The sequence below is a fragment of the Amblyomma mixtum genome, chromosome 10, assembly GCF_055824585.1.
Source record: "Amblyomma mixtum isolate Tamu chromosome 10, ASM5582458v1, whole genome shotgun sequence".
Taxonomy (NCBI): domain Eukaryota; kingdom Metazoa; phylum Arthropoda; class Arachnida; order Ixodida; family Ixodidae; genus Amblyomma; species Amblyomma mixtum.
This window is the reverse complement of record NC_143021.1, coordinates 145809679-145877859: the sequence shown is the minus strand read 5'-3', so window position 1 is coordinate 145877859 and position 68181 is coordinate 145809679. Positions and strand designations below refer to the sequence as shown.

At 46.8% G+C, this 68181-nt stretch overlaps 1 protein-coding gene across 1 annotated transcript; it reads left to right on the top strand.

The window, feature by feature from the left end:
• Nucleotides 1-28864: 28864 nt before the first annotated feature.
• On the top strand, nt 28865-58529 carry LOC149327219 (monocarboxylate transporter 12-like). Its single transcript, XM_089564818.1, has 6 exons — nt 28865-29060; nt 29992-30135; nt 38913-39358; nt 44206-44463; nt 51014-51221; nt 58363-58529. Exons 1-6 carry the CDS (start codon nt 28865-28867, stop codon nt 58527-58529), a joined length of 1419 nt encoding a protein of 472 aa, XP_089420944.1.
• Nucleotides 58530-68181: the final 9652 nt, after the last annotated feature.

Below are 68181 nucleotides of genomic sequence, written 5' to 3'. Positions count from 1 at the left end.
CATGAACACGGGCAAACACACTTACTGCTCTCCAAGCAGTGGGAAAATGAGCTGCCTAGATTTATCTTCTTGTTCACCAAGTGTTTTTACAGATTTTAAATGGGATGTTTTTGACAACCCGTATGGGAGCGATCATCTTCCTATCGTTATCAGTCTGACATCCTCACCATCAATCACATTAACCAAACCACGGCGTTGGAAGCTGGCCATGGCCGACTGGGCGCTCTTCCAAGAAAATGCCGCTTTGGAAGAAATTTTTTCAGGTGGCCTTGATGTTGATGACATAAATGCGATGTTGACAACATGTATCATTACCGCTGCTCACCTAGCCATTCCCCAGACTTCTGGAGTGGTGCGAAAAAACCGAAAGGTCTGGTATACACGGGAATGTAGGGAAGCAAAGAAGAGGCAAAACAAAGCCTGAGCAATTTTTGCGTCGATACCCCACACAGGCAAACCTAATACATTTTAAAAAGGCGAGGGCCAAAGCTCGATATATCCGGCGCAATGCTGAGAAAACTTCATGGCAATGTTATGTATCTTCTATAAATAGCTCCACTACATCAAAAAATATGTGGCAGCAAGTTCGCAAACTTGATGGCAACTTCTATCCTTTTGCAGTTCCTTTCCTGACCCCCCGCTGATGCACAAACAAGTATTCACGAACAGGCCGACATACTTGGGGAGCACTTCTCCCATGTTTCTAGTTCATTACACTATACTGAGCCTTTCTTAATGTGCAAAAAGAGCAGGGAAACAAAGACTTCCAACGAGTGGCTACACTAACGAACCCTACAACAGTTTTATTACGGTTCATGAACTTCACGGAGTACTAGCTAGTGGCAAACAAACCGCACCAGGGCCCGACCAGGTACATTATCAAATGCTAGCCCATTTGTCTGAACCTGCGGTAAAAGCACTCTTGAAATTTTTGAACAAAATCTGGGTATCGGGGAAAATGCCTGATGCTTGGAAAAAGGCAGTAATAGTACCATTCCTGAAACCAGGGAAACTCCCAACCTCTCCTACTAGTTACAGGCCAATAGCCCTTACCAGCTGCCTTGCCAAATGCTTGGAAAGCATGGTAAATATTAGGTTAATGTTTATTCTCGAATCTCGCGAACTGCTTGACCTCCACCAGTGCGGTTTCAGAAAAGCTTGTTCGACACTGGATCATCTTGTCCGACTCGAAAACACTGTTCGAGAAGCGTTCATAGATGCACAACACTGTATGGCTGTTTTTTCTTTGATATGGAAAAAACCTATGATACCACCTGGATGTTTGGGATTCTCCGCGACTTGGGAGATCTGGGCATCGGCGGTAGAATGTTAAATTGCCTGAAAGATTTTTTGTCAAACCGTACATTTCAAGTCCGTCTCGGTTCAACTCTCTCGAGAAACTTCACTCAAGAGAAAGGTGTACCTCAGGGATGCATTTTAAGCACTACACTTTTCATCGTAAAAATGAATTCCATAGCCAAAGTAATCCCAAAGTCAATTATGTGCTCAGTTTACGTCGATGACCTCCAAATTTCATGCACATCGTCCAGCTTATCAACCTGTGAAAGACAGGTACAACTCAGATTAAACAGACTTGGTAACTGGGCAGACAAAAATGGATTTCGGTTCTCCCCACAAAAAACAGTTGCTGTTCTTTTCTCTCTCCGGAGAGGCCTGCATCCCGATCCCACCCTGCATTAAAATGAAACCGTTCTCCCAATAAAACAAGAACACAAATTTTTAGGTGTAACGTTCGACAAAAAGCTCACATTCCTCCTGCACATAAATAACTTGTAAGTAAAAGCCACTCGAGCTCTAAACATACTTAAAGTGCTCTCACGAAGACACTGGGGCTCTGATAGGACATGTCTTCTCCATATCTATCGTGCAGTAGTGCGCTTTTCTCTTGATTACGGGTGTGTGGTGCATGGTTCAGCGAGACCATCATACCTGAAAAGACTGGATCCAGTACATAACCTAGGTTTGCTTCTTTCGACTGGGACATACAGGACGTCACCTGTGACTAGTCTCTATGTAGAAACAAATGAACCTTCACTAACTGACAGAAGAACCACACTTACGTGTTCATACATTCTGAAAATCTGTTCGTTACCGAAACACATCTGTTACCCGATAAATACAAAATGTCCCTCTAGAACACTGTTTAACAACAAACCCGAAGCCATCAGACCACTCATACTCCGTTGTGAAGAGCACGTGCCAGGAAATTAACATACTAAATGCACTCCCTGATATTGCACATAGACCTGACCCATTGCCACCTTGGTACAACTTCCCTGCTGTATGTGATCTCACACTAACACACATTCGTAAAAATATACACCTCAAGAACACATTATACAGGAGTTCTTAGCACTGAGCGAGAAATACTGTGATCAGACAGCATTCTATACAGATGGCTCTAAAACAACGCTTTATGTTGGCTGCGCTGTAGTGCAAGACAAACGAGAAAAATAGTAAGGTTGCCTCAGTGTACGTCAGTTTTCACCGCCGAATCTTATGCCATATCCTTAGCAGTAGAAAAAATACTAAAAAACAACACTGAAAATAGTATTATTTATACAGACTCCCTGAGCTTAATTACTTCACTACATACCAAAAATGCGACAAAGCCTTTAATAGGAGACATAGTACACAATGTAGTAGCTGCCAAAACACAAGGGCTTGAAATTAAATTCGCTTGGGTACTAAGTCACGTAGGAATCCACGGTAACGAGAGAGCCGATGTGTGTGCCGCAGCCGCCTGTAATGCTAAAATACAGAAAGTGAAAGTGCCCCATAACGATACTCTAAAATTTGTACAAAGAAAACTTAAAGAAAAATGGCAGGGAGCATGGGATAATGAAGTAAACAACAAGTTACACCTAGTAAAGCCAGTTATAGAAGAATGGCAAACATGCAGTCATCAAGAGCGTTTTATTGAAGTAATTTTATGTCGCCTTAGTATTGGACACGACACTTAAAACATAATTTCATTCTTGCAAAAAAAGATAAACCTACATGCGCACAGTACGGAGAGATTGCCACTACAAACCACATATTAATATCCTGTGCAAAACTTGTTCAACTTAGAAGAAAGCATTTGCGACAATTTTATGAAGAGCACATCCCATTACACCCATGCTTACTCCTAGGAGAAAATTCACTAGTAAAAACCTCCTCTATTGTTTCGTTCCTAAAATATGCAAACGTCCTAAACCTCTTGTAGGGTTACAAAATAATCTTTTAACTTACTCGCACCAAACAGGCATATTAAAACGCGTTTGGCGCATGATGGCCTTAGCTGCCTATGTGCCATAAAACCCAACAAAACACAAAACAGAGGATATAATATCAAAGGTGCTTGTTTTTACAAGCGGCTTGGTGAGCCTGCACGCTGTGGCCCCGCATATATATTGTCCAGGCCAATCACGGGTGCTGGAAAGGATTGCCGGTGGTAGAGAACTTAGTTACAAGTATGTCAGCACGTGGCGAAATGCGCCCCATCGAAACAGCTCATTGATGGCTATCTCCCGCTGTGCATCATCGGTGTCGTGTATAATGCAATCGCTCAGTGGGTCGTCAAGACACGCTGACTGACGCGTCTACACGATACGGACTGCTCGTCACCGCACTTCCTGTACTCATCGGGAGAAGCAAGGAGCGTCGGGCGGGGAGGAAGTGTTCGGGGCGATTCACTCCAGTGCGCTCCTCGTTTTGAGCGGTATTGCGAATGTTTCCGCCAACGCAGCCCGCTTGGGAGCATGTGCGTCAGCACGCCTCCGGGGTCCCTCCGCGCAGAATTCGATATGATAGGGCAGATAGCGTGGAGCATCCATATATATGCACTTAATTGACTCTAAGATTATTGATTCTTCCACGTGACCACGTTTTCTGCTACCTGACCACATCCGCCTTTTCCCCAGGGATATCAATGTTAGTCTGCGCCCGTTGTGTTTTCCTCTAGTCTCGCTTAAACATCCCTTCTCTGCGCAATAACATCGAAAAATGGAGCACGAACTATGCAAATATGGCTTGCTGTGTGCGGTGTTATTGTTGTTGTTGCGATTGTAGGAAGGATGAAAGGGAAAGTGCACGGGCCTGCCCAAAGGCTCGGGCCGTGCCACACTCGCTGCCACGTACGTACAGAAGAGAGTTGAAAGATGGGAGAGGATAGATTGATGGATACGCGACCATGCATGAGCCTTTATACTCAAAGGCAGTGCTCACAGCTCGAACCTGTGCAGCAAAGCCTCCAGCCACGTGTCGTGAATGCAGATAACAGAGTTGGAAGAACAGGCGACAGTGCGCTAATATCGTCGCAGATACAAAGCGTACACGATAACGCGTGGGGCAGAGCAGATTACTTGAAGGCTCATTGTCAGATATCTGTTCTGGTTGTCAGTGTATGGCACCACTTATCTGCGATAAAATCTTCGGGGATGAAAGGCCTATTTGGGCGTGATAGCGGCAACTTCTTCGAGCCAATTTTAAAATCTCTCTACCGCTTTTCAGGGCGGCAAAGCGTTCAGTCCTTATTGCTATACAGTGTATGTGAAATGGTTAAACGGGCTTTTAACGCAGAAAAAAAAAACATGTTTATCCGCGAAGTAGATCGAAGATACGACGACGCCAGATGTCTAGCAGTAGATTTATTCGGCATGATGTATGTGTGGATGAAGTTATTTCCTGATATTTCCTTTTTGTGCAAGGAAAAATAACGTTGTTCAGACGGTCCTTTCAGGCTTCTTGGGCGTGCTACATATTCCGAGTCCACAGGCGACATTACGTGAAGGGTGCACCGACAAAAATGGGTCAGTAATGTGGAGATCTGGCCGAGTCGGTGCATGACTGTAGCAAAAAAACCAGCACAGAAGGCGGAGGCACAGAACAGGAACATGATACAGCGTCGTCCTGTGTTACCTTTCTTTGTCTCCGTCCTTTGCGCTGTTTTTTTTTTTCTACAAAAATGGGTATTAGCGTGGGTACAGATGGTCTTCGACGGCGAATTTGAAGTGAACAGGATTGATGAAGGTCACCACTTCGAAAGGGAGGCCATTCTGGTCGCTTGGTGTTCTGAGGACAAAAAGGTTGATGTGTTTCTGTGCGTGCTTTCTCGGGATAGACGACGTTAGGGTGACTATTACGAGAAATTGAGATGAGCGCCTGTGAGTGGCTGATAGGGGGAACTTCGTGATTGCAAGTGTGATAAAACTGATAACAAAAAAATTCAGGGGGTGCACTTTGTTTACCTCAAGTGCGGTGAGACGAAAGCCTTTAGCTCGGTGTTGCTGCTTGTGTCACTGATGTGTGGTTAGAATGTTAATGAGGTACAAAATTGTTTGTGAATCTTAAATGCTGGATACACTGGAGGGTGTTTGGGAGGCATCCGTCTGATTCGACGCCTTTCTGCAAACACTCTCCAGCGTTCTAGACAAGGAGAACTACGTATGCGTTGGCAGGAAGTAGCGTAGCCATTAGCACGCTCTGCTGCGGAACGGAAGGATGGTGTTCGAATCCCATCGTGCACAAAGATTTTTTTTTTCTGGTCTGACTAGAAAGAGAGAGAGAGAGGCAGCGACAGCGGCCCCGGCACGCTAGCTATGCGCCGCTACTGCTCATGCCATGCGCAACTGGCGAACGCAGCGGCGGCACTTCTGAGTCACTCGCGCAGCTACCGCGGCGGCGCGCCAGCTGTGCGCCATGTGACGTCACTGCTCCTCGCGCATGCGCAGTATGGCCTTCCCTCGGCTCCGGCGACCAGCGTAGGGTTGCTTTCGCAACAAAAGAAAGATCGCCAAGAGATGGAACTGAGATTTTAGTGCCGAAACACTGGTATGATAAGAATAGTCGAAGCAAATGAATCTGGCAGCGCGGTTCTTGGCAGATTCGAACATGGTGATAAGGTTAGCATGGAAGGGATCGCACCCGGCATATGCGAACTCATGCTTTGAATGTATAATTGTTAAAGGGTCAGTCTACTCACCGAGATGAGTGTATAAATAATGGCATATTCTAGTAGTTGGCACCCTATAACATCAATAACTAGGGGTCTGCGCCCGGTTTAGGCAGGAATTTATATTTTATTTCGGCGTTAAAAGTCGCGTAAAAAAGCATGGTGGCGACCCCAAACGTCCATTTTGTTCAAGAAAGTGGTAGTCTTTTTTTTGTAGAAGCATAAGTGAATATACTACGTCCCATTTGTATGCCCAAATGTCAGAGAAACGCACGTTTTGTTCTAGTAAACTGTAGAAGGCGTACCGCTCGCTTTTTCTGTAAATCACATGAATATTTATAGTTACACGTACGCAAAGCACAGGCACATTCCCACTTTTAGTTCAGCGTATGCTAGCAGAGACGCAAAAATAAACTCAGCCTATAGTGGCGCCATCTGGTCGTCAGGACGGAAACCATTGCTGTAAACAAACCGACTCTCCACTTAAGCCTAGGAGCGGCAGAATCGTCACTCTAATTATTAAAATAAAGCAAATTTATCTCTTATATGTTTTCTTATAGGCGAGATGAGACGAAGCGAAAGACAGGCACCCAATTTATGGCCAGTGAAAGCACTGGAAAAGGCAGCAACAACGAGAATTCAGTCCGAAGCGAGAGGTCCGGCTTCGACGGGCACCGCCATGTTTGTCGCCGCGCGGCGGAAATCCAGATGGTTGCCAGATGAGACTACCATCTCGTACAGTTGTGTTCCCACATTAATAAATTCTATTTTAAAATGTTCTACCTCACTCCTTGGCACCACAGCTGGCTAAACGGTAATTTGAGTAAAGAGCTATCGGTTCGGGCAAAGAAAATATGGTCGATAAAATTCAGTAGACTGACCCTTTAAGTAAGAACTAAGTTTTATGCAACAGGGTGCTAGCGAAAGGTCGCGATGTTAATACCACAGAACTTGATTAGCTGGATTATTGACATAAGGAATGGGATTCTGCAGGTTAAATATTTACTTCAATAGATCCCAAGTTACTTGTAGGATTCAACGTGCGCAATAGGAGCATTGGTAATTGCCTAGGTAGTGTGTCAGTGGTTGCGCCGGCGAATGAAAGAAAGGGCGGAAGTTTTGGTACTATTTGAAAACTAAACATTTTGACAGATTTGCCCCCGAAGAAGGAACCGAGCCGGCCCCGAAAAGTTGCGTTTCAAATTAAAGCTTTTGGTTGGAGATGTGTTAGGGTTGAATATTGGTACTATTTTGCAACACGAGCCAAGTGCTACACCACTTGCCTCTTGAAGGATGTCTCAGACGGATTATTTATTTGGCGGCAAATAGCACCGACATCAGCAGATACTTGGACATTAGATCTGATATTAGAGGGCTATCATTTATGTAGATGACTAACAGAAGGTGGCCTAAACGCTACCTTGGGGAACGCCAGACAAGACAGGGGAGATGATTACTGTTAGTTAACATGAACAAATTGATGGCTATCAGAGAGGAAAGCTGGAGTACAGTCCAGAAGTAAGGGATGCAGATTTAGGAGTGACAGAGTTAAAGAAAAAAAGGTCGGAATATGGCCGGTTAGTCTGATCGTACGTTGGTCAGCGGTACTTCGTCCGCTCGTCCGGCGACACGTTGCCGGTTGGGGCAGCAACTCCAAACTTCTTGCGACAAAACTGAAGCAAAAAACTAATTTATTGAAGACGAGACCACAACACAACGAACTTAAGAAAAAGGCGGTTTAAAGAAAGGCTGTCAAAAAAGGCTGTTTAAAAAAAGGGCTGTAGAAAAGCGGCCGAGACTGAGACTCGGCGCGCTCCTCCCGCTCTTTGTTTGCAGCGGTTTTTATCCCCTCGATAATTGGGCGGAGCTTTAATAAACCGGCTCTCGCCCAATTCCAACCAATACTGCAGCAGTGGCACTGCACATACAAGTAGGCGGAGCCCAGTGCTCGCCAGAACCCGACTCTAGAGGCGCCACTGCTTAGCTAGACAGTCGGGGGTTTAAGGAGTCGCCGACCTTATTGTCCCCCACCCCCACTTCTATGTTTGTCAAGGGATCCTTTCAAGGGGTCGTCGGGGCCCCTTGTCCCCGTTTCCCGCAGCCTTGTACAGCGTCCGAAGCGTCCGACCCGCTGTCGCCATTCCTAACCCCTCCAGACGGACACGGTAGGGGGAAATTAGCTACTGGCGCCATAGGCTTCTGCCTTAACACCTCCCCACCAAGAATGTTGGGTGGACGCTCGCCGTACACACAACATACCAAAGCGCGCAAAAGTACAAAGAGCCGGCCGTGAACAGCAAAAAAAAAACAGCAAAAAAAAACGGATCTCAACTGAGCGCTGTACGAACAACATAAAAAGAAGGAGCGCTTCTGCGTCCTACTAACAACTGCACAAAGAATGCTAAGGAAGAAACCTCCAGGTATGCGGATACAAGCCGAATCCTTAGCTTGCACATTTCAATTGCAGGTAGACCTGCACAAATGAAACCCTCTGGTAAAAACATAAAATCGTGCATGCAACAGCACTGCAATACATATTGTATACAGACAGCGCATTACTGTAGAGTTCCCATGAAGTTGCATATACATCACAACATAATCCCGACGAGGGCAAGACAAACATATCATACCACGGCGCTCTTCTTCAAACACGGATATGTCAGCACAAAAGAAAACAGTGCACAGTACACAAAACAGCACACCCGCATGATCATGTCCAATTTTCAGTCTCTTCACTGTGAAGTGTTCACATTCCACCACGTTCCCCCACTCTCACCCACTGCCTCATCGTGTGCTCAAGCCACAAGGCATTTTTGCGCGTACCGCAACCTGGCAGTGACAGAGTGGGTCAAGGCTGTGGCCATTGGGCGTGCGTCGCTAGCCTCCAGGATCGAACACTCGATCTGGTCTCACAAATTCGAGCATTACGTGTTGCAGCGTGCACAATCGTCGCATTCGTCCTTTCCAGTTGCGTAGCTCATCTTCTACCTCGGCGGAGCCGCCGCCCGTGCGTGCATATGGGGCGCAAGCCTCCGTGAAAGCCTCTAAGCTCTCGTTCACAAAGGGCCTTTTAAAAAGTGGCACGGCCAGCTCAACCAGTTCCCCATCAGCGACATCTGAGTTTGCGATCCACCTGTTGCGCAAAACCGCAAGGTGATCGCGGCATGGGTCGCGGTACGACTCTATCAGCGGCGGTGTGCTTTCGCCTCCTTCAGGGAGTGAGATGAATTCTTCGTCGTCGTCACTGCTCAGACTCCATTCACCTACCGCCAAACTCATTGCGGCGTTACACGAATTTGAGTTTTCGAGCTCGGAATAGCCTCGCCTACCAAGCTGTTCTGCAGGCTTCTCCGACACCGCTGTGAGTGCCGCGCATGGTGTTTGAACACACATGTCGCTTTCATCAAACCCTGCCTGGCATACTGGTGCTTGAGTTGGCCACAAAAGGTCGCAGTGGGCAACCCGGCCGGCCGAGCATTTCATGTCGTTCCACTCATCAGCGCCAATAGTGTCACTAAAAGCATGCTCGGCTGCCTCGGAACACTCGACCTGCACAGTCTGATCATAGGTGGACTTTTTCGCAGTCACATCCGTGGAGCTCACTTCCACCTTGGGAATCAAGGACTCCTGGTTTTCTGTGTCAACAGTCATGGCTGACTGCACAATGTGCGGCTCCTCTGCGCTAACGACAGTCGCGCTGTCTGCAGGAGCCCGTGATTCCTTTTGTCTATTCTCAATAGGAACCGACTGACTTCCGCTGCTGCTATCCTCTATATTCACCTCCTCGGTTAGCGTTTTATCAGCGTCCTTCGCGCTAATAAGGCATGGCTGTGTCTGTGCCGGCTCCGGCAGTGCACTAGACGCTCTTCGTGAGCGTTGCTCCTCCTTAATCCGTTTCCTCTCCTGCCGTAGCTTCTCTTCGGCTATCGCTAACTGACGCTTGATGTCTAGAATGTACGCGTCGCTTCTCTCTTTTGCTCTGGCTCGCTCAGCCTCTGGCATTGGGGATCGCTCATGGCCATCCCAATATCCACAGCCATAACCACTTCGCCAGCCTAATGTACTCATTGCGCCTCGGTTACTTTAACCTTGCGGCTCAAGCACTCCCGAGGCAAGTAAAGTGAGACTGGAGAAACTCACTGTGTTATCGGGCTGTTGATCATCGCACTTGCAGCGCAGCAGCGGCAGGTTGCGTCCATAGGCGCAGACGAGTAGCCGGCATCCAGGGCTCGCAGTTGTCCCACCACGTCCTCGCAGTGGACAGAGTCGCCAATCTCAGGTGCCGCCGAGGTCGCGGCGCTTCGCTCCGTCGGTCTCGCTTCGCTCGCTCCTTGGCGCTGTCGCGGAGTCTTGGCTCCGAGGCCTCTCGCAAGGGTATCGCCTCACTTGTATCTTGGACCCCGGGGCTTCTTACCAAGATGTTGCCCCGTCAATCTTCCAGAAGGTACTGCCTCCAACCGCTCGCAGAAAGCCGCTCGAACTATCCTAGTCACGGCACCAGTTAAATAAAAAAGAAGTCGCAATGGAATGGCCGGTTGGTCTGATCGTACGTTGGTCAGCGGTACTTCGTCCGCTCGTCCGGCGACACGTTGCCGGTTGGGGCAGCAACTCCAAACTTCTTGCGACAAAACTGAAGCAAAAAACTAATTTATTGAAGACGAGACCACAACACAACGAACTTAAGAAAAAGGCGGTTTAAAGAAAGGCTGTCAAAAAAGGCTGTTTAAAAAAAGGGCTGTAGAAAAGCGGCCGAGACTGAGACTCGGCGCGCTCCTCCCGCTCTTTGTTTGCAGCGGTTTTTATCCCCTCGATAATTGGGCGGAGCTTTAATAAACCGGCTCTCGCCCAATTCCAACCAATACTGCAGCAGTGGCACTGCACATACAAGTAGGCGGAGCCCAGTGCTCGCCAGAACCCGACTCTAGAGGCGCCACTGCTTAGCTAGACAGTCGGGGGTTTATGGAGTCGCCGACCTTATTGTCCCCCACCCCCACTTCTATGTTTGTCAAGGGATCCTTTCTAGGGGTCGTCGGCCCCTTGTCCCCGTTTCCCGCAGCCTTGTACAGCGTCCGAAGCGTCCGACCCGCTGTCGCCATTCCTAACCCCTCCAGACGGACACGGTAGGGGGAAATTAGCTACTGGCGCCATAGGCTTCTGCCTTAACAGACAGTTTATGAATTGGGCGCGTGAGGAGGCTTTTATAAAATGCTTATTCAAAATCTAGCATTATGGCATCTGTAGGAACGCTATGATCGAGACACACGTGTATATCGTGAGAAAGAAAACAACTTGCGTGTCACAAGAAAAACTCCTGCGGAAGCCATGTTGGTTAGGATGAAAAAAGTTAAGCGGTGACTGAAACTTGGCAGTATGCGAGTATACTGCATGTTCCATGTTTTTACAACAAACAGTGGCAAATGAGAGGGAGACAGAGAGGAGGAAAGGCAGGGATGTTAAGCAGAAAGGTTTCCGGTTGGCTACCCTGCACGGGGGAAGGGAATGAGGGGATTAAAAAGAGAACAGAGAAGGAACGACAAACGCAGTCACAATCTGTCAGTTAAGGCAGTCTCTAGTAAAAAAACAAAACAGTGCCTTGTAAGCCTTGATGGCAGTCGACTGTTGTGGCCACAGACCGAGGATCTTGGCCTCTGTGAAAGGGCGAGGATCAAGGCGGTCCAGAGCACAACGCAGCTTACGTCTTTCGTTCACGAAGATAGGGCACCCACACAAGAGATGATTGATTGTCTCTTCAATAAAATGAGATTGCCCTACATTAAGTGGTCACGACCATTTACCTTTGTTGAAGACTGCAACGACCTTCCCAATCCGCCTGTCGCGTGGTAGAGAGCACGAAAAAAGCGGCTGCTGAAAAATGAGAGATAAGATGATGTTACAAATGTTACAAAGGAAGAGGTTCACGTGTGGCGAATGGTGTCGTTTAGGATCATTGGAACATCTGATTCGGAAAGAGAAACTGAATGATTTTGCTCACAGCGCAACAAGAACGTGACACGAGACGAAAGAGTGACACACTCTTTCGTCTCGTGTCACGTTCTTGTTGCGCTGTGTACAAAATCATGAATGCTTACCAACTCGCACATATTTCCGCCTTGCAGAAACTGAAGGATCAGTCAGAGAAATCATGCTAAAAGTGGAGGGGCTAATAGTTTTCCAGAAGCGCTGCGAAATTCATGCAGGAAGTTATTTTAAATTTTGGCTCCCTCAGCATCATAGTTAGCAGCGGTAGTGTAATATTAGTACCAGGCGAGAGCGGTGTTAGTAGCTTCAGATGCACGAAATAATCGCTTCTTCTGGTTGCATAATCTTTGAGGGGTTTTGTTATACCATGGGGAACGAGGGCGTTTTGTGACTTAGATAGTCGGGACATGTATGCTTATCAGACGTTGCTTTTCAGGTTTAAAAAGTAACCAGTTACATTCGAGCGAACGAAGTGAAAATACAAACCCAGACGAGGGGTCGCGGTTTAAACTGATTAAATACATGATGTACAAGAGTGAAATGAAAAGAAAACATCATTGAACAACACTATCGGAGACACTCATCAAAAAACAATAACTCTATCTATCAGGACGACCGAAGCTTTTACCACGCAATTGTACTGAGTTTTGGCGATGACATAACCTTCAAAGATTTCCCTGGAAGTTTGATTGCTGTTGCTGTAGGATACTGAGGTTTTACGAAGGTCTGAGAGGCAAGGGCGCATGGTTCGCTTCTTGCAATCACGGCAGTGAAGCACGAGATTTGACGAAGGGGGTTTTTTCTCGTCCAAAGAATCCGAATGCTCTCTTTAAACCTCAAATTTAAGCATATTGCCATGTGCCCACAGGAAAACCTTCCGCAAGGTTTTACTGTGGTTTTACATATATTCGCAAGGTTTTACAATGTTTTACATATATTCGCGTTCCTTTCCAATAGATTAACTACATTTATCATAAAAGGCAAGTGTTTTGTTAATCCTCTTGTTATTTTTTTTTCTGATTGATACCCTACTCGCTGCCTGTCTAGATGCCTGAGCTGCCTTTCTCTTGCTTGGGCAAGTTGATTCATGCTTGTAGATGCTTGTAGAATCAGTACGGCTCGACGAACGGGGACAAAAGTAGAACACAGACGTTGGTCCTGTCGTCCGAGTTCTACTTTGTCAGCGTTCGTCGCGCCGTCTTTATTACATCTGGGTGCCAGAACCGTGAGCACAGACACTCTCGAGCTGTCCTTCCGTCGGCGTGCCTACTATCTGTCCTTTCCAGCGCGTCAGCATCCTGCAAATGCGAAGACGCAGACTTTGCTGCTCGTATCGCCCTCTGTTATCGTCCCTCATGTTAGCAGATTGGTTTCCGCCTCGCAGTTTCTACCTCATCGACTTTCCGATGACTCACAAAAAAAGACACATTACAGGGATGTAAATACTCTAGTTAATAACTGAGTATTGCTGAGGCGTTAGACTATTACGTTTTTTTTAACAGCGTCGGCCTACATGCTTTTTTTTGTGTGTTTCGGTAAGTCGAGATGGAAACACCCATGTGCTCTGCAGTGCAAGTGCATGTTAAAGAAACGCTGGTAGTCAAAATTATTCTCAAGGTTTTAAGTACGGCTCCCTCATATACCAGTTGCAAACTAGGGGTCATTAATTTTAGCATGTCGTTTTTCACTTCTTATTCTAATACTTTTTTTTTTCAGCTGTGTGCCGCCTTATGGAGCAGCGTTACAGCACGCCTCAAATAATTTCGCTTCGATTTGTATGTTGCTTCGACATGCAGTACTGCAGGAAATATTTTTTTTTATTTCTCAAGGCTGGAATACGGAGCAGAACCTAGGCATTTCTGTCATTAAGGTACGCTGTTGTTAAAAAAAAAAATCTACGTTTACCAGTGCATTTCAAAAATTCATACAGAAAGTGTAGATTAAAAGAAAATTCAGCCCAATGAGCGCAGCGTATTTTAGTCAGCTTTCAAAACTTAGAGGCCGTTTTGTAGATGATGAGATGTAAGCGAAGAAGGTTAATAACATTTAATGCACAAAATCATGAAATTCGCTGAAAGTTCGAAAAACCTATAACCAGTGCACTATGGAAAGCCCTAAATTAGATCGTTACACCGAGAATTGCGTTACTCTGATCAAAGCCAACTACCTGTGGTCGATGAAAAGCTGTTTCTTCGAGAATTTGGAGAATTATCAGCAGTTAACTTTGTCAACCTGTCAACGGCGTTTGCTTTCAGAAAAGAGCGGAAGCGATTTCGAACTTGACGAACATAACCTTGCATAAAGCCCTCGGAGGACGGTGGGACACTCACCCTTCGCCGCACCATAAAAGAGGTCTACCTCGAGCTCCGCCTCGACAAACGCCTTTACCCTCCCCCTCATCCATCACTCACAGTGCCGGAGGCTCGCCTTCTTCGGCACGTCCAAATGGATGCAGTTGTCACCCCGTCCCGCCTCTTTCTCTATCGCTATCGATCGGACCCTTCCTGTCCCAACTGCCCCTGTATCTATGCGGACCTTGCCCATTGCCTCTTCTATTGCCCGGCTGCTCAGCAGTCGGGTTCCTACCCCCCACGTTCTTTATCCATCACCACCTGGCTCGACTGGCTTGGCGCTGAACGGGAGGAAGAACAGCGACTTCTGGTCGCCCAGGCTGTCCACATGCTCGGCCTGTAAATTATGGCCGAATAAAGGTCTTGTACTACTACTACTGACCCTTTAGCAGAAGAGTTGAGATTTGAGCCAGTTGGCGCGTAGTTAGGTGCAAACCAGTCAAAAAAGGTTAGGGACAACAAGGAGGATAGCACACAACGACGACTGGTGAACGACTAGTGACCTTTTAGAGTCACCTTGTTTTTGTGAGCGACGCTAATGGACCAAACTCGTATCACAATAAGCGTGCGCAGTTCCACACTCGCAAATGCGCCAGTGCGCAGAGAAATGCATGCCATTGAAACCGCTTTTACAGGGGTGGTTCGGTGCTTCTGCTGTCCATCACAGGCCTCATGTATAATGCAACCGCTCAGTGAGCCGCTACGGCTCGGCGACTGACGCATGTACGCAATACGGATTGCTTGTCACGGCAGTAGCGATGCTCGTCTGAAGGGAGCGCTGGTAGAAGAAAACTCTGTTGTGTTGCACTGATCACCGGTTTAATGTCGCCATTCCCTGTTGCCGCACCAATGTTCTTTTCAACTCATTTTTACCCAAAACTTTCACAGAATGGAGCCGCCTTCCCCCCTCCATTGACTAATTTGTGGATTCACCATCTTTCAAATCAGCACTTATTGACTATGTTTTGTAAGTGTACCATTGTGATTGTTAACAAATCTACACGTTGTACTTTTGTATGTGTTTTCTTTTCTGCATTGTAACCCTCACCCCCTCTGGAACGTCCTCGGGCCCGGAGGGTATTGGAATAAATAAATACATAAAGAAATAAGTAAGTAAATAAATAAATAATTGCAGTAATTGATCCTTTATTACTTGTATATAGTGTTGGGAGCTGGACATGCAGTGTCTGGAATGCTGTGACGCATGTGCTTTTCCTGAGAGTCAGGGCTGAAAACTCGGATTAGTGTATTTGTAGATTACAATGGGAGCTTGTTGTCTCGTTGAGCAACAGTACAAACAAAAGAAACACACTGAGAGAGCAAAGCCTTGCGGCCATAGATAATAAATGGAGATAACGTAGTTTGAGGTACAGGTTGCGACGCGCTAATATCGTCCCAGATACAGGGCGTGGTACCGCTTGGAGCAAGGAGAATTGCGTCGGGCTCATTGTTAGGTATCGATTCTTCTTGTAATTATATGGCGAAGCACTTATCTATGGGATGAAATATTTGCTGCGCAGAGCAAATATTTCAGGCCGCGAGTACGTGGCCTCATCTGGCAGTTTCAAAAGAACCTCATACCAACCTAGCATGAGTGTTGTGTTGGGTTATACAGGACATAAGCCGCATGACAAGGTTAAAATGTCTGTCGTGTTTTAATGAACTACAATTTGTTTATTGTACAATTTGTTTGAAGATCTGTGGTGTTTTAAAAACCTGAAATCCCGCGACAGACCAGCAAAAGCATTTTCGCCAAAAAAAAAAAAAAACTGGATGAAAAGAAATGTGTTCATTGCGAATTCGAGTAAATATCTTTTCTCAGTGTTTCATATTCTGTGCCTTAGAATAACACATGATTTACTCTGGACTCTTTTGCATATTTTACAAGTCTCTTTGCTTGTTTTCTTAAGCGAAGGTTTGTTTGATGTGTGTGTGCAAAGCGAAGACGGCGTAAAAGCACTTCTGTGAAACATTGCTGATACTTGCACGACTTTCATTCTCCCAAGATTGGCTTTACAAAGTGAAGTTTGTAGTTTATTTCTTTATGCGAAGTCGTCTGCCATTTACCCTTCATTCTTCTGTGTATTAACTCCATGCAATTTCTATAGGCCATGCTTAACTTTTTGGTTCCACTACTGCGAGCTTGTGCAGCATATGAACGAGCTCCCTCGGCTCGGAACACAGCAGAATGCTATCATTGCTACTTGTGTTTCGATTTTAAGGCGTAAGCCTTTCTTGGCTCATGAGTGCCGTGGACGGAAGTTGGAGACGGTAGTTGACCGCATGAACTCCCAATCATAAGTTGTATGGTAACTAAAATAAAACGTAAAGGTTGACTAAGCAACAGTGGAGAAGCAACATATACATAATGAACTAAAAAGGAAAACAAAAAGAAATAAGAATTAAAATATATCGATAAAAATAGTTCAATGCGATGGCGCGCGCGGTGCCAGATAAAGCCTGTCATCTTCCCCTTTTTCCTTTCATTGCTGAGCATGCCCACGATAGGGTATATGTATACGCTTGCGCGCCGCAGTGAAGTTCTGTTGAAGTCAGCGCTTTGTGTTGCTATCGTACTTGTCCGTGTTTGTCTTTGCGCCGTGTGGTTGTAAGCATGTTCTTCCAACACGCCCAGCAAATGGTGTTAATGGTGTTGATAAAAATAAAAATCACAATAAAAAGTATATGTAGACAGAAATAAAAATAAATCAAAATAAAAATAGCAGGTAAAATAATATTAAAATAAAATATTTAAGAAAGAAAATTGAGAGGGTATGGGAGGAAAGGGAAAGGCTTTCGCATTTCCGCCTTTAAGCAGAGGGTGCAATCCTGCAACTTTTTTCGACATTATGTATGAAACTGTCGGCCAGGTGTTCAAATGGATTTCTTGAATCATGTCCAGCATTCCCGGACATAAGTTTTGAAAATTGAAAACTTGTAAAACACTCTGAAAAAGCTTGAAAAAAATACAACGTTACCTAAGTAAAGGAAAATACCAAGAAAAACAATACGTTTTGTGTAGTATAAACAGAAAAGCGTTGCTCAATGAAGGGTACAGCGTACATAAGCAGAATGCGAGAAATACACCATATCATACGAACGGATTTTTGTCAAAGAAAAACAATTTCTGTTCTTTTTTTTAAAAGCTATCTCGGGAGCAATATCATTTCTATGACAGAAATTTAACGAGTTAGGTAGCTTCTGTTTATCATTTGTCGTCCATAATCTGTCCTGCACGCTTTTATTAACCAAGGCTGTGTGCTTCTATACTCATAAGGTAGAGTTCATTTACAAAGAGATGCCAAGCGTAATAGACAATGGGTGTTGTTTTTTATTCCAAACTTATAACGTGAACACAAGCAGTGCCAGTATAGGCTGTCTATTTTCATTATACAGTACTTCGAGAACAAAGGGTTGAACTTTTCCCGCCGCTACGACTCGAACTCGGGACTCTCTGATGACGAAATCGGAGAAGAGTGACGTAAAGCGGCGGAAACGGAAACGAAGACTTCGTGATCGCTGCGCTCGCGCTTAGCAGCAGCCGAAATGAAAACTACTGTCGGCCGGACGTTAAAGGCCTCTATCAGCCGTCGTCGCTTCATTTACGTTTGCACCAACGTTATGATAGATCCCTTTCCCGATTTAAAACGAAGTTCTCGCAGAGAAACGCGGCCTGCATTAAGCGACTTCAACACCATACAATACAGCGTGAGATGCTTTTGAGGGCTGAAACAGCGGGTCTGACAAGAAAGTCCTAGCGCCGAGGAGTCGGCAGCGTCGCTGTCACCGTCGAGCAACTGTCACGACTGATGTGTAGCGACTGGTAAATGTGGGTATATCTAAATTCTATCATAATAGTCCTCGTGGGGCTATTGTCTTGGTACGTTGACGAAGCGAATACGTCGAGCGGTGCGTTTTCTCACGTGGAGGCGCGTTGAACATTAGCTATGGACAGCTCTTTTTCCTTGTCGCAGTTGCACGAGCTTCGTCCTAGGAGCACTTAGAGAGGCACTTGGAGGTCCTCTGCTGATCCGCCGTTGTAAATAGAGGCGCATAACGAAACCGTGCGGGAAGGCAGACCGCGTAGCGGCGAAGCACCCCAAAACATACCGAAACACAGCTGGGCTCCTATTGCGAGGCCAATTGCAGGTTTTCTTCGACTTCCAACATCCTGGTTGCCTTTTTCGGCTTCCTCGTGTAATTAAAGTACACCGGTGGTTTCAAAACAAAACTCGTACTTCAATATCGATCCAACACGTAACCTCCATGCACGTCGGTTAGCCTCAGAGATATGTGGTTCTTTTATCATGTATTTAATCATCACGCTTGTAGCTGCGAGATAGGCCTGTGGCGGCGATACCTGTATTTTAGTTCTTGCTATTTTATACCTTTCACGAACTTTGATTTCAAAAAGAGTTGTGTTTTTGTGTTTAGGAGCTAGTGTTACACCTATACGAGCCAACTTTATTTTATTCTGAGCGTCTGTTTAGAAAAAGTACAAAATAATCAGAATGCGAACTTAAAGCAGACAGCACGAAACAAACACCGCCTCGCCACTGAAATAACATAAAACATTTTGCCCCCGACAGAGGGGGCTGAAATGGAAGCACATGTTCCCCGATCCACTCTCCGGGTTGACGGTTACAAACTCGGTGGTCGGCGCTCATTGCAGTGTATTTTACATCACATGGTAGCCCGCCCAGAGACCCCTAATTCGCGCCGTCTTGATAGTTGAAATTTACCAGGTCAGGCTTGAAAGGAGGGTGGGTTAGAAGTTCGACCTTAGCAGTCTCCATGAAGGTAAGGGAGACAGTGGCAATATTTTAGAAGTTATCGCAGATATTCCTGACAATCGTCGCAAGAAACGTGGGTGTGAATTCAGTGCAGGCGTCTTCTTCCAGCGCAAAGAATTTAAGGGCAAGTCCTTTGAGAACAGCCAGGCGTCAGTGCTTGGCGTTTCTTTCAACAGAACGGATGAAAGCAGCAGACAAATGGAGCATCGGCAAATGTTTTATTCTTACGCGCGTATGCCTCCGCAGACATTCGTAGACGAGAACCGCCTTCTACCCGTTGCCTTCGGAGCGCTTCCATAGAACGTCCAAGGACTTGTTCAGTGTAAGAAGAAGAGACCTTACATGAGCGAACAGAAAGGCACCCACAGCGCCAGCGGCTAACTCGCATACACTTCCGCCTTTAACGCCCGTTCTCGCGTCGATTGCATAGCAGCTCGAAAGCCAAGGTCTCTCACGCTGCTCCACCGCGCGCGGCTCCTTGCGCGGACTAATTTTAGAAACAGACTTGCCGCTTGCCGCAACGTCCTGAAGGCAAGAAACAGCGCACGCCGTTAACCAACACTGCGAGCTGACTTGCGTCAGTCAGTGTGAAGTCAGTGTCTTTTTTAACCGGCACCGCCAAGAAGAGCCCCACATTTGACAACGAGAGCAGCCCTTCGAGCCTCAAAATTATTGGAAGGACACGGTAGAATGGATGGCGGATGCAGGAGTGTTGGTGGTGACAAGTCCGTGTGAAACGTGTAGCTCTGCAAAATGATGTCTGTTAAACACAACGGATTATTTGGAGAGAAAAAAAAATAGAAACGTTCAAAACAAGACCCTAAAGAGAAAAGCACGCAATACACAACCAAATAATACGGTACACTGAGCTAATGTTGTGTTTGTTTGAGTCCTCTCAGTCTAAAAGCGCAAAAAAAGTTTTGTAGTCAAAGCAAATTTTCTGTAGTTTTTTACCGCGAACTTGTGGTAACAGCATAAAACTTTGTAGTGACAACAGATTTTCTTTAGTTATTACAGAAAACTACAGCCGTACAGAAAAATATTACAAAGGAATAGAAAAATCTTTGGTTACGACAAAACGACATATCATTTGGTCGTAATTTTGACACTGTTAGGCCGTTTTTTTTACTTGGTTGTGTTGTTTTCTTCCCCTTCAATTTGGTTTTTCTCTCATCTCGACGACAGCGTTATGCAACCCTGACTTATGGTGCTTAGTCATCTAATGAAATAAAATTTTCAGTGCCTTCTCTTTCCGTATCTAGGGGCTTACTCCCTGGTTCTTTGTGTACTCCCTACACGTAAATGCATACATTACCAGCGCTAACTAGCACTTTAAGAGCAAGTTCGCCAGTTCGGATTAGGAATTTGTTAGCTAAAGCCTTAGAATATAACCCGCTCTCACTCCTTTCCCGCATTTTTAGCACTGAAATGTGTAAATACGTAAAGCTTCGGTCACTTTTCGACCAAAAAGCGCCTATTATTAAACTGTTGTCGAAACCCTTGTAAAAGTTCTCTTTCTTCGCATGGTTTCAAAAATAAGCTGAAGGTCTTTCTGTTGGAAAGCTGATAGTTTTTTTTTAATTTTTGTTTCTGTATAATTTTTAGCACCAGTGCAATTATGAAGTTTGACGGCGTTTCTTTGTGGTATTACTGCTATCTCGCATCCTGTGTGTTGAAACCAATTCGATGTTTAGGCTGTTATAACTTCTTTATGGTGTAAAGATCTATCTAGGATCCCCGTACAGTACTTTGAAATTGGGACTTTCACCTGTTGAAATTGAAAAGTTTTCAAATATTTATTTGAAAAGAGCACCGGAGGCACACTGCTTTTTTTTAGGGGTGGTCAATTCCATTGGCGTGGAGGAAATGCAAGACCATTCATATCTACCTTCTCTTCCTGTGCGCTATAATTTTGCAGCCTGGAGCCCACACTCTACCACTGCGACCACTACGGCTACCTGTAACTTCACAAAGTCACTATAATCACAAGTACCGAATCATTATCACCTGTCACTGAACTGTCCTTACAAAGTTACGACAGCCGGTGATACATTGTAGTCTGCCAGGACAGCAGCTTGAGCTTGTTGGTTTTCCATCCCGAAGTTAACAGCGCAGAACGCACACCAGGACACAAAACGAGCGCTCATGTTTAAGAATGTTTGTATGAAAGACGCACTTCTTATATCTTCTGCACGTAGCATAAGGAAGACGAGTTTCGTATGCTTCCTGCACATGTGTTCGTGACACATGTGCATCCTTAATGTAGAAGGTATAAGAAGCACATCTTCTAAGTAAACATTGTTGAAAGTCAGTGCTCGTCGTGTGTTCGTCTCGTGTCCTCGTCTTGGTTGTTTGGTTTATGAGGTTTTACGTCCCAAAGCAGCCCAGGCTATGAGGGACGCCGTAGTGGAAGGCTCCGGTTAATTTCCACCACCTGGGGTTCTTTAACGTGCACCGAGATCGCACAGCACATGGGCCTCTTCAATCTGCTCTGTTAACTCCATTATAGTCCGCGTTTTATTATGTTCGCTGTTTCAGTGTTTCGTTCTAGCCGGTGCTATAACAGGTGGCAGGCGGAGTGGTAACAAGAGAAGACTGGATGGTGCCCTTAAACGCCCCCTGAAACCTGTCACGGTTGGAAGGATGGAGACATCACACTGACGTGGGACGCCAAATATTTTCCGCCCTGCTAATGCTCTCCAATAACAGGGGTTGTTTACCGTCCTCCTGGTTCCAGTATTGATCGATTACACACTCTGAGTAGGTTATTACATGATTACATACTTCTTCAAACGTCATTTGTTTGCGCGTGTTTAACGCATCTGGCATCGACTGGTCTTCTATGACAGTGAGCGGACATGAAGCGTCTGTTGGAAAGAAGCTGGTACACTTTTCATTGTCTTGTGGCTTAAGTCAAGCCCTTCGAGAATGCGCTCGGCATGCGGCGATTCTGCACTTCGTCTTTCTTACTCAATCTCTTATAAACAACTGTTATTACTGCGACAAGATTGAGCGGGTATCCGACCACAAAGCTCTGTTCGTTTCACTTACTTGTACCGTTCCTGTATATCTCGTTTTGCCTATTGCATGTTTCCTGGTTTTAACTACACAGATGATCTAGCAATAGCTGACATTCTATTTGATTCATTTGATGAGTTTGAGCAAATAAGTTCCTCTAGTGACGTCAATACTTTAAGAAGTTTCAAAATATTGTCAAAATACGCATCAATCGTTTCATCCCTTTAAAAACGAAGAAAATAACACTGCCATTTCCTGGATGCCTAGAGACTTGTTGCATTTATCGCGCCGTGTTGTTAGATTACGCCGATTGAAACGTTCTGACGACCCTGCGAGGATCAGTCGGTTTATTAGCGCTGAAGAGGAGCTTTGTATTGAAATGAACGGCGCAAAACATTTTTATTACAAAGTTACTCTGCCCAAACTAATAAAATCTAGTCCCCGTAAATTCTGGAAGGAAATGCCACCCCCTAGGTCCTCTTCGGATGCATTGATAAGAAACGATGTCGCAGTTTCTGAACCACAAATAATTGGTTCTGCTTTTAACAACTACTTCCATTGAGTTTTCATAACAGACAATTCTGTAATCCCAGCTTTTGATTCTGAATCGCATTCTTCATTTGGCGGTGTGTCAGTGTCTACTGAAAGTGTGCTCAATATGATACCAAACTTAGATACCAAGAAATCGTGTGGTCCTCACGACATCCCTGCGGCTTTTCTCGTTCGTACTCTTCCTTGTCCAGCAGGTACTTTACGGTTATCTTTCGGAAACCCCTAACAACCGGCGCCCCTCCTTCCTCGTGGAGACTTGCTAGGGTTCTCCCCCTATTGAAATATGGTGATATGCAATTATTATCTAACTACAGGTCAATTACCTTAACAGCGCATTCATATCAAATACCTGAACACGTCGTTAAATATATCGAATTTCTTGAAACTAATAACATACGAAATGTTTTCCAGCATGGTTTCCATCGTGCCTTTAGTACTGCAACCCAACAGACAGAATTCGTACATGTGATCAGCAGTTGTCTCGACATAAGTTGTGGGGTTTGTAATAAACGTTCTTCCCGCATAACCGCGGTTGACACCGTTCAATGCCGCCGCACCCTATCTCATGATCGCTCGCGCTACTGAGCGCACACCGAACACGGCGGGCTTTTCTCTGAAGGAAGAAAGGAGCAACACTCTGGCTGACACAAGCAGGCATTTATTGCTATAACAACAATAACGCCAGCTAGCGACAAAATGCGCTAAGTAATCGAGGTCGTCCGACTCACCAGGATGGTTACGACGGAAGTTCGTCCACGCTAGGGCATGGGAGATACTCCACGGCCGGACGGGACGGGAAGCGGAAGCACATTCTCCCCCTCGGCCTCGCCCCGCTGGCGGAGAGCGGAGCGCATGCCTGAAGGTCAGCACGCGTCGAAATTCTCAGCCGGAGAGAGAGTCGTCCCCCCCCCCCCCCCCCCCCCCCCCCGGCGTGCGCACAGCAATCACGCCGTTCGCGGCGCTCGTGTCGCAACGATGCCGGCGCCTTCCCTTGTTAGTTAAGGTAACTAACTAGGTTAGGGTGAGTGCATCGCGGGTAAGCAAACCCTAAAGGGGACGAGGCGGGGGGAGATGACGACATCCCCCAACCTTAGACTCACAGGCCTGAAAGTACATGCTATGTAGGAGTCTCCTGGTCATCATGCACTTGAGACAGGTCTTGCAGTAGAGGTCACGCCTACAGAGTCCACGCAGACTTCCGCGGTATTCCGAAGGCGGCGTGAAGGTTTCCGCTGGGACGACTCGCATGGCCCGTGGATTCCGTGTCCGCAGGCCCGCGAAGGGAAGGCTGGTCGACCACTGCAGGCCAGGATTCTGCGGTAGTCGAAGCGGTAACAGCAGCCGGAGGTGACCGCTGACTGGTCTCCCCACGGCTGCCCCGGATGGATGCGCCGAACAGGATACAGGCAGCTCCGTCGCAGCAGGCCGCAGCGAAATGATGTGCGCAGGACATCATTGGATCTTCATTGGATCTTCAAGACTGACGAAACGATCTTGGCGTAGCCGCGCTTGCCCCGTGATTGCGTACGCTACCGAGCGCACGCCAACCACGGCGGGCCTTGCTCTGAGGGAACAAAGGAACGACACTCCGATTGACAAAAACAAGGCATTTATTGCTACAGCAATAATAAGGCCAGGTAGCAATAAAATGCGGTAAGGAATAGGAGCCGTCCGACTCACCAGCAGTAGGCCCAAATTAATAATTTTAAATCTGAGCTGAGAACGGTCCGATGCGGTGTTCCGCAGGGCAGCATTCTAGGTCTCCTATTATTTAGGTTGGTTGGTTTATGGGGTTTAACGTCCCAAAGCGACTAAGGCTATGAGAGACGCCGTAGTGGAGGGCTCCAGAAATTTCGACCACCTGGGGTTCTTTAACGTGCACTGACATCGCACAGTACACGGGCCTCGAATTTCTCCTCCAAAGAAATTCAGCCGCCGCGACCGGGATCGAACCCGCGTCTTTCGGGCCAGCAGCCGAGCACCATAGCCACTGAGCCACCGCGGCGGCTCCTATTATTTAAAATCTACATTAAGGACATAGTTAACATCGACTCAACTAGCCCCTTCATGATTTACCCTGATGACACTACCTTGCGTTTTAACGGCCCGTTTTTACCCACACTGCAAGTGAAAGCTAATAAGGTGCTCGATTTGATAAACAAGTGCAGAATTTCAAATTCACTGATTCTTAACACCTCCAACACAAAAACCGTATTATTTCGTCCTCGCAGCAAAAAAATAGATACTCATATCAAACTATATATTGGCTCTAATAAAATAGAGATAACATCACAAGTAAAAAGCCTGAGCGGCATTTTCCACGAGAATATGTGTTGGAACTCGAATATCAGCCACATTCGTTCCAAATGCGCTCGCAAAATCTGCTTGTTGTCGCGATTAAGGTTTCTTTTGCCACAAAACATTAAATTGCTATTCTATAATTCCACGCTGAGCTATTTCTTTCTGAATTGGGGCACTACCGCGCTAACTAATATTAACATTCCTTTTAGGTTACAAAAAGCAATACGCGTCATTAAAACTGCTAAATTTAAGGTCCACACAAAACCAATCTTTGATGAACTGAAGCTTCTACCCGCCACCGCATTGCACAGTTCAATACTTAATTCACGCTACCGACACGGCATATACAAAGATGACACATACCTCAAAGATATCGCCTCATTAGCTTAACGAACCAATGTGTACAACACACGTAGCACTGACCCCTTGGTAGTTCCTCGCACCCGAACAAATTATGGTTTGGTTTGGTTTTGTGGGGTTTAACGTACCAAAGCGACTAAGGCTATGAGAGACGCCGTAGTGGAGGGCTCCGGAAATTTCGACCACCTGGGGTTCTTTAACGTGCACTGACATCGCACAGTACACGGGCCTCTAGAATTTCTCCTCCAAAGAAATTCTAGCCGCCGCGGCCGGGATCGAACCCGCGTCTTTTGGGTCAGCAGCCGAGCACCATAGCCACTGAGCCACCGCGGCGGCCGAAAAAATTATGGGCGACAAATGTTAATATACTGTTTGCCAGCCACTATTAACTCGTAATCTACCTCATGATTGTGAAAGCAGATTGCACAAGTAATTTGTTTTTTTTTTTTCCTAGGTGTTCTCCCGAATTTTCCTATCGTTTTGTGTTCATTCCCAATAGAGTGATCATCCCTGCTGTTTCTGCCAAGTGTTTGTTAGTAGGGTGCAGGTCTCGTCAAGCCTCAAGACTTTTTGCCTGCACCCTCAGCGTTGCAATGTACAGAGGGCAAAACGCATCCCTAGAACAACCAAACTGTGTTTTCCGGAGCTTCCAAAGCCGCCACGACCAAGAACGCAAAAAATGACGATAAAATTCTATCAGTTCAAAAGTACATGTTTACATGCAGACCATTTTTAACCAAATCTTATGGCTATTTATCGCGTGTTACGCCCGAAACTCGCTCAGAGCGTGTTCTAGACATGCGTTTTGCCCTCTGTACGTTGTGATGTTGAAATAAATTTGATTTCAGCTGATCCTCAGCGGGGCCCGCCTCCAACGGCTTTTGCCTCTGCACCTACTGCGTACTTACCCGGAGATCTACCGTGCGGCCGACTGAGCCTTTGCCCCACCTGACCTCTGCCTGTCAAAGGCCGAGGCGGTCTCTCTCTGGATGCTCCAACTCTGAGAGTATAACGAATGATCAGTGCCATGTGGTTCGCCAAATAATTAGCACGATGAAGGCACATTGTCAACCTACCGCTGCCACTGTTCGAGCATAAATAGCAGCAATATCCTCTGAATTATAGGGCAGTGTCTTTGGCTCAGCAAGAGTATACTCCGCATCAGCTCTGTGTTAACGCCCCTAATTCGAATCAGGATGACCAAGATTACCTTCGCCAGAGGGTGGAGAACACGGCACAGTGGGCGTGCGCGCGAGCCGACAGCTCGGTGTCTTTTAGCTTTGCATTATTAATACAAAGCATTATTTGGTTATGCTCGCGGTTTTGTTCCGCAGAAAGTGGACGCAAAACGTATCGGCAGCCTTTACCTCGTCCGAGGAATAGTTAGCAGTAAAAGAATGAGTGAATGCGATAGAGGATGACAAAAGGTCTAGTTTGACTCACTTGAAGTAATTAATTAATTAGAGGCGAAAAAGTCAATTAGCCGTCGAAATAGCCACGGATGTAGATATAATGGGTGACCGTCAAAACAGCCTTGGACGTCGAAATTGTGGGAAAATCCGCAACCGAGCCGGATGAAGGTTCGGAATGGATTAAAAGGTGATTAATTAACGTTAATTAATTAAACAAAACATTGAAGAGTGTCAACATATAATCAATTATAAACTATTAATTAACGAAATGTGCCGAAAAAAGTGATACAATGGCTGCAAAGGCGGTTATCGATATCTATAGTTATCTATACCGACATATCGATACCTATTTATGTCAAGTTATCTATAGAAGTTACTATCGACATCTTCTGCAAAACACACCAAAAAAATTCTCCCTGAAGGATATTCGTGAAGAGGCGTCCTTTACAAAGAATTCTTTCTGAAGGATATTCGTGAAGCGAGGTCCTTTAACATCACACATGTAACGCAACTTTATTAGAGCCCCTTTCAGAGGTAGTTTAAAGTTTAACATTTCAGGCCCTCTTCCTTCCTGTAATTTCTACTCAACAACCACCCTTCTATCAAGTATGATGTCTCATGAGAGCTTAAATATAGATACCCCAAGTAGAGGAAGAACTCTACGTGAGCATGAAAGCGCCCTTTTGCACAGCGCTCCTCGCCAATCATGTCGCTATCCCATACGGAAATCGACAAAGAGGCTAGGAAGGACTTGCTGTTGAAATTGTTTCTTGATCGAATTGGATATGGAATAGTAGATACTCTTCAATGACTACAGGAGATGGTAGATCTTTCAGACATGGTAGTTGCACGAAACACACACAGACACACACAAGGCAGGGTATGGGACGAGCGCAAAGTTATAAGTTGTAAGTTTGTGCTCGTCCCGTACCCTGTCTTGTGAGTGTGTGGGTTTCGTGCAACTACCATGTCTGAAGTATTGAACCAACTAGCCCGATAACACGTTCTACTTAGTAGATATTTCGTAGTGCTTTTTGTGCTTTTTAAGCACAAGAACCACACTTTCCGGTAATCTTACCGGCATCTTACCACTACCTGGCATGCATGGCTGATTCATACTAAGGAATAAGCCGTTCTTGGCTCTGAGTGGCGTGGGCGGAAGTTGTCCGCACAAACTGTCAATCACAAGTTGTATGGTAAATAAGATGGAAAAGTTGATTAAGCAACAGGTGATAGCAACATATATGTAATGAAATAAGAAAACACAAAATAAGGAAAATTCAAAAATAAAAACAAAACAAACTAGAAATAACAATTAAAGTAAAAATGGCTCAGAAATAAGAATAGGAGAGTAAAAAATTTCTTGACAAAATAGAAAACTACGAAATCAATGAAAATGGAAGCATTAAACACTGAAAAATGGAGAGAGAGAGAAAGGCTTTCACATTCCCGCTCTTAAACAGTGAAGTGCCATCCTGTAATTTTCTTTTTTAATGGTGCGCGCGTTTTAGACGCGAGAACGGAATAAGGTGACGAAGAAGAGAAACAAATTTCAGATCCTTCCCCCCCCCCTATTTTTTTTCACCATAATGTTGTTTGTTATTTAACTTTAAATATTCTGCTGTCGTTTTTTATCGATACATTTTTCAAAATTCACGCTTGGCTCCTATATTCTGTCCTTAATTGCCTATGGCAGTTTCCTTGTTTATGCCACTACACCTTGGCCAAATCCCCCCATTTTCTCCTCTACTGTCCAAAGTTCGCACTTAAGAGAAAGATTTACCTGGAGGTCCCTCTCTCCAGGTTGGGGCTCCCGTTATCTCTGCCAGTGTTGTTATCGTTCATTCGAGCGCCAAAAGATTTGCATTGGGTGCAGTTTGTGAGATTCTCCATGATTACATAATTGCAACTGTAGGTTGATTTGCTAACTCTTTTAAAATTCTTCGAGCTCTTCTTTTTTCACCAAAATCCAGTTTGATATTGCCCTTTAAACATTCTTCTGTCGTTTTTCATCGCTACATTTTTCAAAATTCATGCCTACTGAAATTTCCTTGTTTGTGCCACTACACCTTGGGCATGATGGCATGTGCCATGTTTTAAGCGGAAGAAGAAGGAGAAGAACTTCAGCCCCTGAGGACGGGCATGCCAGCGCTGCACCTTGTGGACAGCCGCTATGCCTGGTTCATGGCAGCCATGTGCTTCTGGGTGCAAGTGTGGAGCACCATCGTCTTCCGAAGCTCTGGCGTCCTCCTGGTGGGCCTCGTGGCCCACTTTGGCATCTCTCGCGAGGCAGCCGCTTGGCCCTTCGAGGTGTACACTACCACCAACTCGGCGCAGGGTGAGGACGGTGATTGCTTGCATGCCTCTATCAGTGTGTTAAGAGACCGGAATAGGCACAGTGAGTGAGGGATCAAGCACACATTAACGACATCTTTGTCGATATCACGAGTAATGAATGGCCTTGACCACCATCATCGTCAGCCGGACTACACCCACTGCAGGGCAAATGCCTCTCTCAGGTCTCTCCGTTAACCCTGTCCTTCGCCAGTCGCGGCCACCGTATTCCCGCAAATTTCTGAATCTCATCCGCCCACCTAACTTTCTGCGGCCACATGTTACGCTTGACTTCTCTTGGAATCCACTCCGTTACCCTTAAGGATCAGCGGTTATTTTCCCTTCGCATTACATGCCCTGCCCAAGCCCACTTCTTCCTCTTGATTTCAACTAGGATATCATTAACGCGCGTTTGTTACCTGGTCCTTAAAGGTAACAAAGTGCATTCCAAGAGAAGGCAAGCGTAGCAGTGGGCGGCAGGGGGGCGGATGAGATTAAGAAGTTTGCGGCTCGCAGCAGCTGGTATAGGACAGGGTTAATTGAAGAGATATGGGAGTGGAATTTGTCTAGCACTGGGCGTAGCCAGGTTGATGATGACTGTGTACCTGGGAACTGATTTTAAATACGAAGGCGGCATTTTTATAAGAGGGATAAAAATATTTAATTTTTGTTTTCAAAGAAGCCCCACCGCTGCAGATGTCACCTTCAGAACATCTGTAGTTGAAAAGAGTTTGTAGTGGACACGCAGAATTGTCATTTGTGCAATTACATCCCGCATCCAACGTCACGGTCAAGTTGTGCACTTTGCGGATTGAGGTCTATGGAGGGTGCTCAGCCTTAACTTTGGAGATAGTTCCCGCCATGTCCTTTTAAGAAGCGAAATCGTTCGGCAAAAATAAATGTCGTTTAGCAGCTGGTACTTGTGTTCCTTGCAGGCTTTGTTGCCGGCGTTCTTGTGCGGTATTGGGACACCCGAGTGCTGAACATGGGAGCCACTCTCCTGGCATCAGCAGGTGCAATTGGGTGCTTCATTTGGAATGAGCCTACTGCCTACATAATACTGATTGGCTTCGGCTTTGGTAAGCCATCGCTAAAAGGACGTTTGCCTTTCTATTGGTGCCGCGCGCTGCTTCTGACGAGTTTCTTGTTCATGCTAATATAAAGCTGTACCCCTCCCGCTCTGCTGCCGGTGGACACGAAAGTAGTCTTAAACCTCTAATATTTCTTAGAAGGCGTTAAGCCACTGCACGAGACTCTCATAACAACATCAAGGCGCGGACCATTCCCTAACTACCGTCAGATTCTGTCCAAAAACATCACCAAAGGATGGGATAAGACACTTCCGATCCGTTGAGTCATAAACGATGAGAAAGCTGTTGCCATATGAGATATATAAAGCAGAGGACAGGAAAAAAGTGTCTAGCACACACTCGTGATTGCGAACTTTTAACAGGGAACTAAAATGGAGGGAAGAATGGTGGGTCTAAAAATTAACATGCTGAAACGGTCTCGCAAAGGAACAGCAGTTCATAATTGGTAGCGGGGTGCTGGAAGTGTGCTGGAACGTCTACTTAGGGTAGATAGTGATCGCTGATCCGGATCATGAGGGGCAAATAACTACAAGAGTAAGGTTGGAGCGCATATGGCCGGTTCTGTCAGATCATGAATGGCAGTTTACCTATATCCCTGAAGAGAAAAGTATACAAGAGGTGTATTTTACCGGTACTCACCTTCCGAGCAGAAACGTGGAGGCTAACGGAAATGGTTCAGGTTAAGGTAAGGACAACTCAGCAAGCTGTGGAAAGAAGTGATCGTTAAGCGACCGGAAGCTGGCGGAGTGGATGAGAAAGCAAACGCGGGTTAATGACATCCTAGTCGAAATCACGAGGAAGAAATGGGCTTGGTCAGGGTATGTAATAGAAGGCGAGATAACCACTGGTCCCTAAGGGTAATGGAGTGGATTCCAAGAGAAGGCAAGCGTAGCAGGGGGCGGCATAACGTCAGGTGGGTGGATGAGATTAAGAAGTTTGCGGGTATACGGTGGCCGCAACTGGCAAAGAAAAAGGTTAATTGGAGAGACATGGGAGAGGCCTTTGCTCTGGAGTGGGCCTAGTCAGGCTGACAATGATGATTCCTTCTGTTAGATTACTTTTCTGTTGCTAACGGTGCTACGCAAAACGAAATGTGTGCGCAGCAAAAAAAAAAAAAAAACCATGGTGCAGTGCAGTCTGCAACCGTGCTTGATCAGAAGTACTCTCGGGAGGGCCAGCTCATTCCTTCCTTGATCTGTGTTGTCGCCCTGTGTTTGTCTTGTGCTTCCGAAACAGGTTAGATGCAGTAGGTGAGATGCGGTGTAAATTAAACCAGTCGCGAATTGAAATGCACCTACAAACGGCGAGCAGTAAAACGCTTTTATCGCAGGAGAAAATAAGCCGAGGGATTGGCGTGGCTCATGGGCCTTTGGAGTATCTGGCAATGGCTTCTGCTGTATCAATAGTGACGAGTTTGTTGATCACGAAGGCCTTGTGGCTTTGTGCTAGTCCGCATTACGATGTCTAAAATGTATCTTACGGAAACCACATTAAATAGGGTCTAGTGAGTTAGTTCACTAAGCATATTTCAAGCTGTGCTTCGCCATTTAATATACTAAATAAGTCTGCAATTTCGGCATAGTTTGGTTCGTGAGTGAACAGCGTGGAGTGACAGGACAGGACACAAATGAGCAGACTCGCAAATGGAATTTTATTCGAAGGAACCCTACATGCTTCCTTCAAACAATAAAGCATGAACCAAGCAAATAAATAACGTTTCTTTGAATGGGGAAATACGGGAACTGAATGCGTCTCTCATTTCTAAGTGATCAAAACGACACTCTTTGGTAGAGGACGAGACACTGCAGACTCAATGCCAACTACTGAAGAAAGTTGCGAATTTGCATCAGCAGATGATCACGGTGTCCGAAGAGTATTCTGGTCTCTGCAATTTTTAATTAAAAGGCATACCTCAACAAAAGAACATGTATCTTATTGAGATCCTTGACGACATCGGGGAACTTTTGCACGACATCGGGATGCCCAATCGTGCGCCACAAACAATTGTGTTGCTATGCCTAACATTGCCGTGAAATTCAGACACCGCTGTAAACGTGATAAAGTGCTACAGGAAGCGAAAAGGATGAGCATTTCGACCGAAGATCTTGGCCACTCGCCCAGCGCCCCAGTTTTCGCCAACGAGCATTTATGCCCGGTAGTTAAGCACTTACTTGGAATGAGCATGTCAAAAAAGAAGGAACACAACTGAAGCTTTGTTTGGACCAAAAACAGAAAGGTGCTTGCAAAGAAAGATAACTCATAGTCGTCTATATCCGACAAGCACAGGACTTTGCATCGTTTAAATGAAAATGGTAGTGTCTTCATATGATATTGTCACGACCAGAGGGGCCGTGGAGATAGGCGTCGGGAAGAACCCAAGACTGGGAGCCTTCTTTTAATCACAGCAGCAGGTTCCAGGGCACCGAACAGAACAAACGCGCCTCGAGAGCACACCGCCGCTTCGTCGTCGTCTTCTACTCAGCGCGGAGGCCGCGCGGCGCGTTAGGCGCGTGGCATTATTCCCCCCCGCGAAAGCAAACATCGTCTCGATGTGGAATGGGATATGTACAGGGAGAGGAGGAGGAGCAAAAAAAAAGAAGAAAAATAGGGGTGAGGTGAACTATACAATGCGCGCTAATTGACATGCGGGGAGAGTCAAGTACACACGTGGGGTAAGGGAAGAAAGGTACGAAACGAAGCGTGAATACAGCGCTCAGTCACGCGCAAAGTACGGCTTTAAGCGCACTACATGCACGATTTCCGGCCGGTGACGCTGAGGGCCGGTGATCACAGTTCCATGGGGGACAACTTCATAGTTGACGCTGTTCAGGCGGCGCAGGACTCGGTACGGGCCAAAATACCTATTTAAAAGCTTTTCGCACAATCCTTTGCGGCGCACGGGTGTCCACACCCACACGTGGTCGCCCGGCTCTTAGTGCACGTCCCTGTGCCGAAGGTTATAGTGTCGGGCATCGGCGGATTGCTGGTCCTTGATGTGCAAGCGGGCCAGCTGACGGGCCTGCTCTGCTTGTTCCACGAAGTGGCCTGCTTCAGGGGGGAGCTCTGCGTCGCCGTACGGCAGCATGGCGTCTAGCATCATACGGACCTCTCTGCCATACACGAGACGGAACGGGGTGAACTGGGTGGTTTCCTGCGTCGCAGTATTATATGCGAAGGTGACGTAAGGCAAGACCTCATCCCAGGTTTTGTGTTCAACGTCGACGTACATCGAGATCATGTCCGCCAATGTTTTGTTGAGCCGTTCCGTTAGACCATTGGTTTGGGGATGATATGCTGTTGTTGGTCGATGAGCTGTATGGCTAAGCGCTAAGATGTCACGTAGGAGTCGGGCTGTAAACGCCTTGCCTCGGTCAGTAATGATGGCCGATGGGGCGCCGTGTCTAAGCACGATGTCGTGCATAAAGAAGTGGGCAACTTCGGCAGCAGTACCCCGCGCCAGGGCCTTCGTTTCAGCGTATCGGGTCAAGTAGTCTGTGGCGACTACGATCCACTTGTGGCCGGTCGACGAGAGGGGAAATGGCCCCAGAAGGTCCATGCCGACTTTGTCGAATGGTACTTGGGGCGGCTCGATGCATTGAAGCAGTCCAGGAGGCCTGAGCGCGGGTTTTTTCCGCCGCTGGCATTGCCGGCATGTCCGGACATAACGCCTCACACTTGAAGTAAGGTTGGGCCAGTAATAGTTCTGCCGGATTCGGGACAAGGTGCGTGTAACTCCAAGGTGGCCGGAAGTTGGTTCATCATGGCAGGCAAGGAGGACTTCATCCCGTAGATCAGACGGTATGACGAGCAGGTAAGTTGTCGGACTTGAAGTAGAGTTCTTTTTATAAAGCACTCCTCTCCGCAGGCAGAACGACGAAAGTCCACGAGCGAGGTATCGTGGTATTTCAGGGCAGCCACCTTCGAGATGATCGATGAGCAAACGCAGCTCGGCGTCGGCACGCTGTCTGGAAACGAGCTCAGACGTGCTGACCGCTCCAAGGAAGCTATCATCGTAGCTTCCTTGGAGCGGAAGCTACGGAGCTTCCTTGGAATGCCCTAGCTCGTTCTCATAGATATCAGGTGGACATGATTTCACCTAAATATCCCTGGAAGACAAAAAAGAAGAAGTAGCAACCTTTTTAAATGAATTTTCCTTTGACTTTGATGTGATCATGTTAACAGACATGGTCTACTTCAAAAGAGGTAGGGTACAAAACGTGAGGTTATCAAGACTCTTTCTAGCGCCGATCACACAGAATCAGTGGTGAAGTAGGAATTCTGAAAAAGAAATGGGTTGCGGCGTCGAACTAGTCACAGAGTTGAGCTTTATTAATTCAGATATTGAGTGTACAACTTTGAAATCTCGTTGTTACATGTGCTGTGTGATTTACCGGCGTCCTGATTTTAATTTAAATAATTTCTTTGTTTGCCTTGACGATATGCTGGAATCCACGAGCAAAAGCAGGTTAAAAGTTATTCTTGGAGGAAATTTCAACACTGATATCCTAAAACCCTCGCCTACTAAAACAGAGCTCTTTTCGATCTTAGAGTCAAATGCACTCCCCGTTTTGACAGAAAGTGCGACCTGTGTCAGTGTCCGCACGAAAACTTGAATCGATTTATTTATTTCTAATATTAACGCTAACCGTGTGCATTCGCGTGTCCTGTGCAGTGATATTTATTTATTTACTCATTTCGCATACCCTCAATCGCCGAAGCATTGTAGAGGGTAGTGGGTTCCAAAAAGCAACAACAGAACATGAAAGCGGCAGGTATATAGTACAAAATACAAATTAAATCATATAGCGTGAAAGGCTAGAAAGCGAGAAAACGAATATAACTGCACTAGAAAAGTAAATCGAAAAGCAACACAAGACATGAATAACAATAAGAAAAAAAACGGCAGAAAGGAACAAAAGATAATAAACTTTTAGGTGACATCACAAAAATGATTGAACAATGCTTGCCTGAAAAGAGTGTAATCTGATATAGATGCGATATCTGCGGGAAGTTGGTTCCAGTCTTTAGATGTGTTTGGCAAGAATGAATAATAAAAGGTGTTAATGCGGCAATTAGAAATAGCAACTTTGTTGCGATGGTCGACAACTGAGTAGCGGTAGCTAGGCGACATGATGAATTCACTATGTAAAGACTCATGGCAGAAAATTTTATGAAACAAGCGAATGCGAAAAGTGTTACGGCGCAAAGACAGACACGGCAAACCGACATTAGGCTTCATTACCGTTATGCTGGCTGTTCGGTTATAGTTAGAAAGTACAAATCGAATAGCATTATTTTGCACCATTTCAACAGCATGAGATAAAGTGTTTTGATTAGAATCCCAGATGGAGGCAGCATATTCGAGTTTGGGTCGGATAAGGGTTTTATGAAGAAGAAGCTTTAATGAAGTAGGGGCTTTACTGAAATTACATCTTAAGTATCCTAAGGTGCGTTTTTCCGATTTTCATGCTCACAGAAGACACTGATGAAGTAGTAGACCAGGCACCTTCCTTTACCATACGGAATATTACGCCACTTACACTTGACGCATTCCTAGCGATCATCACAAGCTTCAACTGGGATGATATGTACCACTCCGAGGACGTGGGTGCAGCCTAAGTCATTCATTTCTAATTTTAAACCGATTCATAAGCAACATTTAAAAGAAAAAACTTCAAAGGTGAAGGGAATGAATCATAAACACTAGTTTATAAAAACACATTTAAAGATAATAAATAAGAAAAAGCTATTTAGAAAATTTGTGACCACGCAACCTTTGATAGACTTGGCGAACTGTAAATGATACTGAAATAAGCTGACTGCACTTTAAAGCGTAACAAAGTGCATTTTTGTATGATCAATTGGGATTGGAATTGTTTTTGGTCTGGGGCAGTACCACACAGACAAATATCGAAAAAGTATTATGGCTGCAAAAGAAAGGGAATTGTTTGATTGGAAAGTGGAATAATAAGGCCACACAGAGGAGTTGTTTTCCCGCTTCAAGATTATCAAAGTTCCGAAACTCTACAAATTTTTTTTATCCACTAGACATAAAAAGTCTTTTACTGTATCCACGATACATTTCTTGATGTATGCGCTCCAAACGCAAATAATCCAATATACACTCTTCGAAATCTTGAGTCTTGGTGCACCCCCTTCTCACGCGCTAAATATGGTCACCAAAAGTTGCGCCATAACGTTCCATAACTACTAAATAGACTTCTTTCGATGAACGTTTGTACTGACACCTGAGTCTGCAAGACATTCGTGAGATGAGTTTACGAGCGCAATCTCTTTTGTGTCACTTGTGCTTTAGACTGCGTTAGACCGCTTGACGCACTTCTTTTTCTCGTAATCTTGTGAAATAGTTACTTACACGCGTGACATGTTTCTTGATGGCGCTTTTATGTGCACAACTTAAGTCTCAAATATTTTGTGCTGTTGTTCCCCACGCAAATCATATCCGTGTTTTTCTTCTGTTTTCTGCTGTTCCGTGTCCTCTCACGCTGAAGCTCTGTGTACGAGAACTCAGGCTGCTTCAAGTGGAAATTGTTTCTACTTTTGCTCAACCCAACCGTCATCATTTTCTGATGAAAATAAAACACTTGACTAATTTAAAAATAATTAAAAAGCCCCTTACGGTCAGCTTTTCTTTCATCGTCTCTGTGTCTCGTCCTGTCCCTCCGCTCAGTTATGAGTCCGAATATCGCCATCAGAGTGTGATCATTGCAGATGGTCTAAAAGTTATACAGGTTGGTAACAGTTGACTGCGGATGAAACAGCGCGAAAACAGGGCAAACGAAGGCACACACATACAAGCGCTGGTGAAATGCAAGAGGTGTGTACGCAGTGTAATTCGTATTTCAACGTCTGCTACCTGCGTTAAGGGCCCCTTGGCCCCTTAATTGCGTATACTCTTATTCGTTGGTATAAACATTCGGCGAGCACATTGCTGCAGGGGAGGCGGAATAAGACGTTACATAACTGACCAATCTGGAATTCCCTGTCTAGTTTGTGGCGGTTATGCTGGCAAAGAACGCCCGTAGTTTACTTATGGTTGCCCTCAACCATCGCCGCACTTCTCCTCGCGCCTTCTTCCTCCTTATACTGCTTTTGGGGGGGAAACCTGGACTGCTCCACTGCCACACCTTTCGTCGGTTGCTCAGCCTCTCCTAGCTGTGCCATTCAGATGTGTTCTACCCTATAGCTTCCACATTCACCTTCCACGCTCCCGTGTAGAATGCTAGGACAGCCTTTTTTCACAGCCCGGAAGCAGGTTTTGGATCAGTGTTTCACTTATTCAGTCCACCACTTCTTGCTTTTCTTCGGGAACAAAGCGGCTACCTGTCGCTCTGTTTCCTTTGTGCGAAACCAGACAGTGCCGCGATCATAATGTTTCTGAAAATTAACCCCGGGGGCAAAGTCGACCGGCTGTAGGTGATTCACCATGGCGAGGGAAGGGATGGCGGTAAGATGTGGCTTCGTAGTTGGCTCATCTAATGTTGGCAGAAAATGTGAATTCGACCACTGCTGTCGAAGAAAACATCCGAGAAATGATTCAGAAGTTCCCAGAGCAGGTTAACGCCAAACTTACTTTTGCAGTAAATTCAAAATGTGAATGAAAAATGACATAGCAGACAGGAGAGAGTCGCGGCGCAGGTAGCAATTCCGAGAGAGCATCTGCGTTTTCCGCACAACACAAGTCAAGTCAATTAAAGAAATGATAGTCAGTTTGCTTAGTTAGGCCAAATGCGAATCAGATGAGCTAGCAGGTCGGTTTCCACTTCGGTTCCGATGTTCAGATCCAGTGTTCATGAATGGCAGTTCTTTGGATAGCGATAAATGGGTTAATGTCCATACATGCGGAGTTGTCCATTCTCTACATTCATAGACCCTTTGGAGTCCTCCAACCACTCCTGGCGCAGTGGTACAGCGCTCAAGCGATGCTCCACCGCCCTTCTATGGCAGGTGCTATCCTTGGTTGTAATTGAGTTGCTTGGGCTGGGTTGCGATCCAGGTTGCTCTATCCGAGCAGCCTCTCACAATTATTCGAGGTGCCGCTTGACATGGTGGCCAGGTAAGCAACATGCCACAAACACGGCTTCAGACGGACAGACGACAGTCAGACAGACAGTAGATAGACAGACCATAGGCAGACCATAGACAGACGACAGACAGACATGACAGACAGACCATAGACAGACGACAGACAGACATGACAGACAGAGATGACAGGCAGACCATAGACAGACAGACAGACATGACAGACAGACCATAGACAGACAGACAGACATGACAGACAGACCATAGACAGACAGACAGACAGACAGTCGATAGACAGACCATAGACAGACGACAGACAGACAGACAGTCGATAGACAGACCATAGACAGACGACAGACAGACAGACAGTCGATAGACAGACCATAGACAGACGACATACATACAGACAGTCGATAGACAGACCATAGACAGACGACAGACAGACAGACAGTCGATAGACAGACCATAGACAGACGACATACATACATACATACATACATACATACATACATACATACATACATACATACATACATACATACATACATACATACATACATACATACAGACAGACAGACAGACAGACAGACACAGACAGACAGACAGACACAGACAGACAGACAGACAGACAGACAGACAGACAGACGACGGCTGAATGCGGGGAATAGCCACTATAGGTGATAGCGCACTAAAGACGGTGTCTTCCTGGCTTTCCCACGCAGGAACCGGCTCGGGCCTCATGGTTCCTACGAACGTGGTGGTGCTCAACCGCTACTTCGACAAGTACCGGGCCTCGGCGAGCGGCTTGAACTTCTCCGGGGCCGCGCTCAGCAGCGTCCTTCTACCGCCTCTCATCCGTTGGTTGCTGGACGCGTACGGCCTGCAGGGCACCATGCTCATCGTGGGGGCGCTCGTGCTCAACGGGATGGCTGCCGCCATCGTGCTGCACTCGACGCCCAGCCATCCGCGCGAGCTTCTCTACCCGCTAGGGAGCACCTCCAGCAGCAGTGGCAATGTGGGACCTGGTACCGGGGCACGCACCGCAGATAGCAGGACCCCCGTCACCGAGCTCTACATCTCTACTGACGTGCTACTATGGAAGAGCGGCACCATGGTGTCTACGGCGCCGCACTTCGGACGAAAGCAGCGCCCGCGACGACGACCGGGGGTGAGGTGCCGTCGGAGTTGGGGTTCACTGCGGGGATGTTCTAACAGGAAAATTTTCCCTTCCTGGCGTCCAAGCGGTAATGCTGTCACCACCTGTACATCTGAGTTCATTGAAAGTAAAAAAATTCATACTAACATAGCAACGTTTTTTTAATGCTTCCCACCCTCGTGTGTAATACCCCTTTCTGGGACTTTTAAGGAATTTGAATGAAATAAAATGATATGATGATATGAAACAGGACAATACTTGCTAAGCAATAAACGCGAAAGGGCATCTTGACGAGTTTTCAGATAATAATCAGAAGGCAAAAATTTCCACTTATGCATTAAAAACTGGCTTGAGAACATCGTAAAAGGAATACAATGGCGCAAGAAAACGAGGACCAGAACACGCAAAAGACAGGAGAAGCGCCATCGTTCTGGTCCTCGTCTTCATGCGTCATTGTATTCCTTTTACGATGCCTATCCGCCAACTAGCTGAAACTAAAGTCTTCTTGGCTTGATAAAGTGCTGTCGTTAATAGTAACGCTGTAGGCGTTCTAGCAATTGTCGCACCCTTGGCCAGTCTTGGCCGCGAAGCAAAGCTGTACAGGTGGATTGGACACTATTTAAAAGAACGGCAGATTTTTATGAGCACTCCAAACGATCCAATACTCTTTGACACAGTGCAGAGGGGTGTACCGCAGGGAACTGTGCTCATTCCTCCCCTGTTCAATATTACCCTTATACACCTAAAAAGAAACCTTCCGCGAGGAGTACAACGTAACGATTTATGCAGATGGTATCTGCATCTGGAGCGCGTAACGTTGGCGCTATATTACTCATCAACGTCTTCAAACATCGTTACTCACATCTCGATGTACCTGGCACCCCGAGTTCTTCGTCTTTCACCAGAAAAAGTGTTGCTCTGGTTTTTACAAGAAAAGCAATGACTTGATATTCGCTCCTCCTATAGGTGCAGGCTTGCTGCCATATGTACGATCTCAGCGATTCCTAGGTGTTGTGATAGACAGTAATCTCTCGTGGTCACCTCAGATGAAAAACTACGCTAGAGAATCACTGCAGCATTGCAAGTTTCCAGATTCATGGGGAACTCGGTGGGGTAGCAACTGCCGATCAATGGTTCTGCTGGGAAAAGCCTGCGCTGAATGAACTTTGCGCCCTTGTCCACCGGTGCTTCAAAGATTATTTCTTACAAGCAAGGAGATTGTCGAGGCCGCATAGAACAACTGCCTGCGGATATGCCTTGACCTGCCAAGGAGTGCTGCATCAGACACAACAGCGGAAGCGGGCGGTCTCCCGCTAGATGTTTGGTTTATTGATTTATTGGGGTTTAACGTCCCAAACCCACTCAGGCTATGAGGAAAGCCGTAGTGAAGGGCTCCGGAAATTTCGACCACCTGGGGTTCTTTAACGCGCACTGACATTGCACAGCACACGGGCGTCTATAATTTCGCCTCCATCGAAATTCGGCCGCCACGGCCGAGATCGAACCCGCGTCTTTCGGACCAGGAGCCGAGCGCCGTAACCACTGAGCCACCGCGGCTGAGTCAATCTAGATGTGATTGCCTCCCAGGAGACTATGCGTACCTGTCTCCACCATGTCCTCCAAGGGAAGAAGCACTTCCTACACAGGGTTCACCTAACTCTGGCTTTGGCCGAGCTGTGCAGCTCCGGCCCCTCCCTACTAATAATCAGCCACAGAAACTACTACCTCCGACCTTTTCCTCTTGCTCACTCGCGCCTCTAAACGTGTAGAAGTTTGTTCCAGGTGTGGACGCAAAGAGCCGCATTCCAGAGGCAGCGATTCTACAAGCTACTCTCACCTACTTAATTAACCAAGGAATATACGTAACACACCCACACCTTCACCGACGGTTCAACTACTTAAGAAAGTTCTTCCTGTGGTATTTATGTGCCCCAACAAGCCATGTCCTTACCTATCGGCCGCAGCGGAGGACATCCTCTACAACAGCTGAAACTCACGGCATTAAAGAAGCTGTTTCCTATATCATGCGCCAAACCCCCGACCTATGGGTTATCTTTACCGACGCAAAAGCATCTCTGCATACCCTGTCCAACCTGCTGAAGAAAACCAAGCATCAGCTAGTTTCCCTTGATACCGCTTATCTACATCCTTTGGCTATTGCCACAGGCCACTCCATAACATTTCAGTGGATGCCAGCACACTGTGGCATTCTGGCCAATGGAAAAGCAGATGAAGCGGCCCGTAAAGGCCACCAACATTGGAGATGCATTCGGACTTTCATACCAAAATCTGATGCGTCCAAAATGGCTAAAATATTTGCTTCAGAAGAACTGCATCAGATCTGGAGCTTGCCGACTCATCACCACCAATTTCTTTACTCAGTCGGCCCACATGTCAGATCAAGACTCCCACCAGAATTACTCGCCATCTGGAAACACTCTATCACCGACTTCGCATGAACGCTGCATTTACAAACGGCTTGCGATGCCGTTTAGGTCAAATAAACAGTCCGTTTTGTGACAACTGCGGCTCGATCGAAACTGTGGAACACATCGTGCTTGAATGATCTGCATATGCTGACGAACATGCATGAACATAGCATGGAGAAGCTCTCTACATCACATCTAACAATGAACAGTGCTTTAGGTCCTTTAGCCCGCCGTTGGTGAAAGAGACATTCAATGAACTTTTTTTTGCGTTTTTAAAAGACATTGGCCATCTTGACAAGTTTCGATTTCACCTTGCATTTTACCCTCATGCATTCTTCGCGCTGTGAACTTTGTTAGCCGATTTTTCGGACTGTGCACTTCAAAATTTCATATGTTGCACCATTTCTCGCCGATAGACCTTAGTACGCATTTCATCGCCATATTTTATCTTCTCCTGTTTTTCATTTATATTACCTTTTCCGCACCGCTCTCCTTCCGCCTTTATCTCCCAAATTCCCTTCCCCACGCAGAGTAACATGGCCGCGATTTTTAACGCCGGCTAAATTCTCTGCTTTTTCATTAAAGGGTTTCTCTCACTCTCTTATTGCGAAAAAAATAAGATTTCATTGCTCATCCGCGCTCGAGCGTGTTACGCTCGTAGCAGTACTGGGCGGTATTTCGGAGTGCTAACATGCGTAATAAGCACTGCTCGGCAAATTGTGCACTTTAGTCCTCGTTAGTCCTGTTAGCAAGCAATAATGACAAAATTACGATAAAAACAGAGGATACTTAATTACATTCCGTGTTGGGAATGCAATTGCACTAAAGTCTGAAGTCGGCTTAACCATCTTCCCCTCCACCTTCGTCACTGCTGCTCGCAGCATACGCTGAACCTGTGCAGCGGCCAAAACTCCATCGTCAGCGATATACTTTCGTGGTCGCCCTTTTCGCTTGAAAGATTTTGCACTACAGTGGACACACGCGGCGCTGACTACGGCTCTATTTTAACCTCACACGCGGATCTAATTGACAAGTCTGCACATAACCAAGCACGTCAACCAACTGACGCCCAGTCTGCTAGCGCGATTGGCCACGACACGTGGCCAGCTCACCTGCCGTGACCAGCTCTCCTGGTTACAGGTTGTGAAATGCCAATTAAGAGGGTTTCAAATTGGACTAGTTGGTAGTTAACATGGTCACACATAACTGCGCTTTTAAAAAAGACTTGCGACAACGCAGGGGCAACAAAAACTCTACCAGAGTTTTCGTTGTCCCTGTGTTGTCCCAAGCCTTTTTCAAAAGCGCAATAATGTGTGACATTTGTGACCTTGTCAAATGTCACCCGCCAGTGCACTCGACAACTCGGCGAAATCTGGTGGTCTTATGACGTCGCACACCTTTCCGACCAATCAGTGCTCGGCCATGTCACGTGGTCTCATGCCTTCGTGTACTCCGTCGACCAATCGGCGAGTTTTGTGACAGACGACGCCAGGCACCGCAAGGTTTTATTCTCTGATGAGGCTGTTAATGCTGTCCCATACAGGGCTACTCTGAACTGCCTCCAAAGAAAAGGTGCCCAAAATAAATATTTTTCGACCTAAAGCGAGGTAATTTCCGATTACGGGTTGAAAAGTTACTGGTTCGCTCGTAGCTATAGCTGCGGCGAGGAACAGCGGCCGAAGCATGCGGTGCTTCTGGTCCTAGAGGGGCTGTGTTAACACGTTTAGACTGTGACAGTGCAACTAGAAAACAAAGTGGTTCCATTGCTACTTTCTACTTTACTAAGTATGCTTCCCCCTGGACCTTCTCTTATTATAGCTCACAATGCCCTGGGCGAGATTTTACGGCTGTTAAATGAGAGACTTCTCTCTGTGGCTCTCTTTTGGGAGGCGCCATTTAGTACACGTACACCAGCAAAGGAAACGTGCAAGGAGGGTCGGGGTATGGATCAATAGCAGAAATTTGCGCCGGATGGGGCTAATGCTGTTCCAACTAAACATATAACTATAGTGGGATACAACTTTAGAAGGCAGCGGCTTTTCCCCCTCAAAGGATCCCCTTTCAGCCAATGGCGTCAGCCGATTCTCATGACCATGCTAGTGTCACAAAGCAGGGAGTGGTAGACAGAAATTGATAGTCCCTTCCCTCCATAGTCGGGGATAGACCCTCTCTCCATTGTGGCACCACTCCCGGCATTGTCACCCTAGCAGGGTCATGAGAACTGGCCGACGCCATTGGCTGGAAGGGGCTCCTTTGACGGGGAAAAGCCGCTGCCTTCTTATGTTGTATCCGAGTATAGTAACCTTGTGCTTGTAGTCGTTTTGTGTACTTGTCATGAGTGCTTCACGTCCACTCTAGTGACACTCCATGCAGCTCCCATCCGCTGCTATTCTGTATCTTGTGTATGCGACCTCCGTATTCTCTGCGCAGATGCTGGGTTTCCTATGGGAACCTATGTTCATGGTTCTCATGGTGACGGGCATGGCGTACGGCTACGTGTTCAGCACCTACATCATTACCATCGTAGACCACGCAGTGGGCGCGGCGCAGGCATCGAGTGAGGACGGTGCCCTATTGCTCTCGGCCATGGCCGCGGGTGACTTCTGCAGCCGCCTGGTAACGGGGTACATTACCGATCACCGCTACATTACCCGGGAGCAGCTGCTGATTGTTAACTTTGCCATTCAGGTAAACTTTGAGATGTTCGATGTTTCAACATAAGGCCGCACTTGAAGAGTTCTTTGTTGTAGTTGCACGCTCAAAAGTCTGACTCTAAATACTATGTTCAGAGACTGCAAAAAGTTTCTATTCCAGAAATGTCCTAAGCGAAAAGTTGACGCAAATTTCGGCTTAGGACATGACCTCGTCACCTGACGTATTCAATATCACTGCCTTTACGAGAACCATATTAAGAAAAAGAGTTTAAGAAATTGGCTTTAGGTTGTTGGTACAAGTAAAATTTTCTACTAAGTGCTACCAGTTGTGATTTGATCTTTAAGGTATGAATAGAATACGCCTAAATTTTCCCACGCGTATGTGAGATACTCCAGCCACAGCGTTCTGCGAAAAGGCCACCTTCAAAAGTGAGGGTTACGAACTCAACAACACGAGGGCAAATGTGTACCCGGATATTGAGCAAAGGAGAAGCTAGAAGTAGAAATACTTTTCGTACACCAGGTCGGTCACATTTTCGGGTAGGGAAGAGAGAGTGGTCGAAATTATTCCGGAGACCTTCACTACGGCACCTTTCTTCCTTTCTCCTTTCACTCCCTCCTTTATCCCTTCCCTTACGGCGCGGTTCGGGAGTCCACCAAGATATGTGAGACAGTTACTGCGTCATTTCCTTTCCTCAAAAAACAAAAAAAGAGCGTGCGGATATTTTTACAGCTTGAATATATTCTTGATGTCCACTCGCGAACAGATGCGTTTTGGTGCACGATCCTCACAACGAACCACAAGTCATTGGCCCCTTAGTTTCATGGCACCGAACATGTCACAATATAATCTGCAAACACCGACGGCTGACTCTTTCAGTGTTTGTGCAACACAAGGGAAGAGCCCTTCTGCGTTGCTGTGGACTACTGTAGCGTTGACACCTTTGCCATTTCGTGGCTCTCAGAAAGCGCAGCAATTTGACGGAATAACGTGAGTCACGTTGTGCGGCATGTTTATACATCTACAGTCCTTGGTGAGTGCTCGTGATTGTGCGTCACAGCTGCGCGCGTTCTAAGACGCAGCCTAATGGGGTTCCGCCTCGAAATAGGAGTGCCCCAAACGAAGTGTCGATAGGGAAGGGCTGTTGAGTTGTTTACAGTGATGAGATGTAGGCCACAGGATTACTGGCTCGTTATCCTAGCCATCGCCGCCACGCTGACGCTGAGCGATTGCCGCACTGCTAGAATGCATGCTCGTCCACATGCCTCCGAGAACGGTACATTTAGTCAGTAGGAATGCCAAGAAAAGGCTCTCGGGACGAAAGTGGTCACGAGAGAGTGGATACCCTCGTCGCCACCTGTTAGTTTAATTTACGGTTGCCTGTTTTATTTACTGCACATGTTCCGTAAACATTTTGGAATGGCTTCTGTTTACACCTAACCTACGTTTGTTTCGAAAGTGGGGCTACGTAGAAGTGGATGTATGCACGTATTTTAGTTTGAACCATGTCGCTGTAACTATACACCTTTAGCATTGAGCCTACCGCTACCGCTATCTAGTTCGTCTACAGTGTACCATCCGCACACGCGCACGCGCTTAAATCTCCTCGCAGAGTAAGCGGAGAGGGAATCTTCGCTACACCTAATCCCATTACGCGTGTGCTGTATGTAACACTCGCCTGGCACAACTGGCGCCGCCAGGCCGCATGCATACTGCATAGACTGAAGTTTCGCTTTAGCGAAGTTCAATAGGTGGCGAGTCTTTGCCATGATCACAGTCTTCTCTACACCTCAGGACAACACTCACACATCGATGCTCAAGGCGGCGGAACGACGACCCAGGAGATTATTTTTGTCTGGCCGTCCTATATTACTCTAGCGCACTGAATAAGCGCCAAATTTCTCCGTCGACCGTTACGCGCCGGACAAAGGAGCGTATTGGATTGCGAATTCAACACTCTTTGACTTGAGCCGCCGCGGTGCCTCAGTGGTTATGGCGTTCGGCTGCCGACCTGAAAGACGCGGGTTCGATTCTGGCCGCGATGGTCGAATTTCGAAATGTAGGTGAAATCCTAGAGGCCCGTGTACTGTGCGATGTCAGTGCATTTTAAAGAACCCCAGGCGACGCGAAATTTGCGGAGCCCTTCACTACGGCGTCCCTCATAGCCTGAGCCACTTTGGGACGTTAAACTTCCAAGAACTAAACAGTTTGACTTGAATACTTTTTGGAATCATACATATGTTGGTAGCGTCACCGTTGTGATTGATTCATCTCTCGGTCATGGATGAAAACTTCTTTGTTGCGTTAGTGTCTAGGTCTTTTGTAGTGTCTCGCTCTTCTTGCTCTTTTATTAGACGCTGAATTTTACTTTTGTGCAAAAACTCCGCATGCTTTATAGTCACTGCTTTGCTTTGTTTATTATCTAGAAAGAAATTTGTATTCATATTTGGCACATACATCACTTTATTTTTGGCTATTTTATTGGTTGCTCGTCTTGAAAACGTTTCGTGAAATGTTCAAACGTGTATTTAACTACTTTGCAAGACCCACTCAAGCCTGCAGCCACGCATGGTGGCCGACAGTGCCTGAAAAGAAAAAAAATATGGTCGCGTGTTTTTCGCTTCGCTATATAGTTGACCCCCTTCGATGTTTTAAACATGTTTCGTCTTTAAAGAACCGTTATAAAGATGTCGTTTTCTGTACAGGGACTGAAAGGTTATTTTGAAGTTTATTTTTAATGCAGCAATTAATTCTAGCGCTTGAATGTCCGATTTTGGCGGAATTGTTTTGGTTCCCATTATTAGAGAGCTTACTAAGAAAACCGACGTTTAGGATCGAGCATATCAAGGAAACTTCTGTCGTAGTAAGCGTACACAATATACTTTAAAGAAGACTAGCATACACTAAGGGTTGAAAATGAAATCCCAACGTCTCTAACCTCCTTGAAAAAGGATTCCAGGCTCATCAGCATTCCGTTATCCTTTCAAACCCTTGGGTGCTGCCATACCCTGCTGAAAACGTTCTATGATGCAATAAACTCATACAGTTTATCATACAAATATCATAGACTTATCATACAAATCATAGAAAATTATCATACAAATTTCATACATTTCTGTAAAATCATACAGTTATCATAGAGATGTCATATAATATCATACAAATTTTATGATATATCATACAGATTGTATGATGTTCTATGATGAAGCCTCTATAAGGTTATTGCATTATAGACCTTTTTTTCAGCAGGGTAGTCTCTTTCTAGTTCACGAATTCAACTAGACAGACTTCTCTCCAAGGTGTTCACGATGCATACATGGCCACGTATAATGTAAAGTTCAGAAGACTGCGTACGTAGGAGATCAGGTTATTAATGCAACTGAGGTGTGCTTGAATAAAAGGGGAAAGAACAGACCAAGAAGACAGTTTCGATATAACACGTGGGGTTGCGTGAAATATCCGTAGGAGTGTATTTATAAAACAATCGTTAATTTAATATGTCTTCGCATCAGTTACTCAGTCCCAACAGGTATAAATATTTCAAAACATATACGAGGTCTGTTAGAAAAGTATCCGACTTTATATTTTTTTGCGAACACCTGATGGATATGAAACAAGCGCGCTTACAGCAGCCGACCATGAATCCTCGTGCGCATGCACGAATTTTTTCCCGCCTGCCGATAGCGTCAGTCGCTGGGAAGCAGCGTTTGAGTGAGGCAGTGCGCAGTGCTCTCGTCGGTTTTTTGTTGCAAGGAAAATGGCGGAGCGAGAGGAGCAGCGCTACGACCTCAAATTTTGCCAGAAACTTGGCGATAGCCAAGTGGAAATCATTCGAAATGTTTAGACGGCTTTCGGTGATGATGCTATGAGCAGCACACAGATTAAGCAGTGGTGCAACTGGTTTAAAGACGGCCGCACATCTGTGGAGAGAGAGCCACGCTCCGGTCGGCCATCAACATGCCTAAATTACTAGGAAATTGCCGAAGTGAACGCTGTGGTGATGCGGGACTGTTGTGCGACTATCCGAGAAATTGCGGAAGAGGTGGATATCAGTAATTTTTCTGCACATTCCATTATCACCGAAGATTTGGCCATGGAGAGAGTTGCGGCGAAATTCGTGCCGAAGCTGCTGACCGTGGAGAAAAAGCAACTTCGTGTTGAAGTCTCACAGGAGATGCTGGATTCCACAAAGAGTTACCCTGACTTCACTGACGCCGTAATCACTAGTGACGAGTCTTGGGCGTACGGGTACGACCAGGAAACCAAATGCCAGTCGTCACAGAGGACGCATTCCACGTCACCAAGACCAAAGAAGGCCCGCCAAGTGCGCAGCAATGTCAAAGTTTTTCTGACTGCTTTTTTGACTCCCTTTGTGTGGCACACCACGAGTACTTACCCCACAGGATCAAAGAAAGACTAAAGAGTACTACAGGGATGTCCTCCATCGCCTACGCGGTGCTGTGCGGCGCAAGAGACCGGAATTGAGGTCAACAAGAAATTGGCGCATCCCTCGCGGCATTGCTCCTGCACATTCCTCGCATTTGATTCAGACTTTTCTGGCGAAAAACCACACTCCTGTAGTTCAACAGGCTCCTTACTCTCCTGATATGTCTCCCTACGACTTCTGGCTGTTTCCTAAAATCAAGAGGTCATTGAAAGGAGCGTAATTTCATAAAAGAAAGGACATTATGGCTGCAACGACAGCAGAGCTAAATTCCATTCCGAAAAGGGCCTTTTCGGAATACTTACAACAATGGCAGCACCGCTGGGAGATGTATATGGAGCCCCAAGTAGACTTAAGGTTATTAGGTTTCTAACGCTCCAGTTATGCTAGTTTTTTTTCTTCGGCCAAAGGTCGGATACTTTTCTAACAGACCTCGTATACATGAAAACCTGAACACTAAATATGTACACATATTAGAAATTTTAGAATATCGAATAAAAATTCTTGCACTCGATTCGGCGAACGAGTGAAGTTGTGAATGTTTATAATTATTCAAAACAAATGGAATTCATTTTCAACTTTTCAAATAGTTTTTGAATATTTGGCAAGGAGTTCTAATAGGGTGTGCAGTAGTTTTTTAGACGGCTGTTTCAAAAAGAGGCCTCGCTCCGACGCCTCACAGTACGCTGCCGCGATCGGTTTGTGTGAAGCGAGCATTGAGCATCGCTGTGCGTACCATTTATTTGGTGGAATTAATAATGCTTGAATACCGTGCCTTCAAGATTGCGCGACACCAATACCGCCATGAGTAACTCTCGCCCCTCTTTTCAAGTAGGATGTGGTGTTCGTTTGTAAACTGTCGTCATCAGTAGCAAAAGGTAATTTTTATATGCGTATTACACGAAAGTCACGCAATTGACATAGAGTTCGTGTTGCCAGTCGCCTAGTGGACATCAGTGTTGCGTCTTTCGAGAGCTGCAAGAGTAATTCTATCATTTATAGCGTCGCCGCTTGCTCTTCGCTTGTTTTGTATGCATAACCGCTTTGTACGAGTATTCGCGGAAGCAACGGATAATCACACAAATATTCGGTTCGTATTCGATTCGGTCCATTCACGGTTGGAGTCATGTTCGATTTAGTTTTTGACCGATTATTCCCGATTGACAGGGTTACAAAGCTAGCCCGTTGATATTCGATTTGGCTTCTAAAGAGTTCTGGTTTGGTTTAGTTTATTGGGTTTAACGTCCCAAAGGAACTAGGCTATGAGGGACGCCGTAGTGAAAGGCCCCGAAATTTCGACCACTTGGGGTTCTTTAACGTGCACTGACATCGTGCAGTACTCGGGCCTCTGGAATTTCGCCTCCATCGAAATTCGGCCATCGCGGCCGGGATCGAACCCGCGTCTTTCGGGTCAGCAGCCGAGCGCCGTAACCACTGAGCCACCACGACGGGGCTCTAAAAAGTTCTACTCACACAGTTCTATACAGCACGCATCCAAACGCTGGATGGATGGATGGATGGATGGATGGACGGACGGACGGACGGACGGACGGACGGATGGGCGGATGGAGCGCCCCCTTTGAAACTGGGTGGTGTCAATTGCCACCATGCTCAGATTTTCTTTATTTTTGTTGAACTGTGTTGTTAATTCTCGTTAAGATTCCCCATCCTCTTTCAGTACGGTTTCCGACACTTCTAACCTAATGCCACATCTCTGCTTTTCAGCCACCAATCCTCCAATCGCTTTTTACTAACTTCCACTGCAGATTTATTTACATGACCATTGTTATCTTTTAAATCCTAGGGCCTCAGGAAGAGTGACTGTGCCTGTATCGACATCCGGATAGATACCATCACATTTCAGTATGAGGCGTTCAATTGTTTCCACAGATCTACCTCACACTGCACATGTGTCATCTTCTTCGTTAAATTTCTTTTTGTAGCTGCGCGTTCTAAGACACCCTGACCTAGCTTCAAAAAGTAGGGCACTGCCTCTAGAGTTATCGTAGAAAACTTCTTTCCTGATCTGCCTTTTCCAGCATCGATATAGTTCTACACAATGCCTCTTTTCCATTGAATTCATCCCATTTTTAACTTCCGCGTATGTATGGGAAAAGCTCCCCTCTGGTGCTGGCGCAGGGAGTCTGCTACGTGCTGTTGACGCGGCTCGCAAGCGTGGCGCACATGCTGGTCTTGGCTCTGGTGTTTGGGCTCAACAATGGCGGCACCATCGCCGTGATGCCGGTGCTGCTGGCCGACCACCTGGGCGACCACCATCTGCCACTCACGTACGGCCTGCATCGCTTGACCATGGGCATTGGGACACTCTTCAGGCCCATGCTCATCGGTGAGCGCTGAGCCGTTTCAACGCATTGCAGCTCACCGCGAATTCTTTGAAGGCTTTGCGAGATTCTAAGGCCATTCAAAGTTAATAATGAACCTGTTATTTGGTTTCTGCGAGGTTTTACTCTCTAGTCTATTCTTAAATGTATCAAACGCGCTATGCCTGATAAACAAAGAGCTGTGTTTTTACTGTCTAGTCTATTCTTATATGTGTTAAACGCGCTATACCTGATAAACAACGAGTTGTGTTGACAATATCTGACGTGGCAACTGTCCATTGAAAACATCAATGTTCCACTATTTATCTTTTCATTTGTTGAAAAGAGCTTTGAAACTTGCTGCCTTCTCTGTTTACCTTTTCTGATTTAAATTGTTTGGCGTACATTGGTCTATGTGTGTTTTATATGTGTCGCTTTACTAATGCCGAGGCTGTGTAGATCAGGGCTGCCTAGTTTTTATCTAATAACTTTAGATGAAGCTTCAGTGTCTGAAGTCGTAACCAGAGCCACTAACAGCCGAAGCCACAAATTGTTTTCCTTAGGAAAAAAATTTGTATCATGTACTGCGCGCCCTGCAATATAGACGTCAATAATTCCTTTTGATTTTTTCATCCAACAAAGGCGTACAAAAACCATTGCACGCTTTGCACACATAACAATACTGCGAGGTACTCTTTTATACCTATATCAATAATTTACTTGGATAAAATTATTGTCTGCTATACCCAACTCAATTTTGTAATAACTATTGAAAAGATTAAGCAAACAAGGGAAGGGGGTTCGAGGGGCTCGTTATAAATATGAGAGAAGCTAACAGCCACAGAAACCAAGGGGCACAGGGGATTTTTTAATTAATTTATTTATTTTGTGGTGTTGATCAATTTAGAATATTACTGAATATGTTATCGCTTAAATCTAATGGATTAGAAAAGCAGAAGAAAAAAAAACAACCACATGCTGCCGGTGGGATCCGAACCCACGACGCACCGCACGCGTAATTCGGAGGTCGTGGGTTCGGATCCCACCGGCGGCATGTGGTTGTTTTTTCTTCTGCTTTTCTAATCAATTAGATTTAAGCGATAACATATTCAGTAATATTCTAAATTGATCAACACCACAAAATAAATATATTAATTAAAAAATCCCCTGTGCTTCTTGGTTTCTGTGGCTGTTAGCTTCTCTCATATTTAAAAGATTGTCTATGTTGTTGGCAATACCTGATCACGGGAGAATTTCTGAAAATGTGAATGGGGGCGCAGGGCCATAGTCATGCTGCACCGTGAGATCTTTGTCTGCGTTCTTAACCGCAGTGCGAAAATGAGAGTTTATTTGATTTGATGAGGATGATGACCGATACGCCATTAATAGGCCAGAAGAAAGCGGGGCGTTTTAAAGGGATACCATGACAGTGCGGTTCTTAGCCCTAATTAAAAAGAATAAATTGAAGAAATTTGGCAAATAGTGCACAGAACTGTCGATCAGTGGCAAATTATTGTGTCAATGTATACGAACGGAGCACTAACACTGAGCGCATGAGAAGACTCAGACGAAGGGAGGATGCAGATTGCGAAATTTGCTCAACAACGTGCCACGGCCGGCGCGAAAAAAGTGGAGGTATCGAGGGGGAAAATTTTTCATTGGATGAACTGCATTCTGCTCAATATCATAGTATCATAATGTCGATATTCATGATCATGATCATGAACTATCGTCAGCACCAGAGTGATATCACCGTCGTCCTCGGACAATCATCATCGTAAGTATCATTCTTAAAATTATTGTGCACGCGCTCCTTTCACGAAGGATGGCCTCGAATGAAAGAAGGGCTCTGAGACGTTACGAAACGTATCCGTTGTGAAATGAAGTTTTTATGCGTTAGCGTTAAAGGCCCCGTTCTTCAGAAGATCCGGTGTCGGCGTCGCCGGCGTCGACGTTGTGAGCGAAGAATTACGGGGACGACTATGGGAGGTGGTCCCCGGAGAGCAACCTACGAGGCAGGTGTGCCACCTATGTCACGTGACCTTGCGTCGTCATCACAACCTGCCCCGGAGGATAGTGAGCGAAATTTTCATCACTGCAGGTGGCACCTAAATTAATCATTGGGCGCTCGGAAAGAGCAACCTTGGTCACGCAAGGCCCATCGTTGGGATACCCTGCCATCGCATGGCAGTGGCGCATCGCTTAACCGCTGCACCACTGCTCCAGGAGTGGTATGAGGATTCTCAGGGATCTATGAATGTGCATAAAGAAACGTTTTGGATATATGAGGATCCTTTCAATTTTTTTTTTTGGCTCAGACCACCGAGCTCGAAACAGTGTTCACCAGCAGTCAGCGGTCGGTCCTCGAACCAGCCGGCAGCGTGCTCCCGGTGACAACACTTCCGCTGCCACGTTTAGGAATTGTGGGGTTTGCAATGACCTCAGTGAAGAAAGAAGCCATACTGGCGACTCATGGCGTGGTGCACAACACGTGGTTTTGATAGATCATGAGGCGGCTGACGTGAATTGATGCACCGCCACTATGGCGGGGACAAGAGGCAAGTGCTGAAAATCGGACGACGTAGTAAACTGAAGAATTGTGAGCATCGACACGGTAAGTTTCGTCGCAGTTGGCGAGGAATTTGGACGACAAGACAAAAGTGCCTGCAGGGATCCGCAGCCAAACAAATTAGGCGGTCTGTAAAGTGGCATGGGGTTGATCGGAATCACGGTCTTCTTTCTTTTCACTTAGATTATCGCACGAGTGGGAACGGGCGAATGGGCGGTATTCCTTGGAATGCCGTATATATGCTGTTATTGGGCGGCATTTCTTACCCGCAAACACCATTTCCGCTAGTTATCAAGCGATATTCTGGTAACTGTTTGTTTTATTTTTCATCACATGGTGACGCTAGATCTACCTGTTAGTTCGAGATCTCTTTAAGATAGTTTATCGCAGTCACCGCTGCTCGGGTCGTCATAGTCATCATCCTCGTCGTCACCTTCATAAGTGTAGTCATCTTATATTTCGTCCCTTGCATTCGAAAGCCGTTAACTTTGCCTTTTAACAGCAATATCTGGGCATGCAGCAAGCCACGCATTCAAATCCTGGAGCACGTCACCTGAACTGACGCTCTTCTTCAGTCGTCCTGTTGTGAGTTTGTGGCCGGCTGTTGCCATCCGCTTGGAGTAGACGCGTCTCATATCTGCTTTGAAAGGATGGGTGAAGATTCAGCACAAGTGAAAATGATGCCTAATTGCGTGGACGCATTGTCCTCACAGATAGCACTGAGCTGCACAACAGAGCATGTTGAAAAATGATAATAATGATGCAAGCAGGTAGCTGTCATCTAGCCGCTCCTCTGGGAACTCGTGCACTTGTGTGCATCAGGTGAATTCAGTCGATAGGTATTTTCGGGTTATGGGCTTGGGGTAGCGGCCACTACGCGAGTTCAGCCCTCGCCCGCATGTGTACGGCACTTGGCAATTTCGGGCTCAGGCGTGCAGGGTGATGAATCAGGATGTCAAGGAAGTATCCTGCCAAGCAGGCTTGCAAGTTCCCGTCCGTACAGAAGAATGAACTGGGGAAGTGTGACTTGATGGCGGTATTTTAGGCGCATTTGGCAAACGGAAGTTAGAGGCCCCAGTTAATTGTCTGAATGATTAGTCTTTGTCAAAAGTGTACAGCCTAAGGAGTCTGCTTCTGAGCTCTGTAGCACGGCTCCTCCTGCATACTGTTGGGTTTGGGATGCCCCCCCCCCCCCCTCTGCCTATGTGGATTAAGGCAGCTCGCGCTTCCCTCCTGCCTAAGTGGATTAAGGCAGCGACCTTCCAGGACCGTGGGACCACGGTGGCAGCGGCAAAGTCAAAGACCGCCGAAGGCCGAAGATGCGGCGACGATGGCGGCGTTCCGTGGCCGAGTCGACCCTCGGGTCAACGAACAGAGTGGTGGTGTGCTGAGTGAAAGACAGCAGTGTTTAATTACTGAGCCTCTACCCTCTCCCATCAACCGAGCTGCGGGAGAGCCCCACGGCCCAGCGCCGCCCTGCCGTGGGCGGTATCAACAGTATCCACAACGGTCCGTCTGATTGGACACGTCATTCTTCGAACTATTTCCCCAGACAAGGATCTGGGGAATCCGTGCGTTATTTTAACGGGTGTTGTTTTGAGGACTCCAGAGCACTCCTGTTGACTCCTGAAGTTCTCCCTTACACTGAGAGACCCTCTCAGTTACCCTTTTTGTAAATAATGTTAATATTCCTGTGTAAAGTTTCTTCCTTCCTTGTTTCTCTTCGTAACCCCGTCTCCCGCCTTCCTCGTCCCTTTTCCGGCCCGACCACGCTCACCCGATCCTAATAATACTCAGGGGCCCTAATCTCACGAAGACAGACGGGAGGAACGTGCGTTCTCAGCCCTCCCAAGCTTAGGAACAGGGACGCTAATCTCACGAAGACGGGAAGAACGTGCGTCCTCAACCCTCCCAAGCGTAGGAACAGGGACGCTAATCTCACGAAGACGGAAGGAACGTGCGTTCTCAACCCTCCCAAGCTTAGGAACAGGGACGCTAATCTCACGAAGACAGGAGGAACGTGCGTCCTCAACCCTCCCAAGCTTAGGAACAGGACGCTAATCTCACGAAGACGGGAAGAACGTGCGTCCTCAGCCCTCCCAAGCTTAGGACTGTCAAATGTGCTAAAGGGCCCCGCTACATGGCTTGGAAGCAAATCCTTTGGGCTGTATATTTTTCACAAAGACTGTACATTGCCAGCATGTCACTCACCCTCCGGTAAAACCCTTCGGTGAGCCCATTGTTATCGGAGTAGTACTCCGTGCTCGTTTTCTGAATGATGCGTGCCTGAACGACGCCCTAACAAACGCGCGGCCGCGGTCACCCGTAAGCTCACGAAGGGCTTACCCGGCGATGTAGATGCCGGGATAGCCACCCTTTTGGCATAGCGCGTAAGATGGTCGATGGCGACGACACCCCAGCGGTAACCAGAAGAGGAAGACGGCAGAGGCCCGTGAAGATCTATTCCCTCGCGATAAAAGGCCCGAGCAGCGCAGGCTCAACGCTGCGATCAGCCAGAAAGGCGATCTGTTTGGGTCTTGCGGCGTGGGCAGTCAAGGCATGAGCTAGGGTGGGCCGCGGCTGTGCCGGGCAGACAAAGACGACGACCTCAGCTCGTGGCGAAAGATGACGGCAAAGTGTTCGCACAGAAAGTCGCATCCAAGAATGACATCCTGCTGCAGGATGATAATTATACAACAGCGTAGAAGACAAGGTAGAAAACGAAGAAAAGACGACACGAGCGCTGACTTTCCAGTGAACTTTATTACACGCTTGTGTACATTTAAGCCCCTCCCGCCGAGACAAAGTTAAAAAATAATCTAACTTATCAACACAGTTTACTACCTATGCTTCCACAAAGGCACTCTCCAAGAACCCCAGTTCACGGCTGTTAAGTGATAATGACGGTTGACTGATGCAAGAGGAACCACACTTGGCAATATGTACCTTGTCGTCTGCGCCGTTGTGTAATTAATCATAACCAGCTTGCCCAGCTTTCTGTCCTTCTAGGACTGTAGTACCAGGAACTCAGTCCTGTGCAATACCTCTAGGGCTCCAACACGCGCCTTTCACACGGGAACGACTGGACTTGCTGCGAGTTAACAGTGCGAACGGAACCCCGAGGAATGACGCACTATATTTCCTGATCCCCCAGCCGAATGATGCGTCCAGAAACGACACAGGCGCAGCAATGCCAGAGACAGCACATGTCGCAACACCTTATGCGAACACATCAGTGGCGTGTGTGCGGTAGATCTGACGGCTTAGAAAGGGGAGATTAATACACTGCGCATAAAAAGAAACCAAGCCCGGTGACAGAAACCGCGGTTTGTTCATTTTTCAACATGGCTTGCACATCCAGGAGTGCGCTGCGTTTTTGCGTCTATTTTACACCAGCGGCAGGCCTAGAACGACGGAAATTTTGAGAGCGCGCGTAGTCTCGTCTTTCAGGCACGATGCGTTTCGTTCATGCGCAAGGCCACTCTATTTTACTACAAGAGTAACGCGCGCGGGACACCTGATAACACTGGCGCTTCTGGTGAATTCACTCCATGGAGCACTACGCACTGCTTTTGTAGCGAGAGCTACATTACGCCCGCCGCTTCGCGAGGTCAGCGTGGCGACCTGCGCGCTGAGCCGTGGCACCACCGCTCCTCCAGCAGTGCACATGCACGGAGTGACGTCATAGCACGCAGCTGGTGTGCGCCCCTTGCCGCTGCGCCGGCTGCGGAGCAGGCACCGCCCGCCTCGTCAGTTGTGCGCATGCGCCGAACGTCGTCAGAGATGCGGAGGGTATATATATCACAATGATACGGAGCCTGTGCTAGAAATGGACAGCTCGGCGGAAGCTAGAGCTCGTCGTAGGAACGAAGGCCAGAGTACCTCTCGCTACTCTACCAGGTTTAACCAGATGTAAACCACAGCCAATTTTTTGTTCACCAAGACACCGTAAGCGCTGTCGCCAATTTATTCGCTATTTTAATAACAAAAACGAAGGCTTCTTGAGATCAAAAATTGTGCAATCTACTTGGGTATCCTTGTTTACTGGTTAGGTTAGCAATACCGTGCATAAATTCTTTAGAAAGTGTGTCGCACGAAAACTCAGTCCTCAATCCATGTTGAGTTCTGCGAAAAAAGTTAAAGCTTTGGAGATGATCATTTAAGCTATAGCGTAGATTACGGGCTCGAGAATTTTGGAGATTACGTTTGTAGGGAAAACCGGCCCTTATATGCTTGCGTTTATTTTCAGCTTTGTGTATCAGAACATCTAATAACTTCCAGTCTAGTCATTCCTATTCCTCACAGCCCATGTGCTGCTTCGACACAATAAAGCACAAGTATCTTCTACCTATTATACTATAAGCAGCTCACTCCTTGAGTTACAGGCTTGGTTATATAAGGGCATGAACGCAAGGTTCCCTTTGGGGGCGACAAAGAACGAATCTTGCGCTTCGCAGCACGTGCGGGACATTCTCATATTTTGGCCGGGTCGACAAAAAGTCATGAAAACGTGATTTGTGCTGCATAATGCAATATACTGATTTCCTCGCATTTCGTTTGAATGAATGCTCGCGCCTTCACAGACAGACGCTGCGCAGGCTACTTCAAGGACCGCAGCGGCTCCTACAACGGCCTGTACTACCTGGTTGCCGGCATCTGCGCATTCACGGCCATCCTCTGGAGCCTCATCATAGCGGCCGATTTCATCAAGAAGGAGCTGTTCGGCAGGCCCAGCCAAGAAGACGTTTTCGCCATACCCGCCTGAAGGACTTTCCTGCTTGTTTTTCAATTTTCTCCGCCGTCTTTGCCTGATGCGTGCATTGCAATATTTTTTATTCGATAACTTTTCCAGTGACGTTAGACGGCTTGTGTAGGCCATACGGGAGATAAGGTTTTTATTTCTTTCATTAGTTTCATTTCCGTTCTTTGTGCTCCCATCCATAAATTTCGATTTTGAGTCTTAAAATTTATGTGCATCTTCGTAGCGCTTGAGGAGCAATGTTTTCCCGCTGCTTTCTAGTCACTGCTCAAATATAGGAGATTTGAAGAGGAAAACGTGGGGTTAACTAGTGTAACCGCTTATAGAAAGAAGCTTCGATTATCTTGTGTTTACCTGGCTGCACACTTACATGTGCTGTTGCGATGGCGCTATCATAAAAAAAAAAAATATGCGTGCTATGCCGTTGCTTTCAATGCTTGAAGGTGCCATGCCTGCTGTGTCACCGATGGCGTAGAATTAAGAGCATCCGGTTCGCGTGCAAGAGAACTGCAGTTCGAATCCCGGTGCCGCGCAGTTCTCCAACGGGCTTGAAAAAAAAAAAAAAACTCCGCGTGCTGATGGAATTGCATAACCAGGTCTGGGGTGCCGCCTGAACTGGCGACCAGAACCGACAAAGCACTTCCTCACCAGAACAGGGTTTGGCCACCCTGGTATAGTACTTGGCCACAAGCTTCTATAAACAAACCAATTAACCCTCGGCACGCAGTTCCCAGTGGCTTCGCAGCAACTCACCAAGGCGACGGTGGTCAGACCTGTGACGCAGCGGACGATGTTAAGAATCATTGGCTCTGGACCAGCCGCTATTGAGAAGTCAACCTGGCAACATTTACCGCTTGAACCTTATTCGGTGAGGCTAGCCTAGCAGTGGTGTTTGAGTAACTAGAAGGCAGTAAATGGCACGCCATAGGGCTTACTGAGGGTATGAGGACAGATGAGGCATATACACCACTAAATGGTGGGCACTCACTCTGCTATCGTGAATTAGCGGACAGACAAGAACTAAGTGTGGGAGTCCTCATCAATCAGGATATAGCCGGAAACATATAGCAGTTTTATATATATTAACGAGAGGGTGGCAGCTGTCGTAATTATGCTTAATAAGAGGCACAAGCTGAAGGTGGTGCAGGTCTACGCACCTGCATCAACCCATGATGACTAAATCATTGAAAGCTTCCATGAAGACGTGGAATGGGCAATTAACAAAGTAAAATTACACTACGGTGTACTGGTGGGTGACTTCAACGCGCAGGTAGGCAAAACGCAGGCCGGAGGCCATGCGGTAGGCGACTATGGCATAGGCTCCACGAATAGCGGGCAAAGTTATTAGTAGAGTTTCAGAGAGAAATAATTTACGGATCATGAATACCTTCTTTCGGCGAAATTCTAGAGGCCCGTTTACTGTGCAACGTCAGTGCACGTTAGAGAACCCCAGGTGGTCGAATATCCGGAGCCCTCTACTACGGCGCCTCTCATAGCCAAATCGCTTTGGGACATTAAACTCCATAAACCATAAACCACATTTTCTTTTGGAAACGAGAGAACAGGAAGTAGACGTGGAAGAGTTCCAGGGGTGAAAATAAAAATGAAAGAGACTTCATACTATGCGCTCACCCCTAACGTCGCGCATGATGTGGAAGTCCTCGGAAAGGTGCGTTGTAGCGACCACAGAATGGTAAGGTGTTGAACTGTCTTAGACTTGAAGAAGGAGCGGAAGAAATTAGTGAAGCGGAAGCCCATTCATGAGTTAGTAGTAAGAGAGAAAGCAGAGGAATCGAGAGTATCGCTGCATAACAGATATTTGGCTTTAACTGAGGAAGACGATCTTAATGTTCAAAAAATGAACGGTAATTTCACAGCTCTAATTGCATAGTGCGCAGCGGAAGCAGGCGGTAGGATGGTCCGACAGGATACCGACAAGCTATATCAGGAGACTGAAATCAGATTAAGAAACGTCAGAGCATGAAAGCGCCTAACCCTACAGAGAGAATAAAACTTGCAGGTCTATAAAAGTTAATAAATAAGCGCAAGGTAGCTGACATAAAGAGTTTAATATCGGGAGAATAGAGTATGCTCTAAATAACGGAGATAGCCTAAAAGCGGTAAATAGGACACTAAGCATAGGTGCATGTGTAAAAACCAGATTTAAGCCCGGTATACATGCGACGTTTTTTTTTCGACGATATTCGCGCGGCAGAAAACACGCGGCGTCGCGACGCCCGGCTGGAGATACACGGAGCGTAGAAGCAGCGGCGCGCCGCCACGTATCCCTCGACGCGGAAGCAAATTTGATCAACAAGTGGCAAATATTACCTAGCCAGGAGGTCTGTGAGAGCAGCGACGTTGGCCATTCTGTTAAAATCATGAAAGTGTTCACTTCGACACCATTGTACGAATTTTAGCACGCGTGCTTATGTATCTACAAAGATTTGCGTGCTCGAATGCATGCCGTCGCGCACCTTTGGACGCCCGCTCAGCAGCGGACACCATCGGCTGCGGTTTTCTTCGACACATTCGCTTCAGGGAGGAAACGCAGGCATTCCGATCCAAGATTCGGACGTGTTCTCCAAAAAAAGCGACGTTTCAAGTCTGATGAAGCGTTTATTTTCACGGCAATAACATTTCCATGCCAAAATCACTACATAGTTCGTCGCCCATGGCGGCCATGTTGGCGGCGGCAGGCCGAGACAGTAGTAGTGGTTCTTGTTGGTTGAAGAATAGTTCGTGCAGTGCTTGGTGTTGTCTCCTCTGAGGGTCGCGCTCGCTGCAGTGCACTGGGATGGGGGATGGGGAAGTAAAGAAGATAGAGTAGGGCGGCAGGCAGAGGCGGCCAAACCGGAAGAGCGGGCTTTCTGCGCTGCTATTGGCTCGCTTCAGCCGCCGCTTCCGCTCTCACCGGACGCCGCGCGTCAATATCTGGCGGGTGCAGATCTGCGGCGGCGAGTGTTTTTCTCGAAGCCGGGCGTCGAATGCACGCCGTCGGGCGAAAATCGCCGACTTGCCGCGGTAAAAACGCTCCATGTATCCCGGCCTTTATGCGTTAAGCGACAACGATGGCAATTTCATTAGTAATGTGGATAAGATAGCTAAAGTAGCCGAAGAGTTCTACACAAATCTATACAGTAGTCAAGGCAATCGGAACGTTAATGAGAGGCAGTAGAGCACATAAGTAGGACATTCCTCCTGTAGCAAAAGATGAAGTAACTGAAGCCTTAGGAACAATGAAAAGGGAGAAAACAGCTGGTGAGTACCAGGTAACAGTAGATCTCTTGAAGGATGGCAGGGATATTGCGCTAGAAAAACTAGCCACCCTATATGCGGAATGCCTGAAGTCCTCGAGAGAAGTAGAAGCTTGTAAGAATGCTAACTTTATCTTAAATAATCAGGAAGGAGAGGTCAAGTCATAAACTTACAGACCGATCAGCTTATTGTCCGTATGCTACAAGGTGTTTACTAAGGTCAGGAGAACCTTGACTTGAATCAAACAAATGATCAGCAGGCTTCCTTAAAGGGTACTCGACAATAGACCATATTCACACTATTAATCTGGTCATAGAGGAATGCGAAAAATATAACACGGCCTGATTTGATTACGAGAAAGCATTTGACTCGGGGGAACCTCAGCAGTAAGTCATTACAGAGCCAGGGTGTATAGAGTCTTATGTGAAAATACTGTACGATATCTATAACGAATGCACAGCTAACATAGTCCTCCATAATGTCAGCATTAAAATTCCAATAAGGAAGACTATCAGGCAGGGAGACTCGATCTTGCAAATGCTATGCACATCCTGTTTACAGGAGGTTCTCCGAGGCTTGGATTTGGAGCAGTTGGGAATAAGAAACGAAGAATACTTAAGTATTCTGTGATTCGCTGATGACATTGCCTTGCTAAGTCGCTCAGGAGAAGAGCCATAATGCATTGTCAATGTGTTAGACAGGCAGAGCAGAATGGTGGATCTAAAAATTTGCATGCAGCAAACCGAAGTGATCTGCAAGAGTCTAGCAAGAAAGCAGCAGTTCACAATTGGTACCGAGGTGCTAGAGGAGGTGGGAAATTTCATTTTAATTTTTTTAGGCTCATGTCTGAGCTTTAAGCCCTTTTGAAAGGCTCTGTGTAGCGGCTGAGGCGAAGTGGGGCCACATGTCCCTTGGACGTGCCGCATATGAGCGACGAGAAGCGGCCAGAGGACGGGCTGCACGTCAGACCAAAGTGAGGTGATAGGAAGAAGGGGCGAGATATGAGGGAGGTACGGTAGCTTAATTAAAGGCGCGGGGGCATAAGCAATATCTATGGTTTTGGTTTCTTCAGGTTTAACATCCCAAAGCGACTCAGGCTATGAGGGACGCCGTTGTGGAGGGCTCCGGTAACCTAGACCACCCAGGGTTCTTTAACGTGCACTTACATCGCACAGTACACGGGCCTCTAGAATTTCGCCTTCATCGAAATTCGATCGCCGCGGCTGGCGTCGAACCCGCGTCTTTTGGGTCAGCAGCCGATCGCCATAACCACTGAGCCACTGCGGCGGCCTAATCAATATCTATGAATGTCTGAGGGACGCTCACCACACACGAGACAGGCGGGGTTGCCAGGTTTGTTAAGGATATAGCGGGATTATAGTCCACTAGGAAAGGAGTTTGTGTGTGCCGGTCGAATGAGAGTGGTGTCGGCGTGGCACGAGAAATGGGAAGGGGAGGGAAGTGTTCGTCGTAGGTGCCGCGAATTGCGAAGGTGTTCGCAACATTCCAGTCCGAGTGTAGCGCAGTCTGTCTTGGGATTATAACGGGCTGGCCAGACAGGTAGAATCTTCGGCTATAGTGTGAGCAAGCTCATTCTCCGTTATGCCTTGGTGACCAAGAATCCATTGAAGACGGACATGGAGCGTAGGGCTGGCGGTCAAGTATTGTAACAAAGATTCTAGGATATGCGAAGGGAGTATTTGTGACTCGAATGCGCGTAGGCCAGCCTACGAGTGTGCTCTCCCTGTTAGAGCAGTGCTTCATGTCTCTGAGAATTTCTCCTTGTTGACACGCGGAGTTGGGATGGGTTATACGGTAAGACGCGGTAGGCTTTTCCACGGGGTAGCAGATGGTTGAGGTGGCGGCAGATGGGCTACCGAATGTCCAAAAAGGCTTAGGAGGTTTCTGTCTTGCTCTGAGGTAGAAAGACGGTGAATCAGGGCTCGGTGGTGTGCTGCCGTGCGTTCTTCTAGGGAGTTTAAAGAGTTAGAGCAGTTGCGGCGGAGATGGGAACTCCCATCGCTAATCGAGTGAAGCGACGCAGAGAAGCCTCCAGTTTGCCTACTTGAGAGGTTGTGAGTAGTTGATAGGGTAGGCGTACATTACCTCGAATAAACGAGGGCTTCAGTGACTCGGCGGAGATCGTGTTCTCTGAGGCCATGTTTTTGACGAGCGGTACGCGAGAGCATGTGCAGAATTTGGTTCAGTTGTTGCAGGAGCGGGGTGAGCCACACGTTTCACTTCCCGCCTTGTTGAAAAGTGAAGCCAATGATCTTGATGTGGTTACGTCGGGGGATGGGGGTTTGTGCGAGGGAAGGTTGAATGAAGTCGCGTTAGAAAGAAGCGTTTTTTTTTGTAGGGTTAGAAAGCGCGATGTATTCCGACTTTTCGCGGAGCAACTTGACCGATGTTGCGTGCATCTTCTTAAACAATGTCAAGGCCGTGCTGCAGAGTGGATTCCAGCTCCCCAGCGTTTACAGTGGTAGACCAAAGGCAAATATCGTACGCTTAAATTTCTTGGGACAGGCCAGGGATTTCAGGGTTATCGGGCTAGTTCTTTCATTGTCAGGTTGAAAAGCACAGGGGAAAGAACGGATCCCGGTGGTATGCCTCTGGTGAGGAGAAAGGGGGCCGAAGGTCTGCCGTCAGGGCCTATGATTCGGAGGGTCCTGTTGTAGTAAGGCAGTTGTAGTTGAACATGCAGACACCAATACGAGTGTCTGTCATGTTGGTTAGAATTGTGAGTGGGCGACGTTATCATATGCTTTTTTTAATATCCACAGCGGCAAATTTCGAATCTCTTAAAAATCTGATACTTGTATTTCTCTCGAACATGTTACACTCGTATCTCTCTTGTACCTCTCAAACTCGTGTCTCTCTCGTACATTTCATACTCTTGTCTCTCATAAACCTCAGACTCGTATCTATCTCACTAACCTCATACTCGTCTCGGTTTCGGATATCTGATACTGATTTCTCTAGCATAGATCATCACATTTGTATATCTCACATGCATCATCACGTATCTCTCCCATACATCTCATACTCGCACATTTTATCATCGAATCTCGCTCACGTATCTCGTTCTCGTCTCTCATATGCCTGATACTCTTGTCTCTCTCATTCATGTCATCATCTTATCTTTCTCACGTATCTCAAACTCGCATCTGTCACATGCATCTCATACTGAATGTCTCTGACATCACTGCTCGTATAACTGTCTGACATCTTGTACTCTTATCTCTGAAATACATCTCACACTCGTACGTCGCTCATACATCTCATCCTCATATCTCATATATCCAGTGCTCTTGTCTCTCTCACACATCACATAGGCATCTCTTGCGCAGATGACACGACGCGCATCCGAACTTACCCGAGCTTACCCGAGTTACTACCCGAGATTACCCGAGTAACTTATGTAAGCTCGGGTAGTAACTCGGGTTGCTAGGCAACGGCACGAAATCGTACGTGCCGTTTTTGACAATACGCTTGTGGTGCTAGCTTATGGTTAAGCGTTTGGTTTAGCTCGTGCCGGCTTCCTGGCCGGCACGACGCCGTCATGGGCTGTGAAACCCAGCGCTTAAGCGAAGGTGGTGCCCTCTGGGTGTGTAGGCGACCGGCGGCAAGAGCGCGGCGCCATCTGTTGGAGCGCAGCTGAAGCGGTTGCTAGGCAACGGCGACTCAAGGTCGTTTGGTGGCCGCACCGCCACGAGCATACGCGACGAGCCGAGCTGGGCTCCAGTAGTGTTGGTTTCGCAACAAAAAGGCAGACAAGCAGACACTGCTGGGAATGGCCACTATAGGTTCTAGCCCACTGTAACAGTAGTAAAATGCATGGCTTGGTCGAGCCTCAGCTTACTTGTAATCACTGGACTAGTGGCGGTAGACGTAGCGGTGCCTTCTTTGCGGCCTCTGAGCATGCTTTCTCCACCAGTGCCCTTCCAAATGCTGTGAAGCAGAGAATAGGTCACCGCATTTGTCGCAGGAGAACACCTGGTTAGGGGGGGGGGGGGGGGGAGAGCGGATGGACCGTTTCGATCCTTGGAGGTGAAACCGAGTACAGCCCAAAAATCTTCCTGACTACGAATACTGAACTTTTCTTTCATCACAGCTGCACTCTTAATCATCCCTGCAAGCACAAAGTGTACAAGTGAATGCACAAAATTGTGTCCGCCATCCTCATTCCTCTTTTTTTATACTTCGTGATTTTGCTTGTGTCAAGATCGCCACAACTGCATGCGTATACCAGTAAAAAGAACAGCACACGGGTGAAGTGCTTTGCCTTATCTGCAGTTTGAAGTTTTTCAGTTCCTTGTTTGTCACTTTCAGTTCAAGAATTAGGTTCCCCGCATGAACAGTTTGTGTTGATATAATGGTTTGTTGCTAGGCGAATTGGTTGAGGTACATCTTGAGAAAAAACAGCGCTTGCAGACAAAGGACCTGTACGAATACACAACTGCGCTGACTAGCAACTTTCCAACCAGCTAAAAGATTAGTGCGTTAGCCCACCGTCATTTGCCCTGTTAGACAAAGAGTGGTTATTCCTCTACCTAGGTTTGAATCAGTGCATTCTTTTGGTTTCAACCTGTGATGTTTTGTTGGCATCCACATTTTACGACGTTTCCCATCTTAAAACTTCTCTGTTTTCTCATCATAGGTTTTATCGCCCTCATGTTTTTATGATTCATTGCTTCTTTTTAAGGATCTGTTGTCTGTTCAATTACATTTACGTGACCACCTTCCCTTCTTGTTTTTATTCTCACCGGCTTCTCAGGTTTTTGCTTTTATCCGTTTTAACGATTTAAATTCCGTCATCTTTTAGCCGTGCGAACTTTTTTTACATCTTCCGCAGGCTTTTCCTGCACCTTTTCTGCTCCAGTCTGTTCAGCTCTTAGCGCCTTTATCTTTGTCACCATTCATCGTCAATCGTTTAACCGCGTTGGTTGTAGGTTTCTTCGGGATCTTTTTAGAATTGTTTGTTTACGCTCTCTGACTTTGTTTCTCCCCGGTTTTTTTCCGTCCCCCCCCCCCCCCCGCTCCCTTTTTCTCTTTTTTTCTCTCGCTTGTTTCGGCTCCGTTATTGGTTATCAGTGACGATAAGAATAGTTGGCCTATCTGTTGGCTCTTTTTGTGCTCCCACTTTGCTGACCCTTGCGCATACGCATCACTCCCTCCGGTTCTGTATAAAAGGTGCGGATCGGCTGCCTTCCGAAATAAAGTTTTTAGCGCATTTGTGTATCCTTCTCGTTCTGGTCCTTTGTCTGCAAGCGCTGTTTTTTTTTTCTCAAGATATAATAGTATTTGTTGCATCGTCAAGTTCGTGCCCCCGCTTTCACGGCTCGTCTAGCCAAGGTGCGGTGCAACTGAAACTACAATAAAAACCACTTTCACATTTTTTGATCATTTACTGGCGCATATGAGTCATACTTTCGCTATGGAAAGTGATCTATGCGAACAAAACGGATGGTTGTTTGAGGGCACATATTATCGGCATACAGCTTAATAAGGAATATTTCACTTCATTGGTAAGCAAATAGCAAAACGACAAGCAGATATTGTCGATGGAAACGTCTGGCACTTGAAGAATAGGGCATTATTTGTTAACAAACAGATGAGCAATACGTGGCTTAGGTTTCAAGCGGGGGATTTAACATAGAATAATCACTAAAGGAGATTCCGCTAGGTGGCGCCGCCCTGGTTAGCTGGCTGCCTACCGCGCTCTGCTTTAACCTGCCCCTGACCTGGTCCAGGGCCTCGCCCGCCCCTGGATTTACACTCCATCGCTTCAGGAAGGCTCCCGAAGCACGTGGGAACCATCGGCATCACGGCCCGCTGCCGAACTGGCCCTCCAAGCGTCTCCAAAACTGTGAAGCGGCGCGGCGCCTCGCTAAACCTAACGCGCCGCGCCTCCACCGCCGCAATGAAGCGTCTGACCAAGCCCCTGCAGCCCAGACCCACCGATGCCGCCACCGCGGGGCCTGTTCCAACCACGTCGACAGCCGTCTCTCAAACGGGTACGTTCAACGCCGCCCACGCAACCGAGCACATTCCTGCCGCACTGCACGCTTTGAGCGACGCTGGGAGCACCGGATCAACGGCCGCGGCGCAGCCGGCAGCGTTCGTCGTCGGCGCAGCGTCCACACCAAACCAACTCCACGCTACAAGGGACGCCAAGAGCTTCGGGGCCATAGACGCGTCGCAGCCGGCTGCGTTCGTCGCCGCCGCTGGAGCCGCTGCACCTACTCCAGCCCACTGACACCAAGACCTCCAGCCCGGCACCCGCGTCGCACACTGCGACTCCGGCTGAGGACTCAGACATGGACCTTACGACGTCCCCGGCAGACGACACTCCTTCCCAGGAAATCGGCTGGACCACCATCGGTGCCAACCGTAAGCC

Coding starts and splice junctions, on each gene's coding strand:
- LOC149327219 (XM_089564818.1), top strand. CDS start 28,865: ATGCCAGCGCTGCACCTTGTGGACAGCCGCTATGCCTGGTTCATGGCA. Junction 29,061..29,991: donor TACCACCAACTCGGCGCAGG/GTGAGGACGGTG, acceptor TGTTCCTTGCAG/GCTTTGTTGCCGGCGTTCTT. Junction 44,464..51,013: donor TTGTTAACTTTGCCATTCAG/GTAAACTTTGAG, acceptor GTGCTGGCGCAG/GGAGTCTGCTACGTGCTGTT.